The sequence below is a fragment of the Mytilus trossulus genome, chromosome 8 (assembly GCF_036588685.1).
Source record: "Mytilus trossulus isolate FHL-02 chromosome 8, PNRI_Mtr1.1.1.hap1, whole genome shotgun sequence".
Classification (NCBI taxonomy): domain Eukaryota; kingdom Metazoa; phylum Mollusca; class Bivalvia; order Mytilida; family Mytilidae; genus Mytilus; species Mytilus trossulus.
Genome location: NC_086380.1, coordinates 67,518,703 through 67,579,650, shown reverse-complemented (window position 1 = coordinate 67,579,650; position 60,948 = coordinate 67,518,703). Strand labels below are relative to the sequence as shown.

The 60,948-nt window shown below is 33.6% G+C and overlaps 3 protein-coding genes across 3 annotated transcripts; 2 read left to right on the top strand and 1 right to left on the bottom strand.

Moving 5' to 3' along the window:
• The first annotated feature begins 465 nt into the window (after positions 1 to 465).
• LOC134681302 (uncharacterized) lies at positions 466 to 14,217 on the top strand. Its single transcript, XM_063540871.1, has 3 exons — positions 466 to 982; positions 11,599 to 11,722; positions 13,277 to 14,217. Exons 1-3 carry the CDS (start codon positions 846 to 848, stop codon positions 14,030 to 14,032), a joined length of 1,017 nt encoding a protein of 338 aa, XP_063396941.1. The 5' UTR covers positions 466 to 845; the 3' UTR covers positions 14,033 to 14,217.
• Positions 14,218 to 25,079: 10,862 nt separating this feature from the next.
• Positions 25,080 to 28,348, top strand: LOC134682069 (uncharacterized). Its single transcript, XM_063541672.1, has 4 exons — positions 25,080 to 25,198; positions 25,653 to 25,740; positions 26,122 to 26,266; positions 28,086 to 28,348. The coding sequence occupies exons 2-4, from the start codon at positions 25,669 to 25,671 to the stop codon at positions 28,319 to 28,321; spliced, it is 453 nt and encodes a 150-aa protein (XP_063397742.1). The 5' UTR covers positions 25,080 to 25,198; positions 25,653 to 25,668; the 3' UTR covers positions 28,322 to 28,348.
• Positions 28,349 to 33,299: 4,951 nt separating this feature from the next.
• On the bottom strand, positions 33,300 to 35,467 carry LOC134727896 (ATP-dependent helicase wrn-1-like). The gene is made up of 2 exons (XM_063592292.1): positions 35,155 to 35,467; positions 33,300 to 34,366 (listed from the first exon to the last, which is right to left on the bottom strand). Exons 1-2 carry the CDS (start codon positions 35,465 to 35,467, stop codon positions 33,300 to 33,302), a joined length of 1,380 nt encoding a protein of 459 aa, XP_063448362.1.
• Between the last annotated feature and the right edge of the window lie 25,481 nt (positions 35,468 to 60,948).

Below are 60,948 nucleotides of genomic sequence, written 5' to 3'. Positions count from 1 at the left end.
AAAATTACTGCTTATCTTATCGGGAGTCTTGTAAAAAAAAGATTTCTGATTTATCTTTTAATCACTGTCGTCCTGAATACGTACGCGTACGTGTTTTTTTGTCGCTGGACATTAAAGGCCAATCTTTCTTTTAAAAAATGCCAATAATATTTACTTTAAATTTTACTTTCACTAACGCCTTTTTAGGTATTTTTTTTATGGAAAACATCTTTTACAAATATGTGAAAAAGATATGAAGATTTTTTCTAAAACAAAAACCTCTTAATTTCTCCTTTGGATTATTAACAGTTTTTCACCTAGAATGTGTAATAACGCTGATAATCGAATTTATTATACAAGCCGTAAATTAATTAGCTTGCTTATTGTGCAGATTGGTGCAAGCTGGCAATAATTTCCTTGTAAAACAGACATAAACAATCGTTTTCACAACCACGTCCCATACACAAAATATGTTACCATAGCAACAATATAATTGAGAAAGTCATTCGAAATGTGAAGGAGATAGCGTATCACTGTTTCATTTCAATCCGTTACAAACGCGTGAATAACTGTGTACATAAAATATCACCGCCCAAAGTTGTCCTGAGAGTTTATATCAAAATCCTTTTATCTGGGGAACAGTTTGATATTAATAGTTTGTGTACGGTTAAGAATGTCCAATAACAAAAGTATTTAAACGTTAGTGAGGTTAATATTGACTGGGAAAAATTTACACTCCACAGTCGGGACGACGGAGCGACTATAATGACTTGAATATGACATTTATGGATTAATACTTTGACGTTTTGAGAAAATGACGACCTGTAGAGAATTCCGATTGTTTTTGTAATCTGGAAATTAGCATTATGAGGGTACCTGGAGAGGAGTACGAACGGATATGTAGCTTTCATGGTTGGCTAATACCTCCGAAGGTTGTCCTAGCCTTTATTTCGTTTGGAAGTCTTTTTGTTTTCCTTGGGACAGTTTTTCTCGCCGTTGGAAGGTATGTATAGACCAAGAATACTGCAGAAGAAGAAGATTCAACTGTTTTACATTTTTTTTATAGACAAGTGCAATCTTGCAATTTTGAGAAGTTTTGAATGTTTATCCACTTGAACATGTAATAACAGTATCTCTTTGTACATTTCAAGTAAAAAGGCACAACTTTAAACAATTTGCTCTCCCCCTTTTCTATGGCGATTACAATAAACCGTGTCGTATTTTTGATTTTTCAATTTTTTGTTTCTTATAAAATTCAACAACTTTTGTATTGAATCTGGCGGATAAGTATAAACTTGATATAATAATGTATACTTAATGCTTTCAAAAATGTGAATGTTTTCAACCCCCCCTTTTTTTTACAATTGATATTAAAACAACAATTATTAAGACATGTAAGAGACCTTTAATGTTCGATATGAAAGGAAGATATATCTTTACATTGAAAACAAACTCGTATTTAATGTCAATATTTTTATCTATAAATGTAGGTTAGAAAAAAACATTAAATATCAATACACAATGACCGAGGGTTAATATTTTATTTTTATCTATTAATAAAATCGGAACATAAGCCTTGTTGGTTTTGACCACAGGGTATTTACTTTTTGTGGTATATTGTTTATTGCATATCAATAACATACAAGTGTAGTAAACATTGTAATAAAAATAACACATGCTTCATACACACGGCATGGTTACCAGTATATAAAATGGTATATAAATTAAATTTTCGTAAAAGCATAGATATATGGCGCTGGTATACGTAAAAGTGGGTTTGCATTTAAATTTTAAAAAGTTTGAAGTAAAGTATATACTTCATTATAAGTAGGTATAGTGTAGCTTCTACTTAGGAAGAAGTATGTATTTTTTTTGCTCTAATCACCTGTCTGTTTTGGGAGACTGCATGCAAGGTATGGAATGAACTGTTTGTATTGTATGCATAGTTAATAACATAGGCGGACACTCTAAAATATTAATAGATAATTTAAAAAAAGGGGGGTATTTTTTTTCTCCCAAAAACATATTCTGATCCCCAGTTTGACGCAATAAATATTGTGATCAAGCAGATGACAAAAAAAATATTCTGAATCCAAATTTTCCCCATAACTTATGGTAAAAATGGTGAAGAAACAAATAATTTGATTGATAGCGACGAAAAAGTAAACTGAGACAAAAACCATACCCCCCTTTTTTTCATTTAAATGGTTGTTCCCTTAATAGAATGAGAAAAATCGAACAAAATATTGGTTTTACTTTAGTTTTTAATTACCTCTCGAACTAATGTACCCGTTACCCAACGTGCCAATTATCGCTCCCTACACGTAAAATAACACAACACTCTACAATAACCAAACCAATTGGCGAGCTTTAATTACATCTATCTCCTATGGGGGTCAGTCTAATGCAATTGATTTGCTCATTAACATGAAATTTATCACCACTTAAAGTGTGATGTGATTATATATCTCTGCGGAGACTAATCATAGCTTTGTTGTCAGGGAAATCATACAATCTGATCAAAATCACTTGTATTATTAGTTACTAAACCAATTTGTTTGTAAACAAGGATATTGTCTTAATGATAGACATGTGTAAAAATTGTAGTTTCTATATGAAATGGATGTGTAGTTTCTATATGTAAATCTCAGCATGCATATGCACACTTGTGTGAAGGTCACGACCGGGATGGCATTTCTAGTATGTCAACAATGCGTTCATATTTCATCGTTACTGTTTTAATTTGATCGATGACTCGACTTGTTTTACATTCCTGCGCCATTATTGTGATGATGCTTGGATATGGCAGGTCTATCTTTATTAAAAAGAAATTTATTGGCTTTATGAAGACTTTGATCAAGACAACGGTTGCCGCAGCCCAACCATTTAACATTGACCGTAAAAAAGGGGGAGGGTTCCATTCCCAACCCCCTGGATCCGCCACTATATTAAGCATCGAAACTATAGAGTAGCGTCTTCCCAAAACGTGTTATCCGATACGCATTCTTACAGTATATTGTCCTCCTCCCAACCCAAGACAGTTATTTATCATGGATACTTCGTTACGATTTCCAGGGAGTTTACTCAAAGTCTATATTCATAACTCAGTAATAATTCACGTTTGTACTATTCCATCGACAGCCTCAATGATCAGTCAGAACACACTAGGCTAGTGTTTATTCACATCAGGTTTCAAAGATTATACTTGTGACTAAGGCATGTCTTTGATAGCTCGAAGATTAATGACAAACCCCTTGTACAGACCGATTACTGAGCGTGATACAGATGAAGAATGTTGATATTATTCCGTAATTGCCACGAGAATAAAGAGATGCACGTGGAACACGTGCAAAATGTGATCTGCACTTTGTCAGTTTTCCAAACATTTCTTGGTGTAATAGTTTTTTAACCTACGTATATTTTTTATATGCAGGCATGATTAAAAAATCTGTTTAAATATTTTGATATCTGTATTTCATATGAGCATCGAATTATCGTTGTAGATATATAGATTCTTACATTGATACCAGTGGATTATCGGATTTATCCAATCGAGATAGTTAAATTATCAATTTTAAAGTCCGAGCCGCCTCGGCGAGAACTTTAAAATTGATAATTTAACTATCGTGATTGGATAAATCCGATAATCCACGAGTAACTATGTAAGAATCTGTTTCTCTAATGATTAAAAAGACATTTTCTTTTTTTTTTGTTAACCGAAAATCCCCTTCGAGTGCCTTTCACATTGCACGAAGTTGTCAATTTCATTAACACCTCTTATCGTATTTTCATTCATTCAGTTAGCTAAAAAGGTCATGACCCTCAAAATGATCCAATGATTTTTTGAGATCACCAGCAACCACACGTTGATTAAATTTTTTTATACAAAGGGTTCGGAGAGGGATAAATTTCCATAGAGTTAGAGAAAATTATTTACATGTTACTACGGTTGTATTAAAACAGTTTTCCGAGAGCTTTTTATGTGCTTATTTATAGCTTTGGCGAGCAGAAATATGACAGACTCAGAAGTTATCTCTTTTTTCGATTTGAACTAATTTAAAAAAAAATTACGAATGGGAAGTTTAAAACTGATAAATATGTCTCAAATCCGGTCGATATAGACAGTACGTATCAAGCCAGGGAACAGCACTTGTCAGTACAGGGAAGTGTAAAAAGGCTATAAACGAATGACTACATTGCTCGCTCCCTATATGTTAGTTTGTGTAGATTCTATCCTTTTCCAAATATTTGACTCAGAAATGTTTCCAACGTTTAATATTTTAGCTTTCTACAAGTGCACCTTAAGAACGGTTAATCAAGAAAACATAATTTTTAACACACTATTCACCATCTATCGATACGTATCATACTTCAAATGACAAACGGATCACATCTGCAGGATATGCTAGCAACATTTCCATAGCCACCATGGCAAAATTTATCATAGCCACCATGGCAAAATCTATCATAGTCACAATGGCAAAATTTATCAGTCATAATGGCAAAATCTATCACAGTCACAATGGCAATCACTAGTATAGTCGCAATGACAAAGTCTATTATATACATATAGTCACAATGGAAAAAACTATTATAGTCACAATGGCAAATTATATCATAGTCACAATGGCAATCACTATTATAGTCACAATGGCAAAATCTATCATACATGCATAGTCACAATGGCAAAAAATATCATAGTCACATGAATGGCAAAATCTATCCTAGTCAAAATGGCAAAATTTTTCATAGTCACAATGACAAAAAATTTTATAGTCACAATGGTAAATTCTATCATAGTCACAATGGCAATCACTATTATAGTCGTAATGGCAAAGGCAAAATCTATCAATCGATAATACACATCATTTTTATCGGCTTATTGGCCCCCCTTATGAAAATTTCTGGATCCGCCACTGACTATATCAATTAAATTTGTTTAAATGAATCAGTACCTATGAGGTCGATTGTGGACAAAGACTCTGCTTGCCCACCCAATCTGTAATTACTTCTGCTGCAAATTAGCCTTGTCCTGGTAACGTTGATATTGGAATATGTCCAGTGGCGTTTATAACTGTGTAAACAAGTAAATAAACTAGATATATTTATGTCAGTGTATCTATCTTGAGATGTAATCTTGACAGGTAGATGCTGAAGACGATTTACCTTGTTTCTCCTCAGGTGTCGACAATTACTTGTATGTAACAACTATATCATTCTTTTGTATTGCACTATTTGTATATTTATAGAAAGCATTACGATAGTTATGTCATATACTTGGATTTAATATAAGTAATACGCTTTCATCTGTAATATGGACTGCACTTGGGCCGGTTGTTCAACTTGTCGTTAACTTCAGGTTAGCGTGCATAGTTATCAAAGGCACTTTAATACGCCAGAAGCGCGTTTCGTCTACATAAGACTCATCAGTGACGCTCAGATCAAATAATTTAGAAAGCCAAATAAGTATGAATTCAAATTTAAGTGCATTAAGGACTAAAAACTTCAAATAGTTGGGCCAAATATGGCTAAGGTGATCTATGCCTGGGATAAGAAAATCTTTAGTTGTTCGATTAAGTCATACGCTTTGAAACGGTAATTTATAAAATGATGACCATAAATATTCATGTTAACACCGAAGTGCTGACTACTGGGCTGGTGATACTTTTGGGGACGTTACTCCATCAGCAGTGGCAGCGATCATACTGCACAGAAAACATGAGTATATATACCGTTGAAATTCTAGATTTCTATTTATTTTGATACTAACAATATAAACTTTAATTACGGTTCTTTATAGCTTGAATTATAAAGAAACATAAAATAGAGATAAACAACAAAAAAGTGTAGCAATTCAGTTTTATCTGAATAATAATCTTTAATCAAATGTATCTTACACATATTTTTGTAAATTGAAATGAAATGAAATTCAATTGATGTATATGAGTTTATATTAAACGAAGAACTCATTGGTTTTTATCTCTGATAATTTGATAGGGCTGATGATACAGCATTTGTCTGTTTGCCAAAATTGACTTCAAGTAGCCGTACAAATTGCCTATTGCTTCTTCCATGACAACCATGTGTTTTATGAATGATATTGCAAACAGTTACTGTAGTTTGATTGGCGATAGGTCAGCTACCTATGATTTATATCCATTATTTAGTAACAGAAATATGATATTAAGTTAATTTAGTAACAGAAATATGATATTAAGTTAATTTAGTAACAGAAATATGATATTAAGTTAATTTAGTAACAGAAATATGATATTAAGTTAATTCAGTAACAGAAATATGATATTAAGTTAATTCAGTAACAGAAATATGATATTAAGTTAATTCAGTAACAGAAATATGATATTAAGTTAATTCAGTAACAGAAATATGATATTAAGTTAATTCAGTAACAGAAATATGATATTAAGTTAATTCAGTAACAGAAATATGATATTAAGTTATGCATCCAGATAAGTACATCGAATACACATTCCTTTTCATGAACAACCAGATTAGCGTTCTGTTCTGTGCTAGTGTAAAGTAAAAACACAAAAATACTGAACTCCGAGGAAAATTCAAAAAGGAAAGTCCAAAATCAAAAGTCCAAACAAATCAAACGAATGGATAACAACTGTCATATTCCTGACTTGGTACAGGCATTTTCTAATGTAGAAAATGGTGGATTGAACCTGGTTTTATAGCTAGTTTTAAACCTCTCACTTGTATGACAGTCACATCAAATTCCATTACATTGTCAAAGATGAGTGAACAAAACTTACTAAAAGAGTTAAAATGTTACTTTGACTGAAAAGAAGTGTTTATTAATAAACGCATTTGGCTTCGTTGTGACTGTCGTCCATAACTTACCGGGACTAATAAAAACCCTTTTGTTTATTTTCTTAGTTTATATTATCCGAGGAATATTTAAGAAAACAGTATCTTTTACATTGGTGGACCATGTCGGGTGGGTGGGGGTGGGTGGGGGAGGGGGGTCTGTGGAAAACGGGGGGATCCAAATATTAGAACCCACTTTTGTTCCTGAATTATATTGAGAAATTATGTGAACGTGTCATGAGGTCAGGGGGTTGGTTTCCCTCCTTTTTAAAAAAATTGATGTATCCGCGTTTGACAGTGTGTTGATTAATACAATAACTAGATACAAACTTTATCCTCATAAAATTATGCACATGTTTACGCAGAGAAACATGCAATATCAATACAACAAAGTACAATAAGTTGAAGGAAATAAAAAAAGGAAAATGTGCTAATGTAAAATGAAGTATTACATGATAATTGAGAACAAAAAATGTTCAGGGAACTGTGGCACCGTGAGTCCACAGCTCCTCTAAAGTCAACAACACCGATAAAGTCGACAACACCGCTAAAGTCGACAGCACCACTAAAGTCGACAACACCGCTAAAGTCGACAACACCGCTAAAGTCGGTAACACCGCTAAAGTCGACAACACCGCTAAAGTCGACAACAAATTAATTTCCGCTAAAGTCCACAAAATGACGACCATAAGAAATTTTTTCAGATATTTCACTCTTCTGATTTATATGACGAATATTCTGTCAATGCAAAAAAAAGCTAGACAAACGATAGAAATAGGTCAATATACGTTTTTTTTTAAAACAACCAAGTTTCTACTTCCGATATATTTAGAACTTGTTTGTTATCAAAAACCGTATATTGACCTAAAGATATATGTGTGACCCACATTTCTTCTTATTTATAATAATCAAAATATACAGAAATGTTTTCTCAATGATAAGAGACACACATCTTATATATACATTGCCAGGGAGGCGTCATTCATACTGTATTACAAGATATAATATTAAGCCCGAATTTAGACGTGTACAGCAAGCGGCTAATGAACAGTATATGCAAAAGTGTTATGATGATCTAAATGAAACCGCAGAGTGCGATATACGGTTGTTTTGGAAACAAATAAAACGTTTTAAAGGTCGTTCCTCCAAGATATACCCCGAGATTGTGTATGAAAATAAAGTGTACAGTTCTCCGGAGTCTGTAGCAAACTGTTTTGCTGAGTATTTTCATGAGCTGTACCAACCAAAAGAAAGTGATAACTTTGACAATGAGTTTAAGTGTTCGATCGAGAGCGTATACAAAGACATTTTTAAAACCTGTGGTGTTGAAGGTGGATACTTACCTGGTGGATTGATCACTGAACAAGAAGTTTCTAAATTGATTGGTCAGTTAAAATATAGAAAAGCTGCCGGACATGACAGAGTACAAAACGAGCATTTGCGTCACGGAGGTAGCCCTGTTGTGAAGTGTATAACGGTCTTATGCAATCTCATCGTCAGATTAGGACGTATACCAAAGAACTGGAAACTAGGCCTCCTTGTTCCTATCTTCAAAGGTGGAAATAAGTGCAAAACTTCACCCGATAATTATAGACCAGTTAGTTTACTGTCCTGTGTTTTGAAACTATTTGAAAGTATTATTAAAGCTCGGTTAATTGAATTCGTGTTGTATGACAAGAACATTCCGAATCTCCAACAACAAGGATTTCAAAAGTACCTTAGTTGCTTAACTGCATCGTTTAATTTACATGAAACAATTTATCATAACCTAGAATTATTCAGTAAGATTTTTGTTGCCTTTTTAGACAGTAAGAAAGCTTTTGACACTGTCTGGAGAATTGGTCTTATGTTTAAATTGTATAAAATAGGTGTAACAGGCAAATTATGGTCAGTTATTAATGACTGTCATATTGATACTATGAGTTCAGTAATTGTAAACCAGTGTCAGTCTGAGTTCTTTCCTGTATTACAAGGGGTTAGACAAGGAGGGGTTTTATCTGGTTTATTATATTTAGTATTTATAAACGATATGTTGGTTGATCTTGAAAAATGTAATAAAAAAACTGGTGTTTATCACATAGCTAGCTGCTCTCCTGCTCTCGCTGACGATATTTCATGTATTGGCACAACTCCGTTGTGTCTCCAGCGTATGTTAGATATATGTGCTGACTATGCCCATAGATGGAGGTTCTGCTTCAACGCGAAAAAGTCCTGCGTTATGCAATTTTCCTTAAACCCACGAGAAGTTCGAGTAACATACGACTGGCATATTGCGAACAGTGTTCTACCGGTAGCTGAAGAATACACTCACTTAGGCATTGCGCTGAATTCCAAATTCAGATCGACAGAAAGAACATCAAATGCATGTAGAAAAGGCAAGAACTCTTATTTTGCGCTCAACGGTGTTTGCGACAAGTCAACACACCCATGCGTTCTACTAAAACTGTTTAAATCTATAGTGTTACCTACTGTTCTGTATGGTTGTGAAATGTGGACTAGTTTAAAGTCAAACGACATTGCTGCGTTGAATCGATTTCAGCACTTTATAGTCAAGCGTATTTTGGACTTGAAAACGTCTACGAGATCAGATATGTGCCAAAGTATACTTGGACTTCATACTATTACCTCGTCTATAGAGACTAAGAAGTTATATTTCTTGCAAAAACTGTGTAGTCTTGATGACAACTTCCTAACGAAGAAAATATTTCTTGTGCGTCTATTTACCTATTTAATTGACAATGGACGCAATCATCATGGGTTCATTCCTGATATTATGAACATTTTGTATAAATATAGCCTTCATTCCTATATGCTTGACTTTTTTCGAGAGGGAGTTTTTCCAACGAAGCAATCTTGGAAAGCTATAGTGAAAAATACAGTTGACAAAGTACAAACTGACGAATGGACTCGGCGTTTACATAACGATAATAACTTTTCTCGTTTTAGAAGTGTTCACCTATCGGTTAGGGTTCCAGATTTCTGGAAAAGTTCTAATTCATCCAGAGAAATCGTAAACTCCTATTATATTACAAAACTGCTAACCGACATTCCAAATACCACTGGAGGTACATGTGAATTATGTAACACTCAGTTTTTAGATGTATATGTACATGCATGTTGTAGCTGTAGCGGAACTCATTTAATCAGAGATATGTGGTGGGAGTTTATAATGGAAAAATTTCCATTGCATTTATTTGTGGAACTTTATTCATACGACGATGAAGAGTTATATTGCATTCTCTTGGGGAAGCACGTAACAACAAGCAATATAGACACCGACAGTTTTCATAATCTTTGTCGTGTGCACGTTGCACACTGTGTCGCTGCTTATAGTAGATTACTGAGAACAACGATTAGTTAATGTGCCAGTGCATGAACCGTCGTTAGTGAGAGCAATTTTTGTCAAAATTTACTTCATTTATATAAATAAGCACAGAACTTTATTTTGTTATGTACATATTGTAATGTTATATTGTGTTATTATCATGTTTTGAAAACTTTTGTAATTTGATCTGTTTAAATATATGATTGTTCATTGAATCTCTTAATAGAGGAAATAAAGATATGAATGAATGAATTATTTATTCAAAATGAAACTAAATTTCTTTTTCATTCATTATGATATCTACGCAAGACGGAGCTATAATACTTAAAGTACAATTATCTAATTTCAAAAGAACTTCGTTTGATACATTTTTTTGCAAGAGGGAATAATAGAGATTTTTATGACCGTTTGGGCTATGAGCGTTGAAGAAATAGCTTATTCATGGGAATTTTTCATCCAACCCAAGCAAATTTGCATTTGTGTTTTATTAGCAAAGGAAAACTTGTCTTGTTCACATTTGTCACAGATCCGCCATCTGTCCCAAAATTTCTGTACTCTTTTTATGCCTATTTATCTCCTTTATTTATGTAGTTTGCCCTTTGTTCTCTTGTCTTAATTAATACATTGTTGTCAATATAAAGGAATTGCGTCAATTTGCGACTGTCATAAAAGTGAGAGGTTTAGCTATCTATTATACCAGGTTTAACCCACCATGGTCTACATAAAGAAATGCCTGTACCAAATCAGGAATATGACAGTTGTTTTCCTTTATATTTTAGGACCTCGTTGAACTCCATTCTGTTGATGATTATTTCTTCTTTATTTTGTTGGTCCCTTTTTTCTGTACTCTTTGATCATCATTCTTTGTCCCATAAACTCAGCCCAGACCCTAAACAATTGGCCATTATTTTCACAGTGGTCAGGTTCATTTTTATTGATTGATGGTTATGTGTTAAGGTTATAAGTAGTCAATTTATTTTATTGCAATTTATTGTTTTTGACATCATGCATTTACATGTTAGACGAGATCAAACACTAAAGCAATTATTTATGGTTTAAAAAAAAGACCGGCTAGAAAAGAAAATGTAGAAAACTATGGTAGACACAGACCTTCGCATTGAAACAGGTGACAGGTACTTTAAATTCCTAGCATTATGCTATGGATTAAATGTTCCTAGTCCTATACTGAATGTGGCTTTGTATTTATACATCCAGCACAGCCAAATAAAAACACCCATATGATAGCACGACTGTGTCGTAAAGAGGAAAATCTCTGTTGCAAAAACACTGTGGTGATTTTACGCATATACAACCACATAACCGTTTTGGTTCTTTGATTGTGAAAAATAATACCAAAATATATCGATTATGTAAATAATATTAAATACCAAAATATCGTTTATGTAAGAAATAATTATAAATGATCTACCAATAAATACGTTACTTTGTTTCTTTTTCAGTCCTTTAACGATTCCTGGAGGTATTTTATTAGCCATTGGACTTATATTAGTGTTGATCAGCATTGCTCTGTGTTTACATTCATGTTTCGTGGTGAGACTGAGGGATCAGGAAACCCAGACGTTTGTAAGTACAAACTATTTTATAAGCTTTTAACATGTATAAGGCTCTGGATGGGGTTTACTAAATCAGAGAATAATGGAAAGAAAATGGTGAATAAATGGGAAAACTATAAAGAATAGAGAAATGTAGGCCAACATGTCAACCTCTAATCGTCACGTGTCTATACAATAAGACAACCTCTAACTCATGACGTGTCTATACAATAAGACAACCTCTAACTCATCACGTGTCTATACAATAAGACAACCTCTAACTCATCACGTGTCTATACAATATGACAACCTCTAAATCGTCACGTGTCTATACAATATGTCAACCTCTAAATAGTCACGTGTCTATACAATATGTCAACCTTTAAATCGTCACGTGTCTATACAATATGTCAACCTTTAAATCGTCACGTGTCTATACAATATGTCACCTCTAAATCTTCATGTGTCTATACAATGTGTTTACCTCTTAATCGTCACGTGTCTATACAATATGTCAACCTGTAAATCGTCACGGGTCTATACAATATGTCACATCTAAATCGTCACGCGTCTATACAATATGTCACCTCTAAATCGTCACATGTCTATACAATATGTCACCTCTAAATCGTCACTTGTCTATACAATATGTCAACCTGTAAATCGTCACGTGTCTATACAATATGTCAACCTGTAAATCGTCAAGTGTCTATACAATATGTCAACCTGTAAATCGTCACGTGTCTACAATATGTCAACCTCTAAATCGTCACGTGTCTATACAATATGTCACCTCTAAATCGTCACTTGTCTATACAATATGTCAACCTGTAAATCGTCACGTGTCTATACAATATGTCAACCTGTAAATCGTCACGTGTCTATACAATATGTCAACCTGTAAATCGTCAAGTGTCTATACAATATGTCAACCTCTAAATCGTCACGTGTCTATACAATATGTCACATCTAAATCGTCACCTGTCTATACAATATGTCAACTTCTAAATCGTCACGTGTCTATACAATATGACTACCTCTAAATCGTCACGTGTCTATACAATATATCAACCTCTAACTCGTCACGTGTCTATACAATATATCAACCTCTAACTCGTCACGTGTCTATACAATATATCAACCTCTAAATCGTCACGTGTCTATACAATATATCAACCTCTAAATCGTCACGTGTCTATACAATATGTCAACCTCTAACTCGTCACGTGTCTATACAATATGTCAACCTCTAAATCGTCACGTGTCTATACAATATGTCAACCTCTAAATCGTCACGTGTCTATACAATATGTCAATTCTAGTGAAAACGATTAATGAATCAAAACAAACATTATATCACATAAATTATATATGCTAGTTGACTCATTTTATAATCTAATTATTTATCATGCGTTTCCTCTCAAACAAGATTATTTTTTGTTTTACCTCAAACCAAACGGACGCATAAAAAATGTTTCTAATCTTTAACAAGTTGTGCATATAGTTACACACTAGTAATTTTAGCAAGACGAAAAATTGGATTTGCAGATGTAAAAAAACCATATAAATACTTTTTTAATTTTAGGATGGCATACATGTTATGACCCCTGAGAAAGTAGATCAACCAGATTTCATTCCAACGTATGCTGTTATTGACAAAAAACCACCACCTTCACCCTCAAGTCTTAAAAATGGACGCGGTGGTTCGTCTTATCCCAAGAAATACGTAACATTGAACACTCGTCCAGAATACCAGACTTCTAGAGACAGCACGATTCCAATGCAATATTATACATCTAATAAGCCTGCCCCTCCTCCTTATGGCTACCCAAATCCAAAATATCCAGCTCAAAATGGATACGCAAATTATGATTATCCAAAGTCTACTCTCGGCGGAGGACCGTTGCACCCATCGCACGGCGGAGGACCGTTGAACCAATCGCACGGCGGAGGCCAGTTGAATCAATTGCACGGCGGAGGACAGTTGAATCAATCGCACGGCGGAGGACCGTTGCATCCATCGCAGCCGACACCTTACAGCACGTTGACACAACGAGATCACATGACTAATCAACCAATAAGATCAGGCCCGCAAGTTCAAAGGTCTTTCAGTGAAGACTATGATAACACTTTTGATACTACGCCGATGATGTCATATTCAAGTCATGGTAGTTCAGGTCAGACACCAACATGGCGTAGTATGAACGACGATATTCCAGAACCTCAGCCATTGGTTTATCCATCAGAAAGACGACCAATGACATTTCAACAGCAATCGTCGTCTAAAATGAGTATTTATGATAATGTACAATTTGGATTGGATAAAATGGGGAATGAATGATGAATATTGTGTGTAGCTATTATTATATCGACTTTAATACTCACTTTCCAATTTGATTTGTGGCAGCAAATATATAACCTGTTCACAATTTGTTCATGATGATATAAGTGCCTTTGAAATGCTTATTTCAACTGTTGAAATGGCAAAAGATTTAGCTTTCGCTTATTAATATATATATGTTGGTAGTTGGCGTTTGTTAAGCTTGAATATGTCTCATTTAGGTTATTTAGCAAATCGTTACTGCTCAGATATAAAATCTACACCGAACTCAAATATACCAGTTAAGTTTATTAATCTGACAAAGTATGAAAGACGAAGAGAATGTACTTTACGCCGCGTGTTGCTGTTGTTTCGGTTTCATGATTTTCATTCATTTAAAGATGTTCTTTATATAATTATAGTCACGTAATCATTATTTGCAACAAGAACAAAAAGATCATCTGTCTATATCTACTCAACGTCCATTCGTCTAAACTCGGCAGATTCCGTACCCTCATCTAATAGAAAGAGAGTAACAGATTGCCGAATGCTAACCGTTTAAGAAGGTGGTGCATTCTGGGAAATATTTGCAAAAATGCTGATCAAAACATGTGATTGGACAATATCGTCTCCAAAATGGATAACTATAAACAAACGGAGTAACGTCAATTACGTCAGTAGTACGACCAATTAATGTCACTTCTGAAGGAGATTATAGACAATAGAAATTAGTTCAGTCTAGTTGTCAGACGTACAAACAATTAAGTTACCCACGATTCATAAGAGTCTAAAAGAGAATCAAATATAGACAATATACTTGGTGCATTCTCACCGTCGAATCGAGTTGAGAAAAGTATACTTATTCTGTTCTCTGTGCAGATATAGTTTACAATGGTGTATTTATACTGCTAGTAAAGTCAACTTGACAATTATAGTAATAAATTTGTCTGAGATTTCACCATTTAAAGGAGCAAACTACCAATTAAAGCTTTTATAAAGTTTTGAAAATAAGTGTTGAGAACTGCCATTTAGAATTTTTCAGGGAATGCCAATCAATTTTTAAGAAACATTTCGATTAGAGCGTCGCTGATTGTAGACGAAACGCGCGTCAGGCGCACATACACAATTTAGATCCTGGTATCTATGATGACTTTTTTTTTACATTGCTTACATGCACATGATGTAGGTCAATATGTTTCTGGTGCATGATCGTCGCATTGGCATCATATCGCATCTTCTATATGGTCATTATGTTTTCTGGTATGTGCGTCTGTCCGTTCGTCATTCCGTCTGTCCATCTGGACCGCTTCAGGTTAAAGTTTCCTGCGGTCCACTGAACATAGAAAATGATAGTGCGGATGGGGGCATCCGTGTACTGGGGACACATTCTTGGTTATCAATATTTAACTAGGTATATATATACAAATGTGAGTTGGACTATGTCAATACTTTATTCAGCAATATATATTTATTGTAACTTGTATTTCGTGTAAGCATTTTTTTAATTGATATTTGCAATAATAACGTAATGTTTTTTTTAGGCAAAAGTCATCGTCAAATTCATTTTTTTTTATTAAGCCTATATCTTCAAATGGTTTTATCATGATATGGTTGAATTTTAATTTGATTTTTATGACCCCGACGTAGTTGAGGAGACATGAAGTTGTACTCTTGTTCGTCTGTACGCCCGCCCGTTCGTCCGTCCGTCTGTCCCCTTACATCCAAAAATTGGTTTCCGTTCTCTAACATTAGTTCGTCTAAATGAAATTTTATGAAAATCATACATAGTGCTTCTTACCACTGTGGCACAAAATACCGATCAAGTTTTAATTTTGGTGGTGTCACTTTTCCCGTTAAGAGTAATCATTTCCCTTTACATATGGAAAAGTTTTTTGTTCTCTAACTTTAGTTTGCATCAACCAAATATTATCAAACTTATGCACGATGCTTATTACAAAAAAATCCAATTTGGGTGGCGTCACATTTACCGTTCAAGAGTTAAACAACTCTTCGTTTCTGTTCTCTCACTTTAGTTCGCTTCAACCAAATGTTATGAAACGTATACAAAAAGCAAATCAAGTTTGAATTTTGGTGGCGTCACTTTTACCGTTCTAGAGTTATGCCCATTTACGAAGGGAAAATTTGTTGGATTTGTTATTCCAATTCTCTAACTTAAGTTTCAGTTGCCTCAACTAAATGTTATTTACACAATGCTTATTACCACAAAACTCAGATCAAGTACAAATTTGAGTACCGTCACTTTTACAGTGCTTGTGTTTTGTCCCTTTATAACATTATATGCAATCGAGGGTATCCTATGTGTCCATGGACACATTCCCTATTTAATTTTTATTGTTTAAAACTATATGGTACCAGTAATGAAAACGGAATCCGTATCCTTTACCGGGACAACTTCTAAAAAAGGAAAAGTAGATAAAATATGAAATACTAGTAGATGACATTGCAACTTTAGAATTGGTATTGTATTTTATACATTGTTTACTTTCAAAATACAAATAAAATTGAGAATGGAAATGGGGAATGTGTCAAACTGAAAGAGACAACAACCCGACCAAATAAAAAAAAACAACAGCAGAAGGTCACCAACAGGTCTTCAATGTAGCAAGAAATTCCCACACCCGGAGGCGTCCTTCAGCTGGCCCATAAACAAATATATACTAGTTCAGTGATAATGAAAGCCATACTAATTTCCAAATTGTACACAAGAAACTAAAATTAAAATAATACAAGACTAACAAAGGCCAGATGCTCCTGACTTGGGACAGGCGCAAAAATGCGGCGGGGTTAAACATGTTTGTGAGATGTCAACCCTCCCCCTATACCTCTAGCCAATGTAGAAAAATAAACGCATAACAATACGCACAATAAAGGATATTCACAGATCAAACCTCGTTTTGGTGTCGTTGATATAGTAGGTGAATAATGAGTCGAGCATCAACAGCACAACACACGAACAAGAGTCGTATCCAAACAATTGTAATGTTTCATCATTGCAATGTATAAACAACTAAGCTTGAAAACTATCTTTGAGATTGCAGCATTTCATAATAAAAAAAAATTAGCTGCAAGCTTAAGTCTGGTTTAAATAAAGACCGCTATCTTATTTCCTCGATCAGTATAAACATGTAGGCTGGGAATTTACTTCAAATCTTCAAATATGGCATTTTTTTTTAAAAGTTCACTTCAAGATGAGTCCTGTACTATTAATTTCAAGTTGGCGTTTATTCAACACCAACGTAAGCAACTATCAACAAAAAACTTCAACTAAAATACCTTACACTCTAACTCAAACCTGACAAATTAGTCGGAACGGACAGACGGACTCCCAGACCGGATAACATAATGTACGCTCTCATACTATCTGCAATGATTTATCAAGATTTAAAAAGATATATATCGGTAAGTAAAATTTATGACACGTATAATGTCATAGTTCAACCTGGGTCAGCATCATTAAGTTTTATATATCAGCGAAATATGTTTGCAATTACAAAATACTTAAAACAAATGTATTTTTTATTATAATTATTTTATTTTCATATAAGTAAAATTAATATACTTGTGACATAAACAAATGTAACAACAACAAAAAATAACTGAGTTGAACATGCACACACACACGCGCGCGCAAAAAAAACCCTCCGAGTCCCCTGTCCTCAGCTCTGAAGTCTGTTTTATAAAGGAACCTCTTTTTTCTCAATTGATTAATATTTGAAGGATTTAGTAGGACAACTAGCTTTTCAATATCAGACAGATTTGGATACATATGATTATATATTGCCATGTCACTAAAAAGTGTTATACATAATACATTATTAATTCGGATACTTGCGTATATCTTCTCAAAGTTCAAAGGAAACATTGAAGAGAATCCGAATTGAACCAATAAATAACCCGGATTTTGAACCAGTTACCATGGTTTCGAACCAAAGAATCCGGATAGAAACAAGGTTCAGAACCAAAAGACAGAGTGCCCGGATAGAACATAATTGCATTCGGAAAACTCATGATTTATTATTATGCCTTTATTTCTCAAATCATTTATTTATTCAGTATATTTATATATTATAAATCACACACTCTGTCTCCTTTAAAATCCCTCAAATTCTCCATCTCACACATTCACCTCGCTCTCTCTCTCTCACACACAGAAACTCTCTCTCTAAAAACAATCCCCAGAACCACACACTAAGTCAGTCTTCTCTCTCAAACACACACATTATGTATGTCTAATCCTCTCACACATACACTCTCCTTTCCCTCACACACACTAACTCCTCTCACATTTTAACACATACAGTCTTCCTCTTATACATACTATGTTCTCCTTCTCACTTTTCTCCTCTCTCTCACACACTATTTCTCTCACTCTGTCTCACATACACTCTGCACCTCTTACGCACTCATATTGTGTCGTCTCTCTCTCTCACACACACACTTGTTGCATAGTCATACTATGTCCACTCTGTCAGTCTTCCTCTCTCTCCCACTGCTCTCTAACACACTCTTCCTCTCTCCCACTCTGCTCTCTAACACACCTCTCTCTCCCACTTTGCTCTCTAACACACCTCTCTCTCCCACTCTGCTCTCTAACACACTCTTCCTCTCTCACTCTGCTCTCTAACACACCTCTCTCTCCCACTCTGCTCTCTAACACACTCTTCCTCTCTCTCACTCTGCTCTCTAACACACCTCCCTCTCCCACTCTGCTCTCTAACACACTCTTCCTAGCTCCCCCTATGCACTCTGCTCTCTAACACAGTCTGCCTCTCTGCTCTCTAACACAGTCCTCCTCTCTGCACTCTAACACAGTCTCCCTCTCTCCCACTTTAACTCTACTCTCTAACACACTCCTCCTCTCTCCCACTCTGTTCTCTCACTCCTCTCTTTCCTCTCACACTCTCTCCTATCACACACACATTCTACCTTTCAACCAACCCTACAATTTATACCTACCCGTAAATACCCCTTACAATGCTACCCTAACTTCATTTCATTTTCTCTACCCTTCACGACACTTGACCCTTACTCCTTGTAAAGAATACATAATATAAACTCCTCTCCCAGTGAATGCTCTGTATACGACTGTTTCCCCTCCTCATGAGACATATCAATATGACAGATTTTCAAAATGGCTATGACAGTAAAGCAGTTCTACTCCTTTTGGGGCTGTGGAAACCACAGTCCATCGGGGAGAACGCAACTGTCTATCATTGTCTGGGACAGGTTGGTACTCGTCCCTTCATTTAACCTTCATTAGGTATGAGTACAACACTTTGTAAGAGAATCTATGCTTTTTATTGCAATAAAAATGTCAAATTTCACCGGTCTTTTAACATTTTACAATTTGCAATATGTACCTGTATGATGAACCAACTTTTTTTGTTTTCATTTGCATATCACTTTTTTAATATTTTTGACTCTTTTTATGTTCAGTTAGCTATAAAATTTCTTACATTTTGTATGCGCAAGAAATATTAAATGAGATGAAATAAAGGGTGCTAACTGTGACAATCCTTAAGTCATTGTTAATATTAACAAATATACGGCTAACAAACAGATTGCACAATGTATGTCAAAATCATTTCCATAGTAATCATGGTAATCACTGAACTGTAGAAATATCAACTGACCATTTTAATTTTAATTTATATTATAAGAATTTTTCTAATGAAATAAGAGTTGCATGTATACAACATTTTGTTTTATCTGACTTCAAAAAAATCTGTTGAATAATTATCAGCCCTTGTTGTTTCCTATTATTTTTGGTTGGCCCATTTGTTCATCATATTTTTGATGCTTCATTTATCTTTTGATATACATTTTTTATTGTTGAACTGCACTTGGTTGTATTCTTTCTTCTTGTAATGTCTTTTTTTTAATACCCTTTTAATTCAGCATTATTCGTTGGATACCAACTTTCATTGATTTCGTGGTTACATGTGAACTACAAATGGCATGTTCAAATACAATATCCACGAAAAAAAATGAATTCACAGTTGTCAGGTTTGTGGTTTTATCAGGTAGGTTGTTGACTTCCGCTTTATAATATTGTATTTCGCACATTGGTTATTTTCAAAAAAAAAATTCAATCATTAATAAAAATCATCATGATTACTAGCTTTATTATGATTTTTATTAATGATTGAAATTATTGGTTCTAACACTATTAAGATTTAAAGATTTACGTTTTTTCACAACCAGACAGAAACTCAGCGAAAGTTAATATTTGAGAATGTTAATGTCATAGAAAGATTAACTACGAGATAAAACGAAAAATCAAAACATGTTTTTGATCGTTTTTGTTTGTTCCGTCATTAATGAAAGTCAAATAGTAACATTTTGATTCACTTTTTGCAGCCAGTTTGGTTCAGTTTGATCAAACTAAAAATAAAACACCTAAAAAAAGAATTTGAAACATCTGATGAATTGTACAATTCAAAGTGAATAATTCGACCTGATTGAAACAATCATGTGACCAGCTATTTAACTCCTTATGCTGTTGATTGAATACGCATTTGACGTTTTCAGCTATAAAAAGAAAAAAGTCAGTGGAGGTCGCCTCGATGGTTAATTAGATTGCGTATAGACTGTATTACACACAAAATTCTGATACATATATAGTATCGACCACATGCAGCGTAAATTGTTTATCTTAGACGTTTTAGAATTTTGTTGTATACGTTTTATTATAGTATAAATCAAATAAGATTATTGTTTTTTTTTTAATTTGGATATCCGTTTTAGTATGTTATAAACCATATATAAGAATTCAAGTCAAATCGATGAACAAGAACAGACATGTGACAGAGTTGTCAAGTCACAACTAGAGATTTGGAAATTTTCAGCTGGAGTTTGGGCTTCATAACTGGAGATTTTTTATCGACATTTTAATCGACGTACGCAATGGTTTTTTTGGTGTTTAAACTGCATATTTTCCTTTTTTGTTAATGATTCTATAACTCCATAGCCATTTTTACTTGATAGAAATAGAAGATCAGGGGTTTTTAAATATTTATTTATTATATATAAAGTTGAAGATAAAGTGATCAGTCATAATATATAGTTGGTAAAAGGTATCTCTGTCATTTGTCAATTTTGGTACTTCTAACTGAACAGTGGTGTAGACTAGATAGAGTTGTGAGCTTTCTGGTTGGTTTGCTGTATCCATATGTTTGGTCAAGTCATTAGGGTCACCATAGTCAGCTTTGCAACAAGTGCAGTAGGCATACATATTATGTTTGAGTTCATTAAGATATTTGTCTTGATGTTAAGTAATATAACTGTTTAATGTTTTAACAGCATCACAAAAAAGTCGTTGTTTATACAACTTTAATTAATCCATTGTCAGAATTTCACTTTTAATCATCCAGGCATGTGTCTTAAACTTGCTAGTTGATCACCAGGTAATTGCCAATACTCTTTTATTGCTGCATATACAGTATAATCCTTAACACCTTCATAGATAATTCGAGGCTATTTACCTTTTGACATCAAAACAGTTGAAGGAAACTTCCGTTTTTCTCGGACTTTTCCTATATCAATTTCGAGTTTCTCGGACTTTTTCCCTGTCAGTATCAATTTAGTAAACAAAAAATTCTACTGAAATTTTTTCGAGGTTGACATTTTCAAAAAGCGGAAGATTTCGAATTTTAACGGGAGGGACGGAAGAGGGTCCTAAAAACGGGAGATTTTGACTCCCGCCGGAAGAATCACATGTATGCAAGAATTTAACATGTTACATCCCTTTACTGTAGCTGAGTCACGAAAGTCGAGCGCACGCTAAAAGGTGTACTTGAATTGGTCCATATTTATATTTGATTTCACCAATATCCAAGTTTATAAACTTGTTTAAGGAAATCTTTGTTAGCACTGCATGCAATAATCCTCTACTATCAATCAACGAATTTTTAAATATGAGAGAGTTCAATGGGAAAGGCTGTGGATTTTCTATAAAATTTCTATGTTTTGCATCGAGTCAACAGAAGGGTACATTATCCTAATAAAAACAAGGGGATTTTTGTAACAAATCCACAGACTTTATAAATAGATTTTTGTTTAAAATTTTAAAAATAAAAAAATATTACTCACTTGTTTTAACATGACGTGCTTGCATTTATTGTTTACAAAACTATAACTATAATATATACTAGAAGTGCATTTAATGTTCAAAATATTAACTGTAGAACTACCTTTTATCAAAATTCTTTCCTACCATCTGTTATTCGTGATTTGAACAGGCTTCCACAAGATGTTAGATTTAATCCTTAAAAATTTACACTTAAAAATTATATAAATCGAGATACTAAGAAAGTCCTTACATATGATAATGCTGGTTGTAGAAAAGGCCAAATACTTCACGCCAGACCTTGGTTGAACAGCAGTGCCTTAAATGAACACCTTTTCCAGAAAAATATTATTCTTTCCAGTCTCTGTATATGTTGGCAAGTTGAGAGCAGCAAACACTATTTGCTAGACTGTCATAATTATAGACACATCATGACACATACCATTTCTACACTACCAATAATAAATATACAAACATTATTTAAGTTTTCCTTGTTTCCGAATCCCTGTATTTATATTGTATAATTATATTTTGTGCACTTTTGGAAAAAAAAATATTGTTCAAACTAGAGGAGGTGTGTTTGAATAACGAAAAACATAATCTTCGATTTACTTCAATTTTTTAAATTTTAAGTGAATTTTTCGAAAGTATTTTCCATATATAAAAATACAGACCAACTTTATGTTAATCTACAATAAAATAAGCTATTTTTCAATGTTCTATTCATATTTGCTGGAACATAAGTTCTATGTTTGCAAACATACTTATGTATATAAAAATAAAGCAGAAATTTTGAATCATTAATCATACGTTTGAATAATCTTGTAATTTTTTACTAGACTAGTGCAAGTTTTGTCAGTGCTCCAACTATAATTGTTTAAGTGATTATATTAGCATTGGTTTATTCAAAGTCAGTTGTTCATATCTAACATGCATTAACTCTGTGTAAAAATGAATATAACTTAACAAAATTAACTATTTTTTTATCTGTATATGCTATAAATATGCATGAAAAATTTGCGACTGTACATCAAGCAATCAACCAATAAGTCTTGTCTTGTTTGTTGTTGCTTGATGTACAGTCGCAAATGTTTCATGCATATTTAGAGCAAGTATAAAGGTAAAAAATTAATGTTAATTTTGTTCAGTTAAATTCATCTGAAAAGGAAAAAAAATGTCAACATTGAAAATGAAACAAAGAGAAATCCTTTGGTAGACTTATTCGACTCAGCAGATATATTTATATCCAAATTAAAAAACAATAATCTTATTTTATTTATTAAATACTAAAACGTATAAAATAAAATTGAGAATGGAAATGGGGCAAGTGTCAAAGAGACAACAACCCGACCGTAGAAAAATACAACAGCAGAAGGTCACCAACAGGTCTTCAATGTAGCGAGATATTCCCGCACACGGAGGCGTCCTTCAACTGGCCCCTAAACAAATATATACTTGTTCAGTGATAATGAACGCCATACTAATTTCCAAATTGTACACAAGAAACCAAAATTAAAATAATATAAGACTAACAAAAGCCAGAGGCTCTTGACTTGGGACAGGCGCAAAAAAGATAATGTCAAAATGTTATTGATTTTTTTAAAACTATAAACATCGATCCCCCTTTATGATACAAAACGATAAATATGAAATATAATTGCAAAAAAAACTAAAAAAAAAAGGAATTCTTTAATTAATAAAGTGACTTGATACACTGACCCCTTTTATTGAGGGGTGAACATGGAATGAATCCAACATGCCTCCCCATTTCTTTTTTTTTTTAGATGAAGCATAAATTATACTTTTTTACTTCCCTCGCCATCTGGTTCCCGCCCCACTCTCAATTCCCTCCAACCTAACTCCCACTCATTTCCAGACTTCGATTCCAGAATCGTGTCCACCTAGAGGCATCTTTGAGGTAAGGTAGTTTCGGGGGTTAGAAAGCCCTTTTTTGGGACGATCAATGCATTTAAATAGGACATATGGTTGTAACCCTCCTCCCCAACTATCTCCTGGGTTAGGAACGATCGTCTTATTTTATACAGACTGGTCTACTCGATGGTGAAGGTATATTTCATAGTTTTAATAAATTAAATGATATGCTTATTGATCTGGAGAGAAACATATTGCGAGCCGACTGATATTTGAAACCTTTCCATCATTAATATATTTTTAATAAAAGAATTAGTCGTTAAATATAAATACCATGATGGAGAGCTTAGTCGGTTCTCGAATTCAGGCGTGTAATGTGTGCGAATCGTCTGCATCGGTCAATGGAAAATTTCAAAAATGTTTACAGAACTGGAGAGAAAACCTTTATTGCTACTAATATTTAAAACCTTTCACATCATTATTTAAAGCATATTTTTTATTATAAACACCCTTGTGGTAGAACCAATGATTAAATATAAATACATTGAGGGAGAACTTAGTCGATATTCAAATGTGTAAGAATTGTCTATCAGGTACCGGAAAATTTCTCGATTTCCCTATTTCTCGATTTCCCGATTTCACAATTTTTCCATTTCTCGATTTCTCGATTTCGCGTGGGAAAAGTGAGAGGAGAAAACTCGAAAACACGAAAAATGGAAATGGCCGTAGACGGCCACCATTTATTTTCCCTTAAGCACTCTTATTGATCATTATTACTTTTTCTTTATTCTTTGCCTTCTTTTCCCTGCATATGCTGCTATTTCACACACCAGATACTTAAAGGTAGTGGATTTTGCAATTACCTTGTACTTTCTTTTAAATTATACTGTGATATTTTCCCTGAACTATGAAAAAATAATAATTTAACAATAATTTATATATTTTATTTAATTTCACTAATATGTACCCATTTGATTGCCGTTTAATGTAATCTCCAGGCTCATTACGATATACTAATTTTACCGCGAGTTTAAGTTCTTGCGCAGTATACGGACGTCTTAACATAACGCGACGTCACTATGTTAAAACTATAGTTACGTTGTAGTTAACTATAGTTACGCTGTAGTTAACTTTAGTTACGTTAAAGTTACCAGAGTTGAAGAAGACAAGTATCACAGTATATAATATAACGTTCAGTCTGAGCTCTATTTGAAGATTTGTCTCTTGTAAGTATATATAGTTAAGAAAATATTTTATTTTTTAGTTTACTGTGGAAACTCGATTTTTAAAACGACAAACGAACGGAGTGATATTATTATCATAAATATAGCATTGGAACGATTGATTGTTGGTTGCTTAACGTTCAGTGGCAAATATTTCATGCATACTCAGGACGAGCAATGAAATGTATGACTGTTTGAATAAAATGTTAAGAATTCATACGTCGTTGCTTCATGTATGTCATGTTTGTTTTTCGTAAATGTTTTGTGGTAAAAAAATGTTCATATCGGGCTATTTTATAGTTGACTGTACGGTATGGGTTTTTTCTTATTGTTAAAGGTCGTACGATGACATTTAATTGTGTATTTTCACTTCATTTGATTATGGCGAAAAAAGTTGTTTTACTGGCAGTCATACCACATCCCCTTATATTTATTTTATTTTAGTTGTGTATTGCAGAAGTATAAATATTGCAATGGACAAGAAGAAAAGACAGATTTTCGGAAACGATGTTGTTCATCGTATACGGTCATTCGTGTTTGGAAAGGTAAAAATAAAAATAATATGAATACAAATAATTGCGAGATATATATATGAGACACAACTGTTGAATAATAAAATTAAATGGTAAAGAAGTACTATTTTATGATGGTTTCCGGTTTTACACATTTATAATTTACAAATCCAATCACTCCAAACTAACACAAAAGAAACAACAAAATAAAACAACCTAAAAAAAGAAAGTAAAATTAATTAAGACTAAAGAGGCGAAGTTCATTATATTCACTAAGAAATTCATGTTTCACTGGGCGATTAAAAACGAACTTTGTTCGTCATAGTAATTGATATTCTACATCCAAGCTCTAACACCACTATGGTTTTGAATAAATGTTTTCGTTTCACTGACCATCCTCATTTGTTCTTCCAGAGAAAAGGAAAGAACACAAATAATAACTGTGTTATCCCAAAAAATACAGCCAAACAACTGAGATTAACAGACAACATTCAGAATATACATCAACAATGGGAGAAAATCGAAGAAAAACAGCAGCAAGAAGAACAAGAACAAAAGGGTAATTAAGCTTAAATTAGTAGATTAATTATGTTTTATTCATATTGTTAACATTATATGTACAGTATATATAGAAAGCCTTATAATATTGAAAATTGGTTTAATCCAAATAAGTTACTATCTTTAAATAAAGCTATTATTATTATTATTATTATTATTATTATTATTATTATTATTATTATTATTATTATTATTATTATTATTATTATTATTATTATTATTATTATTATTATTATTATTATTATTATTATTATTATTATTATTATTATTATTATTATTATTATTATTATTATTATTATTATTATTATTATTATTATTATTATTATTATTATTATTATTATTATTATTATTATTATTATTATTATTATTATTATTATTATTATTATTATTATTATTATTATTATTATTATTATTATTATTATTATTATTATTATTATTATTATTATTATTATTATTATTATTATTATTATTATTATTATTATTATTATTATTATTATTATTATTATTATTATTATTATTATTATTATTATTATTATTATTATTATTATTATTATTATTATTATTATTATTATTATTATTATTATTATTATTATTATTAACAAAATATCTTACTTAAAGGAAAATTCAAAACGGAAAGTCCTTCATCAAATGGCATAATGAAAAGCTCAAACGGCACCAAAACAACTGTCATATTCCTGACTTGGTACAGACATTTCCTTATCTAAGATTAAACCTTGTTTTATAGCTAGCTTAACCTCTAATTGTATGGCAGTCGATATAATTAAAGATTGATTGATTTATGGTTAGTTAAAGTCATGTGGTCCAGCGGGGAATATTTCATTTATAATTAGGGCGAAAGAATTCATAATGTAAAGTGGTTAACTTGTTTACCAAATTTATGAAGTAGTTCTGAATATCTAAAATTAAAAATATTTATTTCTATAAAAATTACTATCTAAAAAGTTTTAAAACATTATCACATATAATACGCTACGTGTATATTGTAGTATTATTTGGCTCTGCCAAATTTGGCTGAAAAAATGGCTAATTTAAGTCACAAATTTTTACTATATAATAAATACAATATATTAATCTATTTATTTAAAAAAAATATACTTGTATTGAAGACAAGAGTTAAACGATTTGAAAATATTAAACAAAACAAAAGAATTATCATATAGTATAATTAATAAATTCGCTATTCCACATGACGAGTAAACAGACAAGGGAGATTATTCAGTTTTTATAGAGGGTCTGGATGGGATTTACAGAATAAAAAATAATGGACAAAATATGGAAAGTTAGTGGTAAACAAATGGATAATAATTGGGGGCTAAAATATAAAAAAAAATAGAGAATTTCCACCAAGACTTTTATTAATATTTTGTTTTATATTTATGTAAATGTAAATTTCGTCATTATATTGTTGTTTATACATGTGATTGTTCCGGGATCGGGTGTTGATTTCGGGATTGACCCTTTCGGGATCCGGGAATACTTTTTTCTAATTTGGGGATGTCAGGATTTAAATTTAATTAAATTCGGAACCACGGGATATTTGTGTTTTTAAGCCCTAGATTTCGGGATCAGGACCCCTCCTACCCTCCCTCATAGTTATGATTCTGATAATCTGAATGGTGTAATTTGTTCTAACAAAGTCATTATTATAAAATTAGCCGTACGGTAGTGATCGTTTAAGGGGATTTACATTTTGAAACTTAATAAAAAAAAATCATGATCATCCAGACATAAACATATAAAATATTTTTTTTTTCGTTCGTCAGGGTTACTTTTACATATTGTTATCTTTTTTTTTTCAGAAAACAAGAAAAAAAAGCAAAAAAATAAATGGACAATCCCGTTTTCGTTATTTTTGAAATGCGTCAAAAGGAGCTTATCAACAGAGGAAAATCGCCGTCAGCTTATGTGGCATTCTTATATCTACTTCTGGGATTACCTGTTTGGGTCCTGTGCAGCAAAGGCTAGAATGGCCGCCGAGGACGAGGAACAATTTTATGATTTTTATGACAGTGATTTTGACGAAGAATTCTTTTAGCTTTTGCGCGCGTGTGTGTGTGTGTGTGTGTGTTTGGGGTCGGTTTTTTTTTATTGGGGGGGGGGGGGGGGGGGGTATATATATATATGTGTGAATGCCTTTTCTTATCTTTTATTTTTTTTCCCTTTTGTTTTGTTTTATTGTTCTTCAAATTAAATATTTGTTTTTCACAAAATTTATTTATTGTTTTATAATTTAGAATTGCATATCTTCAATTCGAGTAGAAGAAAAGGATTGGTTTGTTACAATTTCCATTTTTTCCGCATAAAAAAAAACATGTTGCCAAAACTATACATACAGCTTACTATACAGTATCTGCGGACATCTATAGATGTTGATTATTTTTGTCCTATGGTCTCTTGTGGATAACAAAGATAAACAGTAGCTTGGAAGATTGTAGAATCATTTTTAATCTCTAAATAAAAATACGATTGACGAAAATGAAACAGAACTACTGGAGCTTACAAATTTAGAAAAAAAACTACTATTTTTAATGAATAAGATTATAGGATCACAGAGTATAAACTACTCAAAGCTATCAAATCTCTAAATAATGGCAAATTTGTGGACTTACTACGATAATAAATAAAATGATTAAGTATGAGGACAAAAAACGGTCTCTTACAATATACGGTCTCTAACAATATACGGTCTCTATCTATATACTGCCTCTAACAATATACAGTTCTTACAATATACGGTCTCTATCTATATACAGTATCTTACAATATACGGTCTCTAAAAATATATATATTTTTTTTAATAATATACGGTCTCTAACAATTCACGCTCTCTCACAATACACGGTCTGTTACAATATACGGTCTCTATCTATATACAGTATCTTACAATATACGGTCTCTAAAAATATACATTTTTTTTTTATAATATACGGTCTCTAACAATTCACGCTCTCTCACAATACACGGTCTGTTACAATATACGGTCTCTAAACATATACATTTTTTTTTATAATATACGGTCTCTAACAATTCACGCTCTCTCACAATACACGGTCTGTTACAATATACGATCTCATTTCTCCTACAATATAAGGTCTATTAAAATTACACGATCTCTAACAATATACGATCTCTTACAATAGACGATCCCTTACAATATATACGGTCTCTTACAATATATGCGGTCTCTTACAATATACGATTTCTAACGATATACGGTATCTTATAATATAGTTTCTTACAATATATTGTCTCTAACAATACACGATCTGTTGCAATATACGGTCTCTTACAATACAATTCACTGTCTCTATCAATATACAGTTTCTAAAATTATACGGTTTCTAAAAATATAGTCTCTAACAATGTACGGTCTCTTTCAATATACGGTCTAGTACAAAACATGGTCCAACAATATACGGTCTCTTGCAATATACGGTCTATTATAATATACTATTTCTAACAATATACGGTCTCTTATAATATACTCTTTCTATCAATACACAGTCTTTTACAATACATCATAACTTACAATAAACGGTTCCTAAAATTATACGGTATCCTGTTATAAAGGATATAGATTGCCATGTAAATGTAAATGTCATCATTATATTTAAAAATAAAAAAAATGAAGATGTGGTAGAACCTCGCATTTTCCCGTTTCTAAGCATCGTACAAATAAATTTCATATTTCAAGACACTATACGTATATTGTCTTATTATGTTCGTACGTGTGACGTGTATGGCACGCCGTTATTATATTTATTCAATTTCGAGATACCTTATTTAGTTAAATAAGATATCTAATAAACTAATAGTCTGAATAGAGATATCTTATTTTATTGGTTATGAAGATATCTTATTTTATATATAAGATATCTCCATAAGTTAATAAGATATCTCTATTAGTTTATAATATATCTCTATTTATTAATAAGATATCTTATAAAGTATGTATTTAAAAGAGATCTTTATAAAGAAGTAAGATATCTTATATACTTTATAAGATTTCTTATTAATTAATAAATATATCTTATTATTTAATAGAGATATCTTATTAACTTATAGAGATATCTTATAAACTAATAGAGATATCTTATTTACTTTCAAATTAAATAAGATATCTTATAAAAATTAAAGATATCCTAATACTTAATAAGATATCTTGTTAAATAAATAAGATATCTTCAAATTTGAATAAATATAAAAACGGCGTGCCATAACGTGAGCAAGGTAGACTACCTCGAATATTTTTATCGATTGATTCAGACCAGTCTCCCGATCTCTTAATATGTCTTGATCGATTTGATCTGATCGGCAGTGTGAACCTACATGTATAACCATAATATGTGTTCACTACACTACCATAAATTTTATCAAGAAATGTTCATTTCAAGATATGATATTAATCACATTAATTGAATAACCTCAAAAATATATAACAAAAAAATCAGTTGAAAGATATTTTTTTAGGTTTTCAGACATATAATTTATAAATAACTGAATATTTTTCTCCACTGTTAAAAGACATATATTGACCTGAACTGAATCTTGCTAAATCAAGCATAAGTGGTGACATTGGACAGCCGAAAATTCAGTCCCTGAAATGTTCATCCCGGAACGGGAATCGAACCAGGAACCTTTGTGCTAGTAGTCCGATGCACTAACCACCACACCAAAATCTTCGAAGAAAATCAAGACAGTTCGAAAAAATATTGATTACAAATTCGCCGTTTCAGAATCTAATGCATCATGGTAATATTCTTTGGTTTACGCTGCGACGCCATCTTGTTTCTAAGGACGCCGTACCATTGGGCCATTCTAGTTAATTTCTGACAGGTGGGGATGGATGGGGAGATTTTTTGTCATACCTATCAGAACAAAACATCATGAAAAACTACCTATCACATCTATAAATTAAGACCTATCACATGTAGAGTTTCTGTTCATATTGGGTAGATAGGCTTTCATGGGAAAAATTGTCGTGTTATTTCAGTTGCGGGACTAAATAAGTCACGATTGGTTTCAAAAGTGCAAAATATACTGCCAGTCCAAACGTATGTACCAGACTACCCATACTATACTGACAAAAAAAATCAGCAGTTAACGACATGGAAAGCCAGTGTCATTGAAAGGGGACATAATTTTAAAATTTCAAGGTGGCGCTTTAACTAGTCCTATAACATATGACCTCGGGGGCATTATTCACTATTTCTATTTGCTGTTCTGATATTTTCTTTTTACTATCAATGTGCCACCCGAGGTCATATCGCTATAGGCAAAATTCGCGTAGCAAATATTTTTTCTCAAACCAACATGTGTACCTTGTTTTTAAGTGTGTCCAATCATTCTTAGAAGTGAAATATCATATAATATTGCTTTAAATCCAATGACAATGTGACATTACATAACAAATCAACATTCATCAACATTCATCAACATCACGTTCAAACTTTCAAAAAGGCTAATACAAAAACGGATTCTTTCGTGAAACGAAACGAAATTTTATTCTTCTGTGAATAAACCTCCTTTGCCTAGGAGCACATGACATTAAACACTAAGATCTTATACGTACACATATAACAGAAATTATTATGTTATATGATAAATTACATGAATATTTTCTTTGTATCTAAAATAACAACTTGATGGAATATAATAAAAACTGTAAATGATCGATACACTTGATTAATATATAACTAATGGTCTTCCTGTACATCTGAACTATCTCAACTATAAATTTCCTCCATGTCAGGAATTATTTTATATTTAGTTTACAATTTGATAACTTTGCTTGCATGGTTTCAATCATTTATGCTAGGTTTATAAATAAAATTGGAAGTGAATATACAGTCTAGTTTGAACCGGACAACTCCATGGGCGAGCGAAGCAATCTTCATTCACCCATATTGACATTTATTATACAATATAAAAAAGAAGATGTGGTATGATTGCCAATGAGACAACTATCCACAAAAGACCAAAATAACACAAACATTAACAACTGTAGGTTACCGTACGGCCTTCAACAATGAGCAAAGCCCATACCGCATAGTCAGCTATAAAAGGACCAGATAAGACAATTGTTAGACAATTCAAACGAGAAAACTAACGGCCTTATTTATGTAAAAAAAAAATGAATGAAAAACAAATATGTAACACATAATCAAACGACAACCACTGAATTAAAGGCTCCTGACTTGGCATAGGCACATACATAAATAATGTGGCAGGGTTTAACATGTTAGCGGGACCCCAACACTCCCCCTAACCTGGAACAGTGGTATAACAGTACAACATAAAAACTAACTATAAAATTCAGTTGAAAAAGGCTTAACTCATCAGTTAGACAAACATACAAGTGGACAAGTCAGTTTTAACCAGACAAGTCTCTTTGTACAACTCCATGGGCAAGCGAAACAATCTTCATTCACCCATTAGTCCAATAAACAGTTCAGTTTCAACCATACAAGTCTAGATCTATATGTACAACTCCAGGGGCGAGCGAAGTAATCTTCATTCACCCATTAGTCGGAATTACAGTATACAGTTCAGTTTTAACTAGACATGTCTCTATGTACAACTCCAAGGGCGAGCGAAGCAATCTTCATTCACCCATAAGTCGGAATTACAGTATACAGTTCAATTTCACTAGACAAGTCTCTATGTACAACTCCAAGGGCGAGCGAAGCAATCTTCATTCACCCATAAGTCGGAATTACAGTAAACATTTCAGTTTTAACTAGACAAGTCTATATGTACAACTCCAAGGGCGAGCGAAGCAATCTTCATTCACCAATAAGTCGGAATTACAGTATACCGTTCGGTTTTAACTAGACAAGTCTATATGTACAAGTCCAAGGGCGAGCGAAGCAATCTTCATTCATTCACCCATAAGTCGGAATTACAGTATACCATTCGGTTTTAACTAGACAAGTCACTATGTACAACTCCAAGGGCGAGCGAAGCAATCTTCATTCACCCATTTGTTGTAAATACCACAAGACATTTTTAACTTATTTGTCATCTTCACAGTGACGTTCTTGTTTAAGGAAAGTCTGCACATTGAAAAGGCATCTCTTTTGGCATGGACACTTTTCAATGCACACTGAACAACATCTACAAAAAGAACAATCACAATGTTCCAAGTCGCATCCACTGCATGTATCACCTTCCGACATACTTGCACCTGTTTTCTGGTCTGAAAGAAGTGATAGTACTTGCGTACGGATACACGTGTTATCTTTGTTTTGTACGACTTTCGCAATATCTTTAGCCGTATTTTTCAAAGACACAGTGAACATGTCATAAATGATGAGACTTAACCCTTGTCGGCCATCTCTCGCACAACGACCTGCCTCTTGCCAGTAAGAGAGTACAGATTTAGGACATCCAATATGTACTACTAAGTCTACGTCCCGTATGTCGAGACCCATACCCAAAGCAACTGTAGCAATCACACAACGGATCCTACTTTCTTTCAGTTTGAATTCTTTTAAAATTCTATCTTTCGAATCTTGGTGTGTACTTTTATGGAACATTTCAACTAATATATTATTTGGGTCCTTGATGCCATCAATGTATGCCTTTACTCCAAGACAGTCCTTTAGTGTGCAAAATATTTCCGATACTCTATCGATTGATCTGCAATACACAATTACTTTTTTTGATGCAATACCACGAAGGCGTAGATGATCAATCAGCCATTTGAGACTTTCATCATAATCAGATGTTACTCTTTTATAGAATTGTATGTAAATGTTAGCTCTGTCGGGACTCTTGAACACGATGTCTGTACACTCATCAGATAACTGTAAATACTTAAAAATATCGGCTTTTACTTCCTTTGTGGATGTTGCAGTCAAGGCCATTACAGGAACATCAAAAAAACTTCTAAGCTCAAAAAGTCTTTGGTATTCTTTTCTAAAACTCTCCCCCCATTCAGACACACAATGTGCTTCATCAATTGCAATTAATTTAAGTTTTTTTTGCCACACATCTGTCATAAAAACACTTCTCCATTGCGGCATCAATGCTGATTCTGGAGAGGAAAACACAAAAGAGAATTTTCCTTCTTTAATACCTACAAAATAATAAACAATTTCGTTATTCGCAGTACTAGTAGATTGGAAAAGGTGGGGTTTTTTTTTTGGGGGGGGGGGGGGAAGGAGGTGTTCTGATACTGAAATCCTGGGCTTAAAAATACAAAATCCCGAGGTCCCGAATTTTATTAAATTTAAATCCTGACATCCCGAAAATCGAACAAATAATTCCAGGATCCCAAAAGGGTCAATCCTGATATCCCTAGCTTCATTAAAAACACCTGATCCCGGAGTCCAGAAAAAGGTCATTTCCTCCTTGTATATATAAGTGTTATATGAAAGACAACGCCCGTAATAAGCCTATATATGTTTTATTTCTATAAAACGTTTAGGCTAAATATGGGCAGCGTTTACCTACAGGCAACACATTTTGAATAAAAAGTATTCCCTTTTCCTTCTTTTATTGTTTTAAGATAAGACTTAAAAACAGTTATACTGGCAAAATAGAGAATTGAAATGTGGGAAACCAATATCAGTGTCAATTGAAAGGATCAAAGAGGCAAATTGCAGCAATGAATTTAAAAGTTAAAGGGAGAAAGTGGATGCAACCTTTTCATTAGTCAATTTAAGTCCCATATACATAAATGGCATAATTTCTCGAGATTAATATATTCACAAAAAAAGAAATTGTAACTGATTATACGGTATGGGGATTGCTCAACGCTGAAGGCTGTACGGTGACCTAGGTGGAATCTTGTTTCGCTTAGCATTTATATCACCATCTTCCTTTTTATATTGCATACAAGGTTTCAAAAGTTATTTTACGTACCTAAAATATCATCCTTGTCCATATCAGAGCCAATTTTTGTACATGTAAGGTTGAAGCCTCGAAGACTGGATATTTGGTCATCTATTAAACATGTGAGCGGTGACACCACTAGCGTGATCATAGACTCATCAGATAAAATAGTTGGAAGAACGATGCAAAGTGTTTTACCATAGCCTGTTGGGAGAAGTCCTAAAACATTTCGTCCATTTACAACTGTCAAAGCTACTTCAATTTGCTCATCTTTAACCTCAAATTTCATGTTGTATTCAGACTTCAGTGAATCAAACTTTGCTTTTGCACGGATTGCGTCCATCGTTTGCCAACTTTTTATTAATAAAACTCTGACGTGTCAGTTTGGCGCGTTTTCTATTGGCGCGTTATACGATATTACAAGCTTCATTGAAAAATGTCTTGTGCAAATTGTAACAAAGTATTCATAGAAAAGCCGAACAATTCAGGATATTACAGATATTCTTTGGAAAACTCGCTACCTTGTGGCGATGAAAGTGCTAGAAACATTCTTGTCAACATCACAGGATCGCAATTAACACCGGCTCCAAATAAACGACAAGGACAATTTTTATGCCCTGAATGTTGGTCCAAGTTGAATGACACAGCAAAATATCAAAAAGCTGTCACCGAGTTTTGGAAAAGAACTGACAATGACACCTATATTGCCCAGAAAAGAAGGTTGGCCTTAACACCTGGAAAATCCCCTTTGAAGAAATTTGGTCGGATTAGTAGTCCTTTGCAGGTAGGTGAAATATTCCATACCGACTTTAGTAAGGATGCAATTTAGTACACATGTCTCACCCTTTAATACATGGATATCAGTAGGTCATGATATAAAGACATAGAAGCATATACATATATATATATAATCGAGTCTAAAGGAGGGGCGAAAGTGACCAAAGGTCTGTCATGCTAATAGTTTTACATAAGTAATTCTTGGGGCCGTTTAAAGCATGCTGTTGTGAGCCAAGGCTCTGTGCTGAAGGCCGTACCTTGCCCTTTAACTTGAATGGTTTACTTTTATATATTGTTATTTTGAGGGAGAGTTGTCTCATTGGATCTCATCCCACATCTTTATACATCTTATAAATCGAAAATTAACTGAAAACGACATGGCTAAAAAAGAAAAAAGACAAATAACAGGTTACAAGGCAAAACATATTATAAAACTGAAGACTAAGCAACATGAAACCAAAAGTACAATGTTAGACATAGGCTAAAATAAATCTATCATATAAACCTCTCTCTGTTATGTTATATTTATCTCTGTTATCTTATCTGATTGTCTTATCTGTTCTCTCCCTCTCCCTCTCTCTCTCTCTCTCTCTCTCTCTCTCTCTCTCTCTCTCTCTCTCTCTCTCTCTCTCTCTTTTTATCTGATTATCTATCTGTTCTCTCTCTCTCTCTCTCTCTCTGTTATCTTATCTGATTATTTCTCTGTTCTCTCTCTCTCTCTCTCTCTCTCTTTGGTCGGACGACGAATATGCCATTTGTTCTCTATCTCTCTCTCTCTCTCTTCTTGGTCGGACGATGAATATGCCTTGTTTTCTTTTCTATTTTAACAGAAAAGGAAATCCAGTAAAAGTCTATTTACCAAGAAAGGGACACAGGCTACAAAATGGGACCACATCATAACCGCTATTAGAGCAAGACAATACCGTAGAGCAATTAAAGGACTGTACGGAGCAACTAAAGGCTCGAAAAGGAGTTTTATTGAAGTAACCAAGGATATTGTTAGAAAAGAAATTTCTGAACTGCTTCATAGCGATACTGGAAATTCTTTCCATCTATTTCAAAAAGTTAATATACCAAATTTAGAATCTTTCTCATGGGACGAGGCCCTTACTAAGCTCCAAGATTCATGCCCTCTTTTGTATAATGCCCTGAAAGGTGCTATGACAGCAAAACAATATGAAAATAGTTTGGTTAAAAGTAAATACGTCAATTTGAAACCGAAGATTGGCACTGTAGCTGCTCTAATCTTGCATTCCAAAGCACCACGTAAAGCAAGTTTTTTACCAACATTGTTCTCGATCCAGTTCTGGAGAGGTGGTTTGAAACGGGAGTTGATAAAACAACTAGCCCACACTGGCATCTGCAAAGGTTATGATACAACTCTTGTAGCAGTGGATAGCATATCTTCAGATTTTGATTCAGCTGCAGTAGTTTGCAAAGAGAAAATTGAGGGACAGTTTAGGAACGCGCCAATCGCCGAATTGCTGCAACACGAACCAGCTAATCAGGATTTAAGAATTGCTATCACTGCTACAATGCAAAACATTGAAGATGAGATTGTTGAACCCTCATCAAGCACCGGAAATACCCAAAATGACAATCTCGGTGACAATCTCGATGACACAATACCATATGGACTTGGTGAATCTGATTCAGATGATGGTGGTGATCCGGAAATTTTAGAAGAAAGTTTGGATGACTCAAATGTTATTCCTTCAGATGAAGACCTGAGCCTATCTGATGAAGATGTTGCAGAAATTGAGAGCGGACCTGAGGAAGTTGAGCCAGAAATCGCACACCCTGGATTTACAATGTGTTGGGATAATGTAGGAAAAAAGGTGACTACAAGAAATCCATCTGAGGATAAGAAGAACGTATACCTCAATATGGCGCTCGGGTACATAGGAGTAAACAGAGTGCAAACAACGCATCTTGATTGGGAAGTTAATTGTGAATTAAAGAAGGCCGTAAATTTATCTCCTGATGTTTTTGTTCCCAACGCTAAAGACACGGAAAATCTGGAAAATAGAATGAAAGTCATCGTATCCAGAATAATAACAAGACATTTGCGCTGGTTCAATAGACATCTAGGTGACTGCACCACTCCGCATATTCTACATGAGTATTCTAAAGAATCTTCAGAAAGAAGTGTGTTGATAAACCTTGGGGTTTTCGATGTAGACCCATCATCCACGCAAGGGGCAATCACCATTTACGAAAACTTACAGCGCTATATTCCATCTGTACGAGAAAAGCCATATACTTCTATAGTTTTCGGTGATGGTTTGAGCTGCGAAAGAGGAAATGATGCTCACCGTGCCAGGTGTAACGGTCTGAACCCATGGGAGCGTTTGGAAGGTTGTGAACCTGCTGTTCAAGAATTCCACAAGGAAATGCTACTGCTGCAGGATTACTATGACGAATTCTTTAAAGGGTCAAGCGCGGCAGATAGAGGCACACTTAGCCACCTAAAAAATATTTTTAATTACAGGCAAGTGAAATCAGATATATCTGACAACTTCAATCACGCATGGGAATTAATGTGCCTTACCACGGAGGGTTACGTTTGTCTTCTTGCAATGAATTTATTAGACATGAAAACCGCCAATGACAGACCCAACTCTGCACCAGAACAAATTGAAAATTCGTCCAATGATGAAAGAGCCCAGTATCTTCATTCTGTGTCAACTGCAATCGTGAAAGAATTATGGCATCATTTCGATCATGACCCCCTTCAATTTGATGACCATTCGGAACCAGACCGCTATTGTTGCGGAGAGGAAACTGGAGAAGATGTTATTTTGTGTGGAGCTGGACGAAACTGTTCACATGGAGAACTGTTTCATTATACTTGCGTTGGTTTGGATCCGGATGACCTTCCAAATAACTGGTTCTGCAGTGATGCATGTAAGGATCATCAAGATATTTATCCGTACTGCACATGTCAGCAAGATCTAGGAAACGATGAACCCATGATTGGCTGTAGTGCTGGATCTAGATGTACTGGTCAGGAATGGTATCATTTGAAATGTATAACTATGACAGCAGATAGTTTACCAGAAGGGGATTGGTTCTGTAAAGCAGCTTGTAAGAAGGCAAAAAAGGGCAAACCAAAGAGGAAATCAAAATCAGCAAGCAAAACCGAAAATTCTCCGAATTCTGATTTTAAATGCAACTACAGCAGAGCTATTGCTTGGGTTGGTCTAAATCTTCTTTGTCGTCGGGATGCTGTAAGAGAGGCTGATGGTGAGGCTATGCTAACTCATTGGAAATTCGACCTTATTCATTTCTTCTCAACGAAACACCCAAAATATTTGATTCTTGCACACCGTTTGTTAGTCTCTGTAAATGGATGGCTCCCCGAAAAGTTGAAGAATGACCTAATATACAACAGAACGGTTAATTATGGTGGTGGTATGGGTAGAAATCTTCCTCAAGATTTTATGAACGAAATATTGAATAGGCTTTTTAAAGACATTCTAGATGCTGCTAAAGGGAGGTATACTAAAACCACAATCCAACGATGTGGTCAGATTGTAGGTCCACTTGGCGAGGCGTTGGATTCTGTGTTTGATTCCCAAATTATAGAGAAAGAGTTGTACAGACACCGAAGAAGGGAATCAAACAGAGACAAAAATATTGAAAGAATGATCGCCTTTCTTCAAGGAGACGACCTTTTCTCTACAATCAATGGACGGCATCATAGAGCTTTTGATCCATTTGTTCATAATGAGAATCCAAAGTTCCCAGGAAAGTTTCAGCCAAAAATGAAACAATTATCAAAGAGACTGGATAAACGGCGAAGAGTGATAGTCGATGCGTAGAATGTACTTACAATTTCAAGACTGGGGATTTTTTTTATTGTCAAAATGATCTGCATATATTAATTACTTCTAAAATATTAATTATAATTATTGATTAAGATACGAAAAAAAAATCTATTTAATTTGATTTTTTTCAGCTTTTTTTTGGCATTAAATTTTAATTGTCTGAAATACTTGCAACCGGATTTTAAGGATCTTTATTTTAATAATTATAGATATCAAACTTGTCTAATTGAATACATGCTACTTCGTGTATGATATGCATGAAATATTTAGCAAATCAATCTTTAATTTCGTAAGAAAACTTTATTACGATCTCACCATGATCCACAGTTGAATAAGACCGTAAGGCTTTAAGCGGGAAATAACACGTGGCATTCTTTTTACCCAAAATGTCTCAAAACGCAGTGCGTAAGCAATTAGACAGGTTTGATGATGATTTTCAGAAGAAAATTGGTGGTCAACAAAGTCGTGAAGCCTTTCTTTTTACCGACAGTAAAGGGAATTATCTTCTGAGGAGTGTACAGCGCGATGACACAATTATTAAGTTTGTTGTGAAAAGGGGGGCTACAAGTAGGAACGCCAATTTTGTCGAAGAACTTGTAGGTCGTATTTCAAGTTGTAAGTCGGAAAGGCCGTTAGTAATGGTTTGGCTTGGAACTTGCGAGTTCACAAAAATTGGAGCTCACCGAATTATTTCTATCAATTCGTGTGAAACTATAGATGGCGTAATTGAAAGACTAGTATCCATAAAGACAAAAATACTAGAGGTTAAGTCGTCGGCTGAGGTCATTTTTTTGTCGTGTCCAATATTTTCAATCACCCACTGGAATAAATATCAAGGACACGCCATTCCAGAAACGTTTGCAGACGAGGACATCAAGCTGCAGGAAATAATTGAAAGTTTTAATACTAAATTGGACTCTTTAAATTCCACTACTTCGGGACCCAAATTTTCGTTAGATCTAGTAAAATCCAGCAGAGTACGTCGGGGACGCAGTAGGAGAAATATCCAAACTCATATATCGTATAATTTTAAAGATTTGTATTTAGATGGAATTCATCCAATTGAAATTTTAGCAAAACTTTGGCTTAGAAAATTGCAGAATTTGGTACTTGATAAATGTTTTTAACCAGTTGTAAAAATTATTTTCCCCCATTCTTGAAATTAACTTGTACATTTCCGTTAAACTGACAACGACACAGATTGTATAACATTATCTAGAAGAAATAATATTTAAAATATCGGTGAATGGAGATTGCTTCGCTCGCCGATTTTCTTATAATTCAGTAATGATTTGGATTGGCTAAAAATTACGTTGTTGGCTATGTCGTAGCAGAACACAATTAAAGGAGAAGAATGTTGAGTATGACAGAAACAGAAATGGACCGATAATTAAGTTACAAATTTATTCACAACACATATGTTTTATATGCTTATATACGGCGAACAAAGAATGAAATCAGAGGACGGAGAATTTCGGGAAAAACTTTCCAAAACTATTTCGAGAAACAATACAGAATGTTTTTACTATACGGTGAATGAAGATTGCTTCGCTCGCCGAATGAAATCAGAGGACGGAGAATTTCGGGAAAAAACTTTCCAAAACTATTTCGAGAAACAATACAGAATGTTTTTACTATACGGTGAATGAAGATTGCTTCGCTCGCCGAATGAAATCAGAGGACGGAGAATTTCGGGAAAAAAAATTCCAAAACTATTTCGAGAAACAATACAGAATGTTTTTACTATACGGTGAATGAAGATTGCTTCACTCGCCGAATGAAATCAGAGGACGGAGAATATCGGGAAAAAACTTTCCAAAACTATTTCGAGAAACAATACAGAATGTTTTTACTATACGGTGAATGAAGATTGCTTCGCTCGCCGAATGAATTCAGAGGACGGGAGAATTTCGGGAAAAACTTTCCAAAACTATTTCGAGAAACAATACAGAATGTTTTTACTATACGGTGAATGAAGATTGCTTCGCTCGCCGAATGAATTCAGAGGACGGGAGAATTTCGGGAAAAACTTTCCAAAACTATTTCGAGAAACAATACAGAATGTTTTTACTATACGGTGAATGAAGATTGCTTCGCTCGCCGAATGAATTCAGAGGACGGGAGAATTTCGGGAAAAACTTTCCAAAACTATTTCGAGAAATAATACAGAATGTTTTTTCTATGCGGTGAATGAAGATTGCTTCACTCGCCGAATGAAATCAGAGGACGGAGAATTTCGGGAAAAACTTTCCAAGACTATATTTTGAGAAACAGTACATAATGTTTTTATTATAGTAGTACGGTGAATGAAGATTGCTTCGCTCGCCGAATGACATTACCAGTGAGACATTTATCGAAAGTTCAAACCAAACGACTAAGGAACAATATACAGACTCTATAAAGATAACTGACACGTGTATTTAACTTTGCAGAAATTCCCATATATAACAATTGTTTTTCATATATTTTGAAACCATTCAAGAGACTGACAAATGAAAACATTAGTTGAAATAACTCAGGTATAATATATAGATGTAAGAAATTATTTTCAACGTTTCCCTTAATGAAGGTTCTGAAACATTATTGGGGGGAGGGGGTAGGGGATAGTGTTTTTCTTTAACACCTTAGAAAAAAAAATATATTCTTTTATGAATGAGAGAGAAAATGTGGGAGTTTTTGCTATTAGAATTAAAAAAAATTCTATGATTGATCATGTGTTGTGAAAAATTAACTCCTTTCTTTCAAGGATATATTATATTATCGTTTCATAAAAATGCTAATAAGAATTTCTTTTTTTTCTTTTTAAAACAAACTGTATTCTCTTCTGTATCTTAAAGCTAGAAATTACATTGAAACCAATCCTCGGTTAACAATGCCATAAGTTCGTTTTTTTTCATTTGAATTTTATATTCCGAAAATTATTTAAATTTGGGCGCCATGTTTAAACTGGTGTTATTGAGCTCCGACTCGAGAATAAAATTTTCTTAAAGTGATGGATTAACTATTTCTTTAGCACAAGTAAGTATTTTTTTAAATAGTTTTCGTGCTTAAGTTATTCAAAATGATATTTGGTCCGTTAAATTTTTGACATAGAGAGAATATTGAAGCAATTTTGTTCCGACCTGAAATCATGTCGGAAAGTGCTAAAGGAAATTGACGTATCTCGATATGACTTCGCATTCAAAAAAAAAAAAAAAATGAAAATATCAGTATAAAAACGTTAAAAATTGAATAAGAATGCGAAGTCATATGTTATAGGACTAGCGCTTTAACCAGCGTGTAAACAAACACACAGGGACTCGGTTAGCAGATTAAAATTTTGTAAATCAATGTTTTTAATTTATTTTTTATTATTTCCTGTCTATTTGCATTACTATATTAACATATTTAAAGTTGCCATCACTATTTCTTTGTTTTCTGGCAATGTGCAGTTTACTATCCATATCCTTATACTGAAAAAATCTAAAGGGATCTACGTCGCCATCTTGGATTGCCTTCCCTACTTTAGATAAAAAATAATTAAAAATATTTATAAATTACTATATACCTTACAACAGCCCTCATTTTCTTCCGAAATTATTCTTCTATCACATGCATATATTGATTTGTGGATTAACAGAACCCTTACGCAGCTTCAGTTGCATTGTGTCAGAATATTCAAATTTCCCGGCGAAAGCAACGTATCATTCGGAAACTTCCGGGTTGGTGCGTTTACCACAACGATAAATCCTTATAAACAGACGAGTGCTGTCCCCTGATTTATTATTACATATCGAGCGCAAAATAATTAACCATGTTAACGAATAGAACCTTTCTTCAAACGGGGTAAAATATAAAATCATTGACTTTTCGTAGACACATAAATAAAATGAAGAAGTTACTTAAAATATTGACATGTTCAATGGGATTTATCAGGTTTACTAACAGTACCAGGATATAAAAAAGGGGGAGGGCTGGTTGGTAGATCAACTTGGAGTAATACTTTGAAAAAGTATATCAACTTATCATACATGCATGTATGAAGTTCAATCAGAAGGCCCCTTTTCCATATACATACATACTCCTCTGATTATATAAGTGTTGTACTGCATAAATCCATGATTAGAAAAATATCAGGACGATGTCAGAAATACAACACGATAGTTTGGGACAGTCATTTGATATTTTCATTGGGCGGAAGGATAGGAGGATAATCTGATATTGAAACAATACATGCACTAACTGTTTAAAGCCATTTTTGTTTGATATTTAATTTATATGAAGGATATCTTGGTGTGGCGTAGGTATGAAGTTAGGGGACAGCACTCGTCTGTTTATAAGGATTTATCATTGTAGTAAACGCATCAACCCGGAAGTTTCCGAATGATACGTTGCTTTCGCCGGGAAATTTGAATATTCTGACACAAATGCAACTGAAGCTGCGTAAGGGTTCTGTTAATCCATTAATCAAAATATGCATGTGATAGAAGAATAATTTCGCGGGAAGAAAAATGAGGGCTGTTGTAAGGTATATAGTAATTTATTAATATTTTTAGTAATTTATTAATATTTTTAATTATTTTTTATCTAAAGTAGGGAAGGCAATCCAAGATGGCGACTTAGATCCCTTTAGGTTTTTTCAGTATAAGGATATGGATAGTAAACTGCACATTGCCAGAAAACAAAGAAATAGTGATGGCAACTTTAAATATGTTAATATAGTAATGCAAATAGACAGGAAATAATAAAAAATAAATTAAAAACATTGATTTACAAAATTTTAATCTGCTAACCGAGTCCCTGTGAACAAACACATAGCCTGTGCCTCAGACAATAAATTTATTAAAACAACTTATCATCCACCAGTATTTGAGGTTAATTTTTCATAATAATAGATTTTTTCACACGACTGACAATTAAGGTAGTAAAAAAAATGCTCCGTTACTGAAATATGATAAACAAGTGAAACTGCGAGCTACTGCTCACTGATGATACCCCAGCCGCAAGTGGATAATATAAATAGTGTAAAAATATGCAAGTGTTCGGTAAACAGGAAGTTGTCGAGTGATGAATCTGAAAACACATCACACGGTAGAGCTGACTTATTTAAATCCTGAAACCAAATTTCAGAAATCCTTGTATTGTAGTTCCTGAGAAAAGTGTGACGAAAATTTTCAACTAGGCTATCATGTGTAAAATCATACAAGTGTTCGGTAAACAGGAAGTTGTCAAGTGATCAATCTAAAAACGCATCACACGGTATAGCTGACTTAGATAAACCCTGAAACCAAATTTCAGAAATCCTTGTATTGTAGTTCTTGAGAAAAATGTGACGAAAAAATAAATAGTGTAAAAATATGCAAGTGTTCGGTTAACAGGAAGTTTTCAAGTGATCAATCTGAAAACGCATCACACAGTATAGCTGACTTAGATAAACCCTGAAACCAAATTTCAGAAATTCTTGTATTGTAGTTCCTGAGAAAAATGCGACGAAAAATATTCATGGGACGGACTGACTGACTGACGGACGGACGGACGGACGGACGGACGGACAGACAGAGGTAAAACGGTATACCCCCCTTTTTTAAAGCGGGGTTATAATCAAAAGACTACCTCCGTTGATTTCCAAATAACCGCGGGTAATCCCGGTAATCCCCCCGTCTACAAAGAACTGACACAAATGCATCCTAAAGCTTTTCGTTGGTCGAGATATAAATAAATGTGACCCGGAAATATATGGGCACATGACTATGTCTTGTTTACATGATAAATACTTCAACCGGAGGTCAAAATTCAACATTTTTCATACGTTTTTGGAGTTATTTCGGTGCAAAATCAAGCAAATTATGTCATATTAAACAGCTTTGAACCACGAAATTGATTGAGACAATAAAGGGTGATGATGTTTCCAGGATGTTGAATATATAATTTTACTGAAAAATGTTGATGGGTTGAAAACTTTACGTATACACCGTCATTTGTTGATGTTTTTCATGTTGCTCAAACTCCTCATATCACATTTTCTGTAGCTTCTGCGGTGTATATACCAGATTTATGTAGTACATTGAAACTGGTATATTCTATGTATAAATTTGTCCATATACATGACTTCAGTTGTCTGGAAGTAACCCCCTTTTTTCCCAACTTTTCAAGAAATTTCAGTTAGTCAAAAAATATTGTCTGAAAAAAAACCTGTAACACAAGTGCAAAGTGGAAGTCAATCTTTGATTTAAGCTATTTTTTAGGGTTATGGTTACAGTTATTCTTTGATTCTGTAAATATAATCTGAAATGTTTCAACTTGGCAATGTTAATAAGTACCTATCAACAAATATTGCCTCCATACCATTGTGGCATGAAAATCTAATTTTCACTTGATTTTTAGTCGTTGTTCTTGTTGTTTATGTAAAAAAAAATACTACGCAATTGGGAAGTTAACACTCACAGTGACACATTTATACATGTCTGTCCTTATCATACGTGACAGGCAACCAGGTGTACACTAACCATTCATGTTTGAGTGTGTCTGGGTCCTGGAGCATGTTTAACTCTTGAGAACTTGATATTAACATTCAATGAGAATGCCCAATGCCTTGTACATCCAATTTTTAATACATGTTAGATCGGAGCTATTTGACCATTTAAAGCATTTACATGTTAGAGCTATCATGAACATTTACAGCATTAACACAATGCTATATCACTTCCAAGGTCTACTTTGAAAATGGCATATGCATGGCTCACTTTGAAATGGTGATTCTGTTTTCTTGCATTGATATTAATGCTTGACCCACATGTTTATTTTACACCAATCTACAAGAAAACAAATCTTGGAAACAGGATCTATAGTTTAATCAGAACCATACCATTCCTATATATCTGTGTGCTGATTTTTCTGCAATGACAATACTTTTTTCACTCATTTTACTTCATTCTTCAATTTTGCAATAATAAAAGCACACAATTGCAATAATTTGCAAAATTTTGTGATTATAACATATAGAAAAATGGCACCAAGACATCTCATTCCTTAAACTGATTACTCTTCCATAGAACCTGAGATCAATTATATGTTGTGGGTTCAAATTGCTCAGTTTTCTTTTTTCTAATTTGTGTAACAGTTTGAAGTTTTTATCAAAAAGTCTGAATAAAAGAGATATATGTATCTACAGAAAAGGATTTATTTAGTTGCAGGGGTTACCACACTTCAAAATCTATCTGGAAGCAAAACAATGAATAGTATGTCATGATAGGCCACTTGAGAGACCTCAAGGATACCTCACTATGTCTAGGAGAAGTGAACGATTCTAAAACCTTTCCGTTTAAGTCCTTCACACCTAATAAATCATTGAAGACCATAAAGTTTCTTTTTATAACTTTGATTTTTTATATCTCTCAAATACTACAGTACATACATGTATATGTCTGATATCGTTGACAGATCCTGAACTTTTTCTAGGGGGGGGGGGGGGGCTGATCGACTTCAGAAGGGCCCGCTCCCGATTATGCTAGCTTTGCATCTATGAATCTCAGGTTTTTCTTTGAGATTAAGTTTTATTGTATTGCAACAGCATTATTGTACATGTATATTAGGGGCCTAAATCTTGACCAATTCTAATAAAACTTGGCATGATTCAAGCTTAGTATATTATAAAACAGGTTACAAAGTTTCAAAGCCATATGATACCAAATAAAAAAAAATGTGGCATTTTTTATATCTGAAATTTGGGTGCTGAATTGTGGCGTTGAATTAGAACAATTAAAACTATCAAATTTGAGCTTCTAAAAACCAAAAGATACCAAAACTAACACTTTTTAATGTCTCTATGTATAAGTTAACATCTATTTAAACTAACAGAAAGCATACTTCATGTATCAGACTTATGGAAAATGGCCAGAAGTTAATTCTATATGAGCCTGTGCCAAAAAATAGAGGTTTTCAATTAGGTTGAGGCCTTATATCAAATGTTATATTATTTACTAACCACAATTTTATGAAGTTGTTAAGTTATAAAAACAACTTTAACAGGTTATAAATGTACTTTTGATGGAAATATAAGTTTCAAATAGCATAACACATATGGATAAAATGGTCTTTATCAATGTTATGCTTAAAAAAACCCAGGTTGTCAGTTTAGGCCGTTCCCCACATTTGCATATCTAAAAGCATATAAATGATATGGGAGATGGAGATATACTTCCTTTTGCTTAAATCTGTGCTAAGAAATGATAAAACATGGAGCCTGGATGTAACAAGACTGTCACTTTCAACTTTTTATGTAGACAGTATGGTCTGATGCAAAGTTTATCGACTTTACTGCTTAAAAACTGAATGAGATTTCAGCCTCAAAAGGCCAATATTTTAACCACTAGCTATCCAACAGAAGAAAGTAAAGGTAGTCTGTGAAACAGAAATGATTAAGCAACCAGCAATAAGTGTTTTTGATGTAGGTTCAGTGCAATCTGTTTTGGAATACAACTTTTAAGTGCATAGAACTTCACATTTCACCTGCTGCAAAAACTGACCGTTAGACTTGGACTATTAAAACAGCACATTTTGCACTCTTTTTATGTTTTTATCTACTTTTTTTTGTGTTCTGAGTTCACAAATAAGTTAAACAGCTGAAATAAATACCACAAACACAAATAGATATCAGAAAAAAACTGTCAGAGAGAAATTAAGCATGCTGTTTTTGAAAAAATAGTGAAGAAATTGAAAAAGCTACTCTTTGGGCATTTTACCTGAAAAGTGACTTTTTCACAAAATTTCTATCAAATGAAAGTGAAAATCATTTCTTCTCATGTAGTTTGACAAATCAATACCAATAGATCATTCAGAGAAGATGCCAAAGTAAAAATTCAAAATTTGCTGAAATGCACCTCTTAGGGGCCTAAATCTTGACCAATTCTAATAAAACTTGGCATGATTCAAGCTTAGTATATTATAAAACAGGTAACAAAGTTTCAAAGCCATATGATACCAAATAAAAAAAAATGTGGCATTTTTTATATCTGAAATTTGGGTGCTGAATTGTGGCGTTGAATTAGAACAATTAAAACTATCAAATTTGAGCTTCTCAAAACCAAGATACCAAAACTAACACTTTTTAATGTCTCTATGTATAGGTTTACATCTATTTAAAGCAACAGAAAGCATACTTCATGTATCAGACTTATGGAAAATGGCCAGAAGTTAATTCTATATGAGCCTGTGCAAAAAAATAGAGGTTTTCAATTAGGTTGAGGCCTTATATCAAATGTAATATTATTCACTTACCATAATTTTATGAAGTTGTTAAGTTATCAAAAAAACTTTAACAGGTTATAAATGTAATTTTGATGGAAAAATAAGTTTCAAATAGCATAACACATATGGATAAAATGGTCTTTATCAATGTTATGCTTAAAAAAAACCAGGTTGTCAGTTTAGGCCGTTCCCCACATTTGCATATCTAAAAGCATATAAATGATATGGGAGATGGAGATATACTTCTTTTTGCTTAAATCTGTGTTTAGAAATGATAAAACATGGAGCCTGGATGTAACAAGACTGTCACTTTCAACTATATATGTAGACAGTATGGTCTGATGCAAAGTTTATCGACTTTACTGCTTAAAAACTGAATGAGATTTCAGCCTCAAAAGGCCAATATTTTAACCACTAGCTATCCAACAGAAGAAAGTAAAGGTAGTCTGTGAAACAGAAATGATTAAGCAACCAGCAATAAGTGTTTTTGATGTAGGTTCAGTGCAATCTGTTGTCTGGAATACAACTTTTAAGTGCATAGAACTTCACATTTCACCTGCTGCATATACTGACCGTTAGACTTGGACTATTAAAACAGCACTTTTTGCACTCTTTTTATGTTTTTGTCTACTTTTTTGTGTTCAGAGTTCACAAATAAGTTAAACAGCTGAAATAAATACCACAAACACAAATAGATATCAGAAAAAAAAACTGTCAGAGAGAAATTAAGCATGCTGTTTTTGAAAAAAATAGTGAAGAAAGTGAAAAAGCTACTCTTTGTGCATTTTACCTGAAAAGTACCAATAGATCATTCAGAGAAGATGCCAAAGTAAAAATTCAAAATTTTCTGAAATGCACTTCTTAGGCCACAGACCACAATTAATTCCTCTATCAGTTCTTTATAACCTTTTGCATCATTAAAAAAATTGCACCATGCACTTTTGTCAAATTTGTTGTGTGTGTAATGTATAGTAATCACTTTTACAAATTTAGCCAATACACATCCATACCCCTATTGACAAGTCAAGAGATGTTCCGAAAACTGTAAATATCACCTTTTTGCACTTGGCCTAATCACTTATTCCATATCAAAATCAGTTAAAATACAACATCCAAAAAATTATTTGACCTCTCTTCTTTCATTTCCACCCAAAAAGATTTAAGAAATGAGTGAGGAAAGGAAAGAAAAAAAATTAAGGAAAAATACACTCTAATTAAAAGGAACTATATTCGACAACGAAAAGCCGGGTCATTAATTGTGGTCTTGGGCCTATTATATTTAAAAATATAAATATAAAAATGTTTAGAAATAAAAGTTTATTAAATGATAAATAAATACAAAGTCATAAAAATCATGTGAAAATGAAACGTATGTAAAAAATATTTTAAATAATTTTAAGAGTATTATTGCTAAAAGTCCAAATTAAAGTAACAAAAGTCAAATTGTCCTCTGTTCCATACATGCAAATCCTCAAAATAGAAATCCTGCTCTTCTTACTCCTATTGTTATCTGAAAATATATAATTTATGCAGATGATTTTATCAAATGACAATAATTTCAAACTTCTTTAGAGTTGTTATGGGTAAAGTAAAAAAAAAAAATGGTTCCTGGTATATAAAGCAATATTCACCAATCATGCTCATCATTTGATTATATCAATTGATTTCAATTGATGTGGATTGATGTGTAGAACATTCCTGCAAACTACATTTGGGAAATATCAAGTAATAAAAAAATGACGTAAAAAAAGAGATGCTAAAATTGTCAGGAGTGCAACACTTTTTCGTGACATTTTGAAAAAAATACTTTTTTAAATACGCAGCAGATTGTTACATGAAGGTATGTGCTTTAGATTGTTATTTATTGAACTATTATGTCTTGGTTTTGATTTTAGCTTAGAATGAAGCTGGTCCATTAAACTGTTTTGATACAGATGTGTTTTGAAAAAAAGTAGTGCCCTGTCAGGAGTGCAACACAAAAATTAGTTCAACTGAAAAGCAGAATGATTTTTGAATACATTAATTGCACCTGAACATAAACAAAGGTCAGTTACTGTGGATTCATTTATTTTCGTGGATACCAATTTTCGTGGATTGAGGAAAACTTATATGTTCGTGGATATTCAATTTCGTGGTTTTGGAAAGATCTGCATACAAGCCTATAGAAAATTTGGTATTCGTTGAACATTTAATTTCGTGGTTCGTCTGTTCTCGTGAAATCCACGAAAATTGGTATCCATTGAATAATAATGAATCCAAAGTATGTAAAAAATAAACATGTCCTCTTTTTAATCAATACTTCATTATGCTGATTATTGGTATAAATAATGAGTGAGAGTCAAGTAAATAAGGCCTCCTCACTAGTGTCAGGAGTGCAACTTTGAAGTTTGAGGACTCACACTTTTAAAATACCTAAGCCAATATATTGTAATGTTTTATTTTTCAGGAGACTCTGTTCTAAATACAAGATTGCACCCATAGATTAGCCTGATAGAGAAGGATTTTTCTTTCAGAAGCATTTCTTTGGTGTCAGGAGTGCAACAGTTTTAAAATGACATTTTCCTTGACTTACATTTTAAGATAATTTCAGCTACTTATGACTTACTTTCACTTTACAAAATGTTTTCTTACAATAAAGATCAAATGAATGAGTCAAAATAAGTTCTTAAAGGTGAATTTCAAAGCCGTATTTTGATTGCAGAATTATTATTTATTACTACCAATAGTTTCTGAATGATGAATTTTCATATAATTTTCAAACTAAGGAAGCTAATTGTCTTAAACTTTGGTTTTTTTTATTAAGAAATAACTATATTTCAATTGACTTGGTTTCTTTTAAAACTAAAACAAATATTATAAATGTAATAACAAACAAGTAATTTTGTTGCACTCCTGGCATGAATTCCCCATAATAAGCAGTTATGCACATTTCAAGTTTAATTTTCAGATCCAACCTTTGAATAAATAAAAAAATGGCCAAGATAGTCGTAAAACTGGACTTTGGGAGAAGATCAGAGAGATAAAGTAATCAAAATGATAAAGAATAAAACAAATTTCAACCTCAACTTTCAGAAGCAGAAAATTAAGAAAATCTCTGAAAGAAGACCCAAATCTTAAGGAAAAGCTTAAAAAATATAAGCAGAGAGAGACCAAAGAAAACAAAAACTATAAAGGTAAATTAAAAAGACCAAGGAAGCAAGACAAAAACATTGATGATCAAATGAAAGACATACAGAGAGAGTGGCAACAGAGAAGACGGAAATTGGCTCAGGCCAAAAAAGTTACAAACCAACAGAAAAATGATACGTCAAAAGTTACAGATACAGATTCAACACCAAGAAAAGTAAGAAAGACTTGTCAAAGAATCATGAAAATTCTTCAAGACCAACCAAAACCTTGGACTAAAACCGTGATGCATATTATATCAAGAGCAACACCAAGGCGGTTGTCAGAATTGATTAGTCCTAATGACATGTGCAAGAAATTGACGAGTCATTAAGAATTAACAAAGTTTGGAGACCCCTAAAAGGTCTGGAAACTGCCAAAAAGAAACTTGAATTTTCAAAAAATGGATCAGATTTGTGGGAGAGTAGCAAGTCTTAGAAAAGATACATAAAAAGAAGAGAAGAACACACTAAATCTACATCAAAAGTAAAGAACTACATACAAACATGGAAAAATAGAATGGAAAGTTTTCTTGATGAAAACTCCAGAGTCATGCTAATAAAAAGGACACAATTATCTTAGATGGAAAGGTAGTAGCAAAAAGACATCTGCTTATGTCCTAGCGACAAACTTATGACAAATTCATTAAAAAGTAAAATCACAAAAATACTAAACTTAGAGGAAAATCAATTTGGAAAATCCATAATCACATGGCAAAATCAAATAACAAGACGCATCAAAAACGAATGGACAAGAATTGTCATTTTCCTGACTTGGTACAGACATTTTCAAATGTAGAAAATGGTGGATTAAACCTGGTTCTATAGCGCTAATCCTCTCGCTTTTATGACAGTCTCATCAAATTCCGTTATATTTACATTGATGCGTTAAATAAACAGACACAATAAATAAAATAGTAAAAATGTGGGTACATCAGTCATCATCGTAAACAATTTAAAAGGGACAATTGAACAGAACACAAAAACATCTACTATCTACGAACACATTCAATGATTTAAGTAAAGATAACCCTTCTTTTATGAGAAAGTTCAGCACTTTCAAAACCATGAAAACGAAGTATTATAAACGCTTGGACTTAAGTTGTAGAAGAGTGTGTGTTTGTACGAAGGACTTTAATATGGACCAATAGATAGAAGCCTTGAATAAATTAGGCACTGCACGTTCTGTTCTGGACAATACAACATCAGCAAGAGAACTATCAAGAAAATCTATGTGTACTTACCAAGCCATTCCCCAAAGGCGTTGGGTGGATAGAACATGCCAACTTTGTGGGACAACAGAAATAGTGAACTTCTATGAACCCTTAAAAACAAAGTGTGATGAAAATGATATTCGTTTACTACTATCAATGGGAAACAATCACAGAGACATATGAAAAACATGGAGAAAAGAAAAAATCAAATCTTCTACTGTAAGTGATCTCATAGATAATATTGCAGATTTAACGAGAGATTTCACGGACCATCTGTACAAGGCAGACTACTAGCAAAGAACACAGAGAGACTTGAGTGAACATTTGCCAATAGATCAAGTTGTTACTGTGATGGACTTTTCAGAGAACTTTGGGTAACAGACAACGGATGAAATAGAATAAGCCCATTGGACTCCAAAAACAAGTGACTCTTCATCTAATTTTTATTGTGCGCCATGCACATAACAGTACTATTGAAGAGTCAAAGTAAATTAAAGAGTCTCTGGTTATATTATCTGACAGTTTGGTTCATGCTACAAATGCTGTCTTTATTTTCACCCAGCAACTAATTATACACCTGCAAAATAATCCAGGACCATGTCCTATCAAAGCAATCAACAGTTTCTCTGACAACTGTGCATCGCAGTATAAATGCAAGGATGCCTTTTGGCACTTATCTCTTCTAGAAAATACTTATGACATGAGAATTGTATACCACTATACTGAGTCAGGTTATGGCAAGGGCCCCAGTGATGGTATAGGGCAGGTATCAAGCGGAGATAAGAACTGCTCATATTAGGAGGAACTTGTGAACTCAACAATGCATACCAAGTTAACCTTGCCCTGAAACAATACAGAAATAACCAGGTAAACCAAACTGTTCTTTATGTTCCTAGAAAAAGAATACTTCACTCATCACAAAAGAAAAATATGGAAGTTAAAACATTTAAAGGAACACAAACATTTCATTCACGTGGATCTCACATTGTTGTCTGTCAGGACCTACGTAGTTCTTGTGAGGTTTGTATAGAAGAACTGGAAGGCCCTTGTTATTTTGGACAATTCAGAGGAAGCAAGCAATTCTTTAACTTGATTTGATGAAAAATGTTAGCCCTGGCCTTGAAGGCATTAAACTTTGCTCAGTGCTCTGAGCACAAAAATCATGCTCGAAACATGAAATACAGCAATTTGATTGGTTGATTTTCGAGTCTGAGTACAAAAATCATGCTCGAAAGTTTTATGACCGTGAGGCCATTTGTTCTACTTGATGAGGCAAGACAACCATGTATCGTTTTTAATCTGCAAACAGCAGAACCTTAAGGGAAATCTAGTCTCACAAATGACAAAGCTATGAAGGATGACAACACAAACAGCAGTCTAGTTAATACAACATAGAAAAACATTGTAATTTGTAATTTAACTTCCTCTATGTGTGGCATGTTTCCTTATAGTCTATGTAGTAATATATACTAATCCTTAACCTATTGTAGCATGTATAGCATTATCAGATATTCCAGCTGCTTTAACTTCTACTGCTTCTGATTGTTCTGGTGATGGTAATACTAGTCAGTTGTCTGTTGCTTTAGATGAACGTGTTATTGCAAATGTGTTGCAACAATGTGTTAATGATGTTGCTTGCGAAGAATTTTTAAGAGACATGAGAACCAAAGGTTTGAATTTAAGAGGTGACACACCAATGGATGGAAATTATTGTTTTGGGGCGGCAAGTGACCAACTTGACTTATTAAATGACCAGATTACAGATGCTGTTGATTCATACACACATGTGCAATTACGAGCATTATTGGTGGAGTATTTAGAAAATCTTTCAGACGCAAGTTTTGGCTTATCTTAGCTTTGCATGCTTACAAATATAGATTCGATATTCATATACAACTCGTCTAAACATCAACCCAACAATGTTAGATCTGTAAATTTGCTTTCGCAAATTTTTGGTTCTTCCCTCGCCGGGATTCGAACCCATGCTACTGTGATATCGTGACACCAAATCGCCTGCACTGCAGCCATCCCGCTAGACCACACGACCACCTGGGCTCTCAAAAAAAGAGCTTTCGGTGGCCATATGTTACCTTTCCACGTCAGTTTTAATCTAGCGGCGTACTACAGTACATGATATATAAGGCATGAAGATGTTATTGTTACAGATCAGCTAAATTATCTATAGTAAAGGATCCTACAAATTAATGTAAGATACAGTCACAGAAAATAATTATATTCATAAGTACGTCTGAGTCAGTGACAACCCTACAACAGATGTATCCATTGGATCGCCATCAGTGATGGTGATACATGGCTGTGTACATAATGTATATACAACTCGTCTAAACATCAACCCAACAATGTTAGATCTGTAAATTTGCTTTCGCAAATTTTTGGTTCTTCCCTCGCCGGGATTCGAACCCATGCTACTGTGATATCGTGACACCAAATCGCCTGCACTGCAGCCGTCCCGCTAGACCACACGACCACCTGGGCTCTCAAAAAAAGAGCTTTCGGTGGCCATATGTTACCTTTCCACGTCAGTTTTAATCTAGCGGCGTACTACAGTACATGATATATAAGGCATGAAGATGTTATTGTTACAGATCAGCTAAATTATCTATAGTAAAGGATCCTACAAATTAATGTAAGATACAGTCACAGAAAATAATTATATTCATAAGTACGTCTGAGTCAGTGACAACCCTACAACAGATGTATCCATTGGATCGCCATCAGTGATGGTGATACATGGCTGTGTACATAATGTATATACAACTCGTCTAAACATCAACCCAACAATGTTAGATCTGTAAATTTGCTTTCGCAAATTTTTGGTTCTTCCCTCGCCGGGATTCGAACCCATGCTACTGTGATATCGTGACACCAAATCGCCTGCACTGCAGCCGTCCCGCTAGACCACACGACCACCTGGGCTCTCAAAAAAAGAGCTTTCGGTGGCCATATGTTACCTTTCCACGTCAGTTTTAATCTAGCGGCGTACTACAGTACATGATATATAAGGCATGAAGATGTTATTGTTACAGATCAGCTAAATTATCTATAGTAATGGATCCTACAAATTAATGTAAGATACAGTCACAGAAAATAATTATATTCATAAGTACGTCTGAGTCAGTGACAACCCTACAACAGATGTATCCATTGGATCGCCATCAGTGATGGTGATACATGGCTGTGTACATAATGTATATACAACCCGTCTAAACATCAACCCAACAATGTTAGATCTGTAAATTTGCTTTCGCAAATTTTTGGTTCTTCCCTCGCCGGGATTCGAACCCATGCTACTGTGATATCGTGACACCAAATCGCCTGCACTGCAGCCGTCCCGCTAGACCACACGACCACCTGGGCTCTCAAAAAAAGAGCTTTCGGTGGCCATATGTTACCTTTCCACGTCAGTTTTAATCTAGCGGCGTACTACAGTACATGATATATAAGGCATAAAGATGTTATTGTTACAGATCAGCTAAATTATCTATAGTAAAGGATCCTACAAATTAATGTAAGATACAGTCACAGAAAATAATTATATTCATAAGTACGTCTGAGTCAGTGACAACCCTACAACAGATGTATCCATTGGATCGCCATCAGTGATGGTGATACATGGCTGTGTACATAATGTATATACAACTCGTCTAAACACCAACCCAACAATGTTAGATCTGTAAATTTGCTTTCGCAAATTTTTGGTTCTTCCCTCGCCGGGATTCGAACCCATGCTACTGTGATATCGTGACACCAAATCGCCTGCACTGCAGCCGTCCCGCTAGACCACACGACCACCTGGGCTCTCAAAAAAAGAGCTTTCGGTGGCCATATGTTACCTTTCCACGTCAGTTTTAATCTAGCGGCGTACTACAGTACATGATATATAAGGCATGAAGATGTTATTGTTACAGATCAGCTAAATTATCTATAGTAAAGGATCCTACAAATTAATGTAAGATACAGTCACAGAAAATAATTATATTCATAAGTACGTCTGAGTCAGTGACAACCCTACAACAGATGTATCCATCGGATCGCCATCAGTGATGGTGATACATGGCTGTATACATAATGTATATACAACTCGTCTAAACATCATCCCAACAATGTTAGATCTGTAAATTTGCTTTCGCAAATTTTTGGTTCTTCCCTCGCCGGGATTCGAACCCATGCTACTGTGATATCGTGACACCAAATTGCCTGCACTGCAGCCGTCCCGCTAGACCACACGACCACCTGGGCTCTAAAAAAAGAGAGCTTTCGGTGGCCATATGTTACCTTTCCACGTCAGTTTTAATCTAGCCGCGTACTACAGTACATGATATATAAGGCATGAAGATGTTAATGTACAGATCAGCTAAATTATCTATAGTAAAGGATCCTACAAATTAATGTAAGATACAGTCACAGAAAATAATTATATTCATAAGTACGTCTGAGTCAGTGACAACCCTACAACAGATGTATCCATCGGATCGCCATCAGTGATGGTGATACATGGCTGTGTACATAATGTATATACAACTCGTCTAAACATCAATATTCATATATATACATACATAGCTTATTTTACTAATTAATGCATTGTTGTAACATTAACTAAGTATCGCTGCTTTGATAATTTGGATTGTATATATTTCAAAAGCCAGTTGAAAGGTCATTCATTAATTTTTCTTGATTTTTATTATCCTTGCAATGAACAGAAAAGTCAATAATTCTTGTTATTCTAAAAAAATAATTTCAACTAATGTGGCGCCATAATCTAAATTGATAAAAAATAACACGAGTCTTAGATGATTAAACTCTCATTGTGCATTTTGGTATTTATAATAATAGTTGTATTTTTCCTCTAGTCAGAAATGGCTCATTTCAGTAGGTTTCTTACTGTTGACTTCAAGGACTACTAGTATATGCATGGCAAGCATGAAACAAGATGGGACATATGCAGATCATATCAGCCTTGAAACGTTACAAACAATTTTGAAGAAGAACAGCAAGGTTACAATGAGTGCTGCTGGAGAAGACATGCAGGTTGGTGATAACATGGGACAGTGGTATAACAGTGAAACATACGAACGAACTATAAAAATGAGTTGAGCCTATCAAAAAGAACTGTTCGAGATGGACAAAAACACAAGTGGACGTGGCCGGGTACTTATACATCCCGCCACAAAAAGAGACAATGATCAGATTTGAGAGTACTCGCAGTTATCTGACAGCTAGTTCAAAGCCACTAACAACTAACAAAAAATATCATGCATCTAAGACTAAACTATCAATCCGTACACATCCAACATCCAATGGATTTAGTGTAAAGACGTCAGAAACAGCCAGAGAATAACATGACCTTGTGTAATGCCGAGTTACAGGTATCGACAGATTGTAGATAACACACTAGTAATACTTAGTTAGCTTTTAATCTACTGATAATAAAATCAATATTTAAACCAATAAACACAATTTTCAACGATCTTATTACAGTGTTGATCAGGTAACCTTTTAGAATAAGTTTATTTAAAGGAGCAACAAATTTACATGGATCATTTCTAAATTTCCGGGCACGGTTGACAACATTTCCGTAAAAATGAGGATGTGCTATCCCGTTTGAAATAAGTTTTCTACAGGTGAAACCAATTTTCAAAACCAAATCTTTATATCTATGGAAAAATTGAGTAAAGGTTTTAAGTAATTTAAGGTAACGATATCCCTGTTTTAATAATTTACCAGTAATACATAGATTGCGTTCGTCAAAATCAAAAACTTCACAACAGACACGGGCATAGCGATCAAGTTGTGAAATATAAAAACCGTAAGATGGTGCCAAAGGAACATCACCATCTAAAAATGGAAAATTAACAATAGGGAACGAAAAATCGTCTCATTTGTCGTAAATTTTAGTGTGGAGTTTCCCGTTTAAAACCGAAATATCTAAATCCAGGAAAGGACAGTGATTACCGAATAAATTTGATTTATTCAAAGTTAGTTCCTTGGGGAAAATTTCAGTAGTATATTGAGAAAATTCCTGATTATTTAACGAAAAATTATCATCCAGATAATGGTAAGTGTTGTTGAATTTATCAATTAAATGCAATTTCGACGGATCTTTACTGTGTTTTGTCATAAACTGTGATTCGTAACAGTACACAAACAAGTCTGCTATTAAAGGGGCACAATTAGTGCCTATGGGGATACCTACAACCTGTAGATAAACTTTGTTGCCGAAACGTACATAAATATTATCAAGGAGAAAATTGAAAGCTTCAATCATCTCATCACACCTCCAGTAAGTATATCTAGCATATTTACCTTTCTCATTAGAGAAAAAATCTTTAAATGAGTTGAAGCAAATATATCTACATTCAGCTTTACCAAACGACCATTTAATTAAATAGGAAAACTTTTGTTTAATAATGTTGATATATATATATATAATTTGAATTTGAATTTAGTCAGTTTTATTATCATTTATGTTCTGTTCTTTCATATAGTTTCAAGTTGTCAGGAGTGCAACAAAATTAGTATTATTAGGGAAAGTTATATAGATAGGTAAAAAAGAAAAAAAATATCTGTTTACTTTTTAATTCTTTTCAATGTTACAGTGGTATCATGTTGTTGTATTAAAATGAATGTGTTTGGCATATATTCAATACTGCAAACACTGTTAATTCTTAAAAAAAAAGTAAATGAAACCTGATAAAATTTAAGGTAACGAACACAATTAGTAACATAGCTGAAAAACTATTATGTTTAAATGAAAGTAAAACATCCAACCTGAAAGGTCCTTATTATTAATTAAGAAATCATGGCATATTTTGATAATGTATAACTGTTTTGGTATGATATACATTGTGTGTCAGGAGTGCAACAAAATAGGAGATATAAGTAAGCTCAGAAAGGTAATCATTTTAGAAAAAATAATGTTTCAGAAAAGTTTTTAAGATTGCAGATTCTTTTCAAGTTGTCAAACAACAAGTATGCTAAAAGTTTATATCAACTTTTTTCTCCAATAATGTGTCAGGAAAAAATCTACTTATATATGATCTGAAGTGCATTAAATTCATAATTTCAAATAGAAATAACATTGACAGCTGCAGGTCTTTATAAACAAGCAAAACTTATAAATAAAAAAAAAACAATGAGTTTTTTGTTCTAGTTTCTATATTTTTAATTATGTATACAATATGTCAGGAGTGCAACAAAAACCGGGGAAATTGACTGTATTTTCTATTTGATAAGCTCCATTCTAAAAATATTTATTAACCAATTTTTTTTTCCTGTGAATTTGAAAAATACTTAATTTTGATATGATGGAAGATTTTTTGTCTATTTATTATAGAACTAGTTTTTAATCAAAACTTTTTTCTTCACCTTTAAACGAGTTGATACAAAAAAAAAAATGGCAAAAAAATTATAATCAGGGTGCAGATAAGAAAATCTTTGCTTCAAAAGTGTAATCTGAATCTCTGCAATCAATTGGGGTAAAAAAAAACATTTATTTTTGATACTGTTTAACTCAAATTATATATAAACAAATGTATACTTATGTGCGGGAATTTCTCGCTACATTGAAGACCTGTTGGTGACCTTCTGCTGTTG

Bases quoted from the DNA above. Each gene is read 5' to 3' on its own strand.
- LOC134681302 (XM_063540871.1), top strand. From the start codon at position 846: ATGAGGGTACCTGGAGAGGAGTACGAACGGATATGTAGCTTTCATGGT. The intron at 983-11,598 runs GTATGTATAGAC...TTTCTTTTTCAG, and splicing joins GTTTTTCTCGCCGTTGGAAG to TCCTTTAACGATTCCTGGAG. The intron at 11,723-13,276 runs GTAAGTACAAAC...TTTTAATTTTAG, and splicing joins ATCAGGAAACCCAGACGTTT to GATGGCATACATGTTATGAC.
- LOC134727896 (XM_063592292.1), bottom strand. From the start codon at position 35,467: ATGGACGCAATCCGTGCAAAAGCAAAGTTTGATTCACTGAAGTCTGAA. The intron at 34,367-35,154 runs GTACGTAAAATA...ATTATTTTGTAG, and splicing joins GGACAAGGATGATATTTTAG to GTATTAAAGAAGGAAAATTC.
- LOC134682069 (XM_063541672.1), top strand. From the start codon at position 25,669: ATGGACAAGAAGAAAAGACAGATTTTCGGAAACGATGTTGTTCATCGT. The intron at 25,741-26,121 runs GTAAAAATAAAA...TTGTTCTTCCAG, and splicing joins GGTCATTCGTGTTTGGAAAG to AGAAAAGGAAAGAACACAAA. The intron at 26,267-28,085 runs GTAATTAAGCTT...TTTTTTTTTCAG, and splicing joins AGAAGAACAAGAACAAAAGG to AAAACAAGAAAAAAAAGCAA.